This window comes from Euprymna scolopes, chromosome 2 (assembly GCF_053919585.1).
Source record: "Euprymna scolopes isolate OS-2025 chromosome 2, ASM5391958v1, whole genome shotgun sequence".
Lineage (NCBI taxonomy): Eukaryota > Metazoa > Mollusca > Cephalopoda > Sepiida > Sepiolidae > Euprymna > Euprymna scolopes.
This window is the reverse complement of record NC_136483.1, coordinates 144,930,880-145,002,968: the sequence shown is the minus strand read 5'-3', so window position 1 is coordinate 145,002,968 and position 72,089 is coordinate 144,930,880. Positions and strand designations below refer to the sequence as shown.

The window sequence follows — 72,089 nt, the reverse complement described above, 5'->3', positions numbered from 1 at the left end:
ATCCTTTAACAATTATCAGTGCAGGAAGTTACGATTTCCGCTGGTCCTGGGATTCGAATCCCGTACACACGCACACACACACACGCGCGCGCACGCACACACACACACACACACACACACACACACACACACACACACACACACACACACACACACACACACATATATATATATATATATATATATATATATATACCAATAGAAAGCGCTTGAGAAAAACATGACCGAACAAGAACATTTGGGCTCCATTCTTTACAACAGCAAGCCGATATAAAAAAGACCGCTCGGCAAATAGAAAATATATCCAGAAAAATCGGAAAAAGGAATAACTCTGTCGTGTTTCATCAGACTTGTCTGAATAATGACTTCCTGCCAAAATATACACATATATATGTATATATACACACACACATATATATACACACACACAAACACGCATATATATTATATTATATATATAATGATTATATATATCGAAGGTCTTTCAAAAAACGCACTCACAGTTCGAATCACGATCAAATGTTTATGAAGATAGAGTAAAATGGAATAATACGGAAGACAAATGTAATTAAAGAATCAAATTGATGGCCATTATTTTCCAGACAATGCTGAAACACGCGCTAAGAGATTCGCAGATGTCACAAAACAGATCATTACAGTATATATTTAAGACACCCGGTATGATCACGGTGACACACTGGTTCTCGTTGTATAATATAAGTTAAGCAACGTTGAGCCTGATCAGTACCAGATGGGTGTCTGAATGATACAGTAGAAGGAAACCAGGGAGCGATGATGATGATGATGATGATGATGATGATGATGATGATGATGATGCATTTAACAAACGGAATAATTATAATATATATAATTGCAATATTCCGCTTTAAGCTTTCTTTAACCCTTTAATAACTGAATTATGATGTAGATGATTAAAAACAATATTGTTAATTTTAGTTAATTTAAAAGGTAATGATACAATAATTGTCTTCAAACTGGCAAAAAATATGAAGTTCAATAGTTAAACTACCACCGAAAATATTTGCATTTCATAAATTTATCTTGATTATTATCCATAGTGCTTGAAAAAAGTGTGTTTATGACACCAACGAAATCCTCTAATCTCTGAGAATGATGGCGGCATACTGAATGTAAGCAATGGACAGTTGCAATCTGCAGTTATCTGGCATCTACCCATATAATAAACTAATACGTACAAGGTGTGGTTTAATCAATTCTCACTGTATTTATGCTCTTATATTCATTTAGCTTCGACTGAACGAATTAGTTCAACCAGGTCATAAAAAGTTAAACAACGAATCCATAAGGGTTTAACGTATCGTACCATTTACTCTGCTAGAGACGAGATATATCGATTCATATTTTTATATGTGGACGGGATGCTATAATACCGACAAAACTCGAACCCGGCATGCCAAGCACACGATTCACATCCATGACTATTACACAACACCACTTAATTAACCCTTTCCGATTTGTACTTTAATATGTTCCTGCCAACATAATTGCTAGTGTTCAGACAATAAATCGAAATCGAAATCGAGAAATCAGAAAAATGGGAACATTTTGGGGGTGTCAGAATCGGAACGGGTATCGGTATCGAAAATTTTTGTACCTCACGATCCTTTTGTTTCATTGTTTGATTTGTTTAAAAGTTAATTTTTCATTGCTGATGATAATTGTGAGATGAATCTTTATTGATTTTAAACTCCGAGGAATACTGAAATCTATAGATCATCTACCACCTTAACTGTATTTTGACGTTTCCAAGAAATATATGCACATATTACAACGGTATTTTACGAGTCCACAATTAAAAAAAAATATTGTACCCAAATAGTTGGCGATTGTATCGGGATTGGAAATTTAAAACAGAATTAGTAATTGTATCGGAATCGAGGAAAAATATTGGAATCGTCCTATCACTAATAATTGCTCTGATATCAGTTTGAAAATTTAAATCGAACATTAAAAGGAGATTGTTTGTCCTAGAGACCAGGCTAAAAACAACAGATAATTGATTCCGTGGTGAACGGAAATTTGAGAAATTGCGTAGCTTGACTAACATTACCTTGAGGCGTGATACCATAATTCAAAGTCACTGCTTTTGTGAAAAGCAAACAACAAAAATGAATCATAACAATAAAGGGAAACGCTTTATACTAGGAGTGTCACCGCTTATCAAGTCCCAGGGGACACTCGAGGACAAGGGTTAATGAGTGTTGGATAGACTGTGAGTCAACACCGTGATGATCGGTAATGTTGGAACTTTGGTAGGATTTGTGTTGTGTCTGTATCAATAACAACAAGAACGCAGAAAGTAAAGGTAAAACAAATATATTAAGACGAAAAGATAATACATATTTATAAAGGTGCAGTTGTACTGCAGTTGGAAGATTGTCCGGCAGAGGGCGTGTTAAAGTCTTTCATGGAGCAACCGGCACATGCGTCTTGCCTATCCAGCATTCGAACACAGCTCTCCGGTCTTGCTGACTTGATACCTTTATTTATATCTTGTTCACCCACGTATGCTAATTAGTGGGCGTCTCCACAACAGTTTGATTATTGAAGACGACAGTTCAACTAGAACTTGTTTACATTTTAGATTTGAAAATGACCATGTTATAGTTAGTTCGGCGCTGTGTTCGCATACGGACAATTAAAAAAAAACTGTGCTTCTGGAATTTTTGTTTAGTTTCAGGTACGTATAGAGAGTAAGGGGGGATCAGTTGAAAAGAAAATAAGATATTTGATATGTTTTGCCCATATGTCAGAGGAAAAAGAGTTTTTCTTCACAACATAGACCTTTATAGTTGGAACTGATCTGCATTATGTCAGTAACTAATTAGCATATGTGGAGACTAGTTGACATTGATGAAAGGACAGACGGAAAGCGGGAGAGGGGCAGTCGATTTTCAGAAAAAGCAGTGGGGGGAGAGCAGACAGAAAGTGGTGGTGCTAGGAGCTTGTGTAACCTTTTTGTTTCATGGTTATATTATGAAAATAAAATCATATTCTTCATTTGAAAAACAAATATACTCTATCCCAGTAAAATCTTGTAAGTTAAAAAGACCTTACTACGTTAATATTACAACCTTAAATATGCATGGACATTTTTTTTTCGTTAAGAAAATATTATTCCATGCGAAATAAATGAAGATGTCAAAAACAAGGCTGCATATCTAAATGTTAAATAAACAGACAGAGCTATTCCTGGATTCTATTCGTCATTTTCGTAGTTTTTTCTCTCTATTGTATTTGTTGTTTCTTTAATTTAAACGCTGTCTGTTATTCTTTCATTCACAAAATAGTGGTGTAACTTTTGTCTATTTTTTTTTTGTTGTTTTAGCACAGTTTTATATTATTTTCTATTTATTTTCTATTTATTATTACTATTTTATTTCACATAATATTGTATGTTTTATTTTTCTCTGGTGAAGGTCAAAAAAAGGAATCTCGCAGAAAATAAACACAGAACTAATTACCATTGTTTAATGTTGCGTTTAAATATATCATCTATAAAAACGTAATACAAATAATTATTAATAATAAGCTGGCGCGTACACGGGCATTGCCCGGGAAAATGAAAGACCCAAGTAACTGCTCCTCGCTCATCTGAAACCTATTCTTTTTTTTTTTTTTTTTACTAATTTTTGTTTTGTAAAGACTGCCTATAAGCGTTAAATCTATATACAAGTATTGGGACAATTAATCGCAATCGGAATCGGGAATCGAAAAAATTAAAATATTTTGAGATAGCGGAATCGAAAAAATTTGTGACTATTTTTCAATGCAAAAAACATTTTTTTTTGCGTTAATTTTTTTTTTTTTGTGAATTACATTTTTCATAAAAATGATAAATGCTGTAGATTAAAATCAATATATCCAGCCATAAATGTATAATTCACGTTTGCTAATATATATATATATATATATATATATATATATATATATATATATATATATATATATATATATATATATATATATATATATATATATTGGGGGATGAAGAGTGTGAGTTTCGTTATAGAAGCGTTGATTTGATTTGAATAAAATAAAATACGCATCAAGTGCGCTTGAAAGCCAAAATCAACGCAATATTAGGAAAATAAACAAATACTTTACTTGTTTGAAATTTATAATTGAAATATATTTCGGAGTCAAACGCCATCATCAGTATGTTGTTTTCTTTCTTTTATATTCTTTCTTGCCATATTGTAAAGTTGGATAAAGAAATGTCTGTTTATCAAGATCCGCGCGTTGTCTCTCAGCGGTTGTATTTTGAAATGTTGGGATGTGGCGTTGGCTAGTGTGTGAGTTCCATTATAGCAATATCTATTGAGTTCAGTGTGTCAAGTTATTGACGAGGTTGAGAAAAAACCCCACAATATACCGATAACTTATTTATTAAAATAATTTTCAAACATTAAATGAACTAGGAAAAATGCTTAGAACACAATAACTACATAGCAATTTCTACGTTGGCATAATTAGTAGGGGATATGCGATCCTTTTTTATGAATGACTTGTATAAGACGTTGGTCCACAGAATTAGTCAAATTTGTGATTTCGACATCAGTTATTCCTCGCGATACCTCTTGTAGAGCATCCCACAACTCATCTTTGCTCTTAAGTTGGCGTCCACTTGCATAGAGACGTCGCTCCATGATACTCGAAAGGTTCTCAATTGGGTGCAAATCTGGTGAATTCGCAGGCCACTTAATCTTCCGTGGCCCAGAGAACCTAAGTTATTGCAAACACTCTTTGTTTTTGTTTGCTGCATGCGAAGGAGCATTATCCTGCATAAAAATAATGGTTTTTCTGAACGTCAAGATTTGCTTCTGATGACGATGTCGTCCATCTAGGACCCATAGGACCGATCCCTTGCTGCAGCCATCTGGGCCATCAAGAGTTACACGCACTTCATCCATGAACAAAACTTTGGAAAAATTCGTTTTCATGTTGTCAACTTCCAATTTCAATCGGTTTTGTATATGATGTTGCTTTAATGGAGGCTTTGTCACAGGCTTAATAGACTTTACCACGTCTTTCAGGAAACGACATCGAGTACATTTTAAGACATTCTTCAATCCGGCTTAATCAAAGCCTCCTTGACTTGTCTGCCCAGGGTTCTTAACAACTTCACGTTTAATTTGGAGTAGAGAACGGCGTGAGACAACTCTAGATTTATTTTTATCAGCTCTCTTACGTATGTTTGTAGGGTCATTGACAAAGTTCTTCACAGTTTTATGGTCCATTCCAATCATTTTAGATATGTCGAGGGTAGTTTTACCTTTTTCTAGCTGTTCTGTAATAGTGCTCTTTTCAGACCTACTCAAACCACCTTTATTACCCATTTTATTGACGAAACAAACTGCCTTGTTAATAATTTGACACACCTCAAATACTGTGAATTCAGCAATTACGATAGCAAGTTCTTTACGTTGCGCGGAACAGTACAAAAATTTCACAGTATGCACAGCACAGCGTTGCCAACGTTTCCAAAGTTTTTGATACGAAACTACCGGTAAATTTTTGAAACTATTATCTCGTTAATAATTTGACACGCAGTGTATATATATATATATATATATATATATATATATATATATATATATATATATATATATATATATATATATATATAACTACTTCATTTACTCACATAAAATTAATATACGACAGTATAAATTTATGCGTAAACTTTAACTATTTAAAAGAAGGAAATCCTGGTGAAAAACCAAACCCGACAGAAAATGTTCTAACCGGATATAGCAATCTTCTAGTGATAGTATCACAAACAAAACACCTGCTTCCAATTTGGTGTAAGATAAGATGGAAGTAGTAAGGCGCGGAAAACTGTCATGAGAATGCTCATGATTCGAAAATGGCACACCCCGGTTTTTGTCCGTATTAGTTAGCCACTTAACCACCATCACGGATAAAAAACATCTATATAATTATAACATTCTGTGGACAGTCAACCTTTGCTTGAATCTTGTCCACCAAAAACATGGTAACATATATTTTCTATACCTCCGTTCATTCTTAAAAGACAAAAGAAACATATATATATATAATGGGTAAGCAAGGGTTGCGTAATCCACAACCGCTCCTTTACTGAATCGATTCTGCTTGAGGAGAAGCCCAGGACGACGGGAAACAATGACGAGATGGAGAACACATATAGCACCTGGAAGTTCCAAATGTACATGGCCTTGCTTTACTTCAGTGATCTGACGGGAACCGGTGTGTCAAACGTGATTATATATATATATATATATATATATATATATATATATATATATATATATATATATATATATATATATATATATATATATTCGTGGCTTAGTGGGGTATGCCCTTTTCTCTACCCTTCAACCTCTCTCCCACAGAAGAGACGTTGCGAGCCTATCCTTGTTTTATCGTTATTTTCATGGCAGGTGCTCGTCTGAACTCCAATCTCTGGTCCCTCCGCGCCAATCTTTCACGAAAAACACCCGTCTAGCTGAATCCACTGTGAAAAATTTCCCCCACTCTATATCTGTGCCTAAATCAAAACGCGGATTCCATGAACAAAGCTTCTTTCTTAGAACTGCACGCCTGTGGAACTCTGTTCCGTCTGCCTGCTTCCCTCCGGACTACAACTTGGATGTCTTCAAGTCCAATGTTAACAAATTCATAATGAACCGCCCCCTTAATTAAACACTTCATCAAATCTCCACACTAACGTAATGTACTTGCAATAACCCTTATCCCTGAGTGGCTTTCGGGCCTTGATAAGTGGTGATCACTGTGTAAAAAAAAATGTATACATATATATATATGTTTTTTTTCTGTTACCGTTTATCTATATACATTTATGTATATGTTTCGGATGTTGAACCATGTTTACGATCCAACAGCCTCGTAAGACCTTACAGAAATGGTTGTAAGTATTTGGAAGAAGTGTCTACATATAGATGCATGTATGTCTGCATATAAATTGTTTATATATATGTCTATGTGCGTATGTGTCTGTATTTGGATGTGTAGAAATATACATATGTATGTGTCTGTATGTATGCGTATTTATGCGTGCGTTGGCGTATACATTAACCCTTAATTACCTAAAAACAAATCATCGTCAACTGAAATGAACAAGTCGACTTATGGGATTCTAAATGAAACCTTTTACTTGTCAAACACATATGACACTTACACAAACCCTGTCTCTCTCTCTCTCCCTCTCTTTCTCTCTCTCTCATCTATTTCATATACCTGACTAAACAACCAAAAGAAGTCAAAATTTTAAAACCTAATAATTGAAATTCCTCCCCCTCCTCACCTTACTCCCCTTTCTTTTACCGTCCTCTCTCCTCCTCGTACTCCTTATATCCATATATCTCAACCCACGTCTACCTGAATCTGCTACTCCCACACTACAATCTAATATATTTTAACCTTCAAAACTTAAATATTGTCGATACCCGTCTCACTCCCCCTTATTATCTCTAACCCCCATTTTTTCTCGCATTTCCTCTAAAACAATTCTTCCAAATACTTACACCCATTTCTGTAAGGTCTGACGAGGCTGTTGGATCGTAAACATGGTCCAACATCCGAAACATATGTAACCAAACAGATAAAACGGTAATAAAAAAATAAAACACATATTTGCCCTGCAATAGTATTGAGCACTCTCTTCAGGTTTTTACTAATTACCAGTTTTACTATCTATCTATCTATCTCTCTCTCTCTTTCTCTCTCTCTCTTTCTCTCTCTCTCTCTCTCTCTCTCTCTCTCTATATATATATATATATATATATATATATATATATATATATATATATATATATATATCCATTCACGTGAAATCATCTTTTTCTTCTACCTATTCCCTCTGCTTAACTATTTGTTACCAAGTAAGATCTTTGACTTACTTGTAGTTTTTCATCAAATACTTTTGCAAGCAAAATCCGATCCCGGATTTTGCTTAATCCTACCCTCTGATGAGAAGGAAAGTATTTCTTCGAAACTCCGCGGATTAAGGAGTATCCACTTATTTTGGCTTACTTTTTAAACCTTAATATGTTTTTAACTCTTTTTTACTTGTTCTTATATATATATATATATATATATATATATATATATATATATATATATATATATATATATATATATATATTAATTTGCGTGTGGGTGGGTGTGATTACTTCAAGGGGGGTATTATACGTTACATCGGAAAGGGAAATAATAAACTTTCACCAAATCATTTCTTATTTAAAAAAAAAGGCAGCTTTGTTGTTATTTGAAGATGTAGCTCAATGGTAAAGCATTCGACTACATATTCAAGCCTGCGTGTACCCCAACATTTTATTTTATTGCCGCAAATCTTTTCTTCGTTTTGCAAATTTTAAAACTAAACATTAATCAGAAGTGATTTTTCCAGGACATTTATCGTAAAGCTCAAATATCAGCTGACGTAATATTGTAAACAAACACAGACGGAATTTGATGAATCATTATCATTATTATTTCTTTTTATCAAAAATTTTTTTTTTTTTGCGAATTTTGGTGGCCTTCACCTACAGACATTCTTTAAAAAGATTTATTTTCTCTTTTTTTTCCTTTCATCGAATTATTGTCGATAAAACATTAAACTTTCATCTAAAAAAATCGGCATACTGTACTATTTTTAACAATTTTTTTCTGGTTCACGTTGGTTCTTTTGATAACATTCATTCATGTTTACAGGCGAGAATTTTGAACACTGCTTCAAAGTTTAAAACAATAATAACAACAACAAAATAAAAATCTAATATATAAAAATATATATGGCTGTCTGTCCGTCTGTCTGTCTCCATATTTTCAAACTCTATCTCTCCCGAAAATGAAAGGCGCAGAGCGGCACCAGGGGGCCTCAAATGATTGGATTTTTTTTTGAGGCCTCTAGCGCCGCCCTGCAACTTTTAGTTTTGGAAGAGATAGTTTGAAAAGATGGAGACACAGACAGATATATAGCCTTTTATATATTAGATTTTAAATATTTTTTTACTACTTATTATTAACACATTGCCCAAGTTATTTTTAGTTCTTTTTTGTTGTTGTTGCTTTCTTTGTGTTATCCTCTCTCCAAACACACACACATTTTTTTTGTTTTACTCTTTCACCCAAAACATAGTACATTACCACTTGGACATAAAGAGCTACTATTTTTTATTGGTCTTTAGTCAGTTAAGATTTTTTTAAGGGGTCAAAAAAGGTTCCAAATTGAAAAAAATCGTTATACATTTTGTACATTCATCTTAATTTATTTTTAATTTTTATTTTTAACCATTTTATATGAGTGTCACATTGGTACAGTGGTAACGTCACCAGCTTCGAATGCTAAAGTTTTGCTTTCGATTTCAGCTCATGACACGCAAATCCTTTTTTTTTTTTTTTACTTTTGAAATCCCGACTCCATAATAATATATACGAAATCTGGACAAATGAAAATACGACCGGACAAAGCCGGGCGCCACCCCAACCCTCCGCAAGTATTAAATATTCCTTTTTGCACTTCGAGTCAAACTAACGGTTTAACATTACAAAACAAAAATAATTAAATAAATAAAACAGGACAATTCTACGAAAATTGCTGAAAAATTGTATTTTTCATTAGATTTCATTAGAGGAATTGTAATAAAAATAAAGACGCGACTATTTTTTTTCACAAAAAAAAACATAATTTTTTTAAACTACTTCATTTAATTTAATAAAGTTTATAAGATTAATAACAAACATTGTAAACTTTAAAATTACAAAAACAAAACAAAAAGCGAAAATCGATGATAATTGCAGAGGAATTAAATAAGAAATATGTTTTGAAGTAAATATGTTCATTTACTTTTAATTGCATGCAATTTTTCCCACATAAATATGTTTATTTGCACATTCTTTTAAATATATATATTTATTGAGAAATACGTAATATCCGTAAAACTTTTTTTTTCAATAAATATGTTTACTGTGTTTAGGTATATATCGTATTTAATTTAATTTTTAAATAAATCAGTTCATTTAGATTTTGTTTTCATATTTATCATAATATCGTAATTCAGCGTATTAAAAATATTTGACATCAAACACGTAAACATATTTTTGATAAACATGTTTACTATATCTGAAAGCTATATTTTTTCTAAAAAAATGTGGAAGAATAAGCATATTTATTTATATAAAAACAATGCAAGTTCATAATTATAATTATTAAAAAACAAAAACAAAAAAAAAACGGGAGAATCTAGAAAAATCTTTGTGATGTACGTAACCATCACGGAACAAAATTGTCATATTTCAAAAATTACGTAAATTGATCAAATAGTTTTTTCCTAAGAAAATCAAAATTCACCATTTTTGCAGTGACTTCACGATTTTTAGTGATTTACTACACTATTAAACATAAGGCTAATTACACTTCGAATTGAGTTATCCCCCTTTATTTATTTTATCGGATTACATCATGGCGGACGAAAACACAACGACTCGCTTAGTCGTAAAATTTGGGTTTAGTTGAATTAAAAAATCTACTTGATAAAATTACGTGATATTTTTAAATATTTCGTTTTCGTTTCGTGATTGGTGCGTACATCCTACAAGCATTTCTGCAATTTTTTTATTTTTAATCCTAAGTGCAATTCTAACCTTGCACCAAATAGACAACAGTTTCCCAAACCATTCCTTAAAAAACAAAACTTATGTTTTCAAACTTTTCCCCTTTTTTGTATTAATTATTATCGATCTCTTATCGATCTCTTACTTAATATGCCCTTTTACTAAATTTTTTTTTTCAATTCCGATTTTAACAAACTTACAGATGCTTTCTGAGAGAGGTTTGCACCTGTTACTCCAGCTCTGTAGTCTGAATTTTGATGGACTAAAAGTTTTCTTTTCATTTTTTTTTCATCGATATATTATCGATTAACAACAAAGTTTTCTTTAAATAATAAATTTATTAATTACATTTTTCTCAGTGGGCGCTCACATACATATCCATGGTAAGATACACCCCAATTCATTTCCCTTTTATATTTTGTAAACATCAAGGGTTTACAATTTTTTGTTCATTTTCTCTTACTTAAAATGCCCTGCAGAATATCAGATGTAGGTAGTCATACTCGCAGAGTGGAAGCAGTGCTACGTGTAGTTGCGAATCAAACTCAGGAATAACGGTCATCAGCGAAAGATCACAGAATGATTCCAACGGATTTTCCATTTCAGTTCAAGAGACTGCACTTCCCAATTCGATTGGCGTTTGCAATCGCCATCACAAAAGCTTAGAGACAAGTTTTACATTTGTGTGACTTACATCTACACACTGAATGCTTCTCACATAGAACACATAGGTTACGTGCTCTACAGTCAGCAAACCAGACATGGAACACTCCAAAATACTGTGTATTCCCAAGTATTGAGAAGTTAAGCATATGAGAAACATGCATTTTCTCATTTTTTTTCCTTTAAACAAAATTGAACCACAGCAATGCGTGGCCGGGTGCAGCTAGTATTCAAATAAATGCGAAACGTGAAGTTCAAAATCAAATAACAGTAAAACTTGTAGGTATAGTTACGTGTGAATTGAAAATGTTACTGTACACAAAAAATACGAAAATTATCGAGTAGAATGTCAGTAATAAATATTTTTTTAGTTATTGTTCAGACTCCATGAACTCCGAACAGCATTCGCGTCAACGTGGCGTAGATTATCCTCGTTCTTCTGATATAAACACCCAACGCGGTTTTATTGTTCGGGTTACTTAAGTAATTAAATAAAGTTTATTTTTTATGAAATCTACTATATTTCCGTAATTGTTTTTTTTTTTTTTGCGTACTCTAATCTCGTATGTCTAACTGATAAATAAGTATATCCATAAGTTTACCTGTTATTTTATTTTGAAATATCATATCTCGAATGTTTCTCAATAAAAATATGCACTAAAATTTTTATTAGGATATAAAGAGTAGACCATAAGTGTTATGGGGTTAAATCGTAATAAGAACGAAGAAACACAGGATTTTTAGGAACGAAACATGTATTCACATAAATTACAGGCAAAGTGAGTTGTATAATACTATTCATCAATAGTTGGGCGTGTGCACCGACCTGCTTGGTCGCGTGCCAATCTCAGACTGCCGGGCACCGGTACTCGATACCGGAAGTGACGTCACCAGAGGAAGTGACGCCATGAGATAGTCCATTAATAGGACTCTGTAAATGATGTCTAGACGTGGGCGAAGTCGTTCAGTCCGTACACGTGAAAATATTAAAGATGTGAGGCGTAGCATTGAAGAGAACCCAACCACATCCACTCGAAGGCGTTCTCAAGAACATACAATCGCACGGAGTTCTCTACAACGCATTCAAAGAGATTTGCACGTGTATCTTTACAAGGTTTAATTTGTGCAATCTTTACAACCACTAGACTTTCAGAAACAACTAAATTACGCCGTCAGATTTCAGGAAACTGCAAGAAATGAAAATGATTTTAATCACAAGTTGATCATGGGAGATGAGGCTCATTTCCATTTGAATGGATATGTCAATAAGCAGAATGCCAGATTCTGTTGCATCGAAATTCACGCCAAGTTCATGCGAGGCCAATGCACCCGGTTAAAATCATAGTATATTGTGAAGTAACCTATAAAAGGGTTATTCTTCTTTGAGGATGCAAATGAAAATGCTGTGACTGTAACTGCTGAAAGATATAGAGATACGCTAGTGAATTGTGTTGAACCTCAGTTAGGAAGCATATCAGGGTATTGGAAGCAACAAGATGGCGCAACTGCAAATACAGCTAGAGCCACAATACAGTTGTTAACTGTGATGTTTCGTGATCGAAAAACTCTTGAAATTTCGATTTTGAATGGCCTCCACGTTCACCTGATTTGACAGCACCAGACTTTTGGCTTAAAGACAAAGTGTATGCAAATATGCCTCGAACACTACATGAACTTAAGGAAAACACACGATAGGAAGTTCTTTAGTTACAGCCTCCGATGTTAAGAATTGTCATGGAGAATAGCTTAGAAAGAACTCGACTTTGCGAAGCCGAGAATGGAGTCTACTAAAGAGACATTGTCTTTCGTGATTAAGTCAGAATAAATTTCCATGCTCTAAACTGTGTAACAAAAAAAAAAAAAAAAAAAAATTAAAAAGAATTAATTAAATACATAAGTTTAGTACACTGCGGTTGATTCCCAATTAGAGCAATTAATGAAAAATGGGTGATTTCGCTGATTTCGATGACAATAAAATGATTGCAAGTGCGAAACATTTGTTGTTAATACCGGGAACCGTCGGTTCTTCCTTCTAGTCTTTATATATATATATATATATATATATATATATATATATATATATATATATAAAAAAATATATATATATATATAAAAAAAAAAAAAAAAAAAGGGGGGGGTTAAACAAAACGAGATTTGAACGTGGATTCGCGAGGTATATATACTTCACACTTCCGGTTATAAGATAGACGAATATTGGCTGAAGAGAGCTTGATAAGGATACCTTAAACGGGCCTTATTATCGGGCTTGAAACCGACGGTACCAATGACCTGTCTCAACTAACAACTTTCTGTACACAAAATATAAGTACGCTCTTAAAATTTGGATTTTCCTTTTAGTTGAGCACTCTGCTGGAATTCTTTTTCCAAAAAAACTAATCATATATATATATATATATATATATATATATATATATATATATATATATAGAGAGAGAGAGAGAGAGAGAGAGAGAGAGAGGAAGTAAAAGATGGTCACACACTTTTAGAAAATATTTCTTTTGAATAAAATCTACAGCCAGCAAACCAGACAATCTCTACATTTAACATAAAATGGAACACACGATTTGTTTTTATTTTGAATAAAATTTAAATGAGAAATTTGAAAACTTTTAAGTGTCGGAAATAATGATAAAATCATTTTATTTGCTTTTTGTTGTTGTTATTGTTGTTGTAAATCCAATATTTCGATAAAATTAGCTTCATCAGAGTAGGGAGTCCGGTCCGTGATTTTTTTCTTTTTCTTTTTTTTTCTTTAATGAAGAAAAGGAAGAAAAAAAAATCAGGGAACCACTTTTTTTTTAGCGAAATATTTGACTTACAACAACAACAAAAGGTAAATAAAATGGTTTTATCATTATTTCAGGAATTTAAAATTTTCAAATTTCTCATATATATATATATATATATATATAGGATGTTGTAGTTTGCTTGAAGCATTGTACGTAGGTTAAAAGATACGTCTAAATGCAGAAAGCGGGAAAATTGTTGAATATAGGATAGCTAAATTAATCATTGATAATATTGACAAATTCAATACTTTTCAATTAAAATATATATTTACCGCTGCGAATGGCTGTATTCAATCGTTGTTGATTGTATAAAGTTCCCTTGTTGTAACCAGCTATTGTTGATGCTATACAGTTCCCGAATTTTCGGAGATATACTCCCTTGTCAAGAGAAAAGAAAGAAAATAAACGATAAATAACGGTAAATAAATATTTTAATTGAAAAGTATTTAATTTTTCAATATTATCTATGATTTATTTATCTATCCTGTATTCAACAATTGTCCCGCTTTCTGCATTGTTAAACCTTCAAACATATCACACACACACACACACACACACACACACACACACACACACACACACACACACACACACACACACACACATATATATATATATATATTATGCGACTTGAAGCGTGTTAGTGTATATGCGTTTATTATTTATATCAACACAAAATTATCAGATTACCGAAATTAATTTTCTATTCTTTGTAAACAAGTCAGTGATGTAGTTTTGCTCCCGGGCAACGCCGGTGGATAAAGTTAATATTAACAGTATATATAACATTAACATTTCAACAGTTTTCCGATAATTATCCAAACAATTGCTATTTTAGATATTCTGTCAATTGTTTAAAAATGTATCGAAGAAATTCGTTAAACATGATGTTTTGTATGCTTTTCTTTCAATTTTGAATGTTTCGTATCTGCACCTAAATTTCGATAACGATTGTTTTTCACGTGTTATCTTGATATTTTCCTTCTCAAAATAGTATCGATAGGAATTAATCGAAACTTTTCCAAATACATCTTTCAAACACACGCAATAAATTACACCTCAAGCTGTTCCGCAAAAAGTGTGTGTACATTTAATTTATTACGTTATTTCTGTCTCTCACGAAAACATACTTCCATACAGAGGTTGGCAAACACATTTCCCTCTCTATTTACTAAGCCACCCCCCTGTCCTCGCGTCACCGCCATCAATTTATTTACTGGTGTTCGTTTCTATATAGCACACGTTTTTCTCAGAAGTACGGATGTCAACAATTGCCATAAACATCTTCAACATTCTCTGATAAGTGGTAACTGTCTTGTAAAAAAAACCCCACAAAAAACACCTTTGATATATCAAGAGTTATTGCTCTAAAAACAAGTTTCCATCTAGAGATCGTATACGATATTACAGAAAAAAAATTAATTAACTTGATTTATTTATGAAATATTTCGGAATATTGATTGGCGTTTTGTATTGGTGAGTTTATGAAGATTAATATTCTTATCTCCGGCCTTTTTCATGCGCGTTTTTTTCTCTAACTTGGGAATATATGAAATGACAATCAAAGATGTATTGCTAAAACGTAGAAGTCGTACAACTTAATGATAAAAAAAAAACAAGCACAATGATGCAACATTGCAGCGATGTGAAAGAGGTTGGAGCCTGGTTGACAGTTCAGGACCTATTAGATTGGAGAGTCGTTTTTTAAAACCATGTCAAATAAAGAGTGACTAGCAATAGATGCACCAGCCCAGATTCGGACAACAATATTTCGTGCGTGAGCGAATGGTGGTTTGTAGAGATATATGATACTGTGAGGTGTCAAAATGTTTCTAGCGCGATAGAGAGAACTCACTATCCTTGAAGCAGTCTTAGCAATATCTTATTAATGATCTTCGTTAAACATGCAATAATAGGCACGGTGTTAGTAATAAAAGGTAATGCAAGAGCCTGAATGAGAAAAATGATTGAGAGTCCATAATGTGTTGAAGTAATATCCTGTTTGTAAGGAAGGGAGGAGATATCATATTGTTATTTTTTGTAAGCCAGCAGTTCCAAAGGAACTAGGAGCAATCCATGCGCGACAGGTCGCCATTATAAACATTGAAACAAACTTGTCGAAAGCCATAGACCGTAGCTAAGCTCAAGTCTTTGAACGTCCCAAAATAATTTAGTGGTCGAACTGAGCAATGAAGGTGAAAGTAGACAACTACGCCTCCTCGCAGTGCGTCGAATTTGGAGTTGTGTGCTTTGACAACAGTGTATCGAATTTGGAATAGTTAGTTTTGACAGCAGTGTGTCGAATTTGGAGTAGTGAGTTTTGACAACAGTGTATCGAATTTGGAATAGTTAGTTTTGACAGCAGTGTGTCGAATTTGGAGTAGTGAGTTTTGGCAGCAGTGTGTTGAATTTGGAGTAATGAGTTTTGACAGCAGTGTGTCGAATTTGGAGTAGTGAGTTTTGGCAGCAGTGTGTCGAATTTGGAATAGTTAGTTTTAACAACAGTGTGTCGAATTTGGAGTAGTGAGTTTTGACAGCAGTGTGTCGAATTTGGAATAGTGAGTTTTGACAGCAGTGTGTCGAATTTGGAGTAGTGTGTTTTGACAGCAGTGTGTTGAATTTGGAGTAGTGAGTTTTGACAGCAGTGTGTCGAATTTGGAATAGTTAGTTTTAACAACAGTGTGTCGAATTTGGAGTAGTGTGTTTTGACAACAGTGTGTCGAATTTGGAGTAGTGAGTTTTGACAGCAGTGTGTCGAATTTAGAGTAGTTAGTTTTGGCAGCAGTGTGTCGAATTTGGAATAGTGAGTTTTGACAACAGTGTGTCGAATTTGGAGTAGTGAGATTTGACAGCAGTGTGTCGAATTTGGAATAGTGACATTTGACAGCAGTGTGTCGAAGGTGAAAGTAGACAACTGCGCCTCCTCGCAGTGCGTCGAATTTGGAGTAATGAGTTTTGACAGCGGTGTGTTGAATTTGGAGTAGTGTGTTTTGACAACAGTGTATCGAATTTGGAATAGTTAGTTTTGACAGCAGTGTGTCGAATTTAGAGTAGTGAGATTTGACAGTAGTGTGTCGAATTTTGAGTAGTGTGTTTTGACAACAGTGTGTCGAATTTGTAGTGGGGAGTTTTGACAGCAATGTGTCAAATTTGGAGTAATGAGTTTTGACAGCAGTGTGTCGAATGTGGTGTGGTGAGTTTTGATAGCAGTGTGTCGAATTTTGAATAGTGAATTTGGGCAGTAGTGTGCCCAATTATGAGCAGGTATCTGACGCTTATTTAGCCATTATCATCGAGTGGCCTTTAGGCCTTGATAAGCGATGATTATAATTACAGGGTGGAAGGATAAAATTTTCTCCCTAAAGAAAACAGCACTACAGCTTTATTTTAAGACTTTTAATGTAAAAAATTAATTCAGTCTCTCGATTATGTAGTAGAGTTGATATCTATTCAATGTAGCCGCCTTCAGCCTCAATCACCGCCTCGGTACGGGTCCGGAACTGGGAACATGCCGTTTCCACACAAAAAATGGGCGAATAATCAGCATATGGTGGGGATCAGGCTGGTGTTGATTTTGTTAGAGGTCATGTTGGTGATGTTCTCAGCGTATGACCAAACAAAGTAGGCCAGCGGGCTCAGGTTGGGGGAGGAGAGGGGCGAATGAGAGAAGGGTACAAAGTTGTAGCACTCTTTCTGAAGCCAAATCTGGGTCTCTTTAGACTTGTGAGCCGGCGCCGAGTCCTGGTGCCACACCCAGGGTCTGCCAGCAATCACCTGATTGCACCAGAGGATCACTAAACTCTTCAGCACATCCAGATATACTTGTCATTGACTTTCAAGCCGACTTCAAAGATGTGAGGTGGCATAATGTGGCCTTCACTTGAAACCACAATAAAGACTATAACGGTGGCCGGAAACTTCGTTGGGCTGTGCGTTGAACAGTCCGGATTAGTATTTGGAGGGTGCTGGCAATAGTCGTGTTGTCATAACTTGAATCCATAGAATGCATGAGTTATACAGCGGCGCATCTCCGATCTCGCTCGTTGAACATTGTATCATTTTCAGATACGATAGAAGGCTCCCATCGATCTTGGCATTAGTACACAACTGGTCAGCTAGTAGATAATCTGAAACATAAAAGAAAACCGGTTTTCATCACATGAAAATGAAATCATGTCGCTTTTTCTAGGGCGACAATTTTATCGTTCCATCATATATAAAAATATTTGTAAAACAAATCGTACCCTCGTGGGGAGGCAATTAAATATTCACATATGCATACGCACACCAAACACTCCCCTCCTTTTCAACCCATCAACACACCCATTTTTCCTATATGATAAAAAAAAGATTAAATAATGACCTTCCTTATCAGTTACTTCCATTCCAGCTGCAGAAAGTTGCACGCAGCAACAGATAAAGTATTCTTTTGTTTTTATCTGAACGGGGGAGTGACGAGCAGTGCCGATTCTACGGAAGTGAGCACGCCCCACCCCTTTGCACTCACTCACCAAGTCTTATCTGCCACCCTTCTAGCTTTTATACCCCTTAATATGGGGGTGCAGCTAAAGTGATCACTTCCGATTTTCGAGGCCATAAAAATATAATTAACCCATTGTTTCGTGGCAAAAAAAAAAAAAAAAATAAAAACAAAAAACAAGCAAAAAAAAAAAAAAAATAAAAAAAAAACGCAACGCCGGAAACTGATTCTTCATTCTTAGTTGTCAGAACGATCTTAACTATTAATAAAAATCGTAACTTTTTTCTTATTTTTACCATTAAGATATGTGTGCAGCAGAACAGGATACTCTGGTGGTGTGTCCACATTCAAAGAATGGATGAGAGTGTTTCGCTTAGTACGTGTAGATCAGTTAAGGTAGCAAGTTCTGTTCATCGGGGAAGGCCAAAGGACGCATGGAAGGAAGTGATGAGAACAAACCTGAGAGAAAGACCTGGTCAGAGATAATAGTTTGGATGTTAATTTCTTCAAAGCGTCCAACAGATACCAGAATGTGAAATGTGAAATTGAATATGATGACGATTATGATAATGTCCTTGCCTTTTTCATTAATCGAAGAGATTTAGAAGTGAATATTGAATTTCATTTTGACAGCCTCGTAATTCTCGCATTCCTTATTTCATCCTTTAGTCCTCATATTGCATGAAAGATGTTTCTGATAAAGGTGAAAGCATTGCTGTTTTCTGCATCCAAATCTGTCCATCTAACCCTTTTGTGTTTGACCTTGAAGTGGTATTCATTTTAGTTCCTTATATCTAATAACGTCAAGCCAGGTCTGGTTTTATTTCTATTAAAAGGGAGCCATGTTGTAGTCTCCAAAGTGCAGAAATTAACCAAATAACATTTGTGTTTCTTTTTATATACTACTACTACTACTACTACTACTACTACTACTACTACTACTACTACAACAACAACAACAACAACAACAACAACAACAACACCACCACCACCACCACCACCACCACCACCACCACCACCACCTGATGGTTCTTCGTGGTCGTCTTCTTGATCTTTCATCAATTATTATTTTTATAAATTGATATCTTTACATACCTGGAATTTGGAAACCGATAATACGTCCATTCAACGTTAACTATAATAATACACACACACACACACACACACACACACACACACACACACACACACACACACACACACACACATATTACATGATAAGGGCTGTCCCCTTTTCATGTAAGTATAAAAATAGAGAGATTTAGTTAAAATGAAAATGAAATAGAATAGACGAAATTCGAACCTCGTAATTTAGGTTTAGAAATAGATTACGAGAGAGAATGAGCAAATAGAATGTAAAAAACAAACCATTGTGTAGCTTAGAAATAAAATAGTTTTAAGAAAAGAATGTGCATTGTCAATTCTGTTATGAAAAACAATTGAGGAATGCAACTATAAGATAATTTAATAAACATGTTTTTAACATATTGGAAATATAGATTACTGGGAATATAGGTTAAAATTCCTTTTGTAAACAAAGGAAAAAGTTTTGGACACGCATTTTCAGAACACGTGAAAGAAGACACATGTTTTAACATGCATATGACGTCATAGAAAATGGGATTTTCTTGATATAGTTAGAAACTTTAGAGTCAGAGAGAGTCTGGGAGAGAGTCTGAGAGAGAGTCTGAGGACGAGAGACGTCAGTCCGGGGTCGAGAGATGGGAGTCGAACGTCTAGAAGCGAGACGGTCACCTTTGAAACATAGAATGTGAAGCTTTGAATTCTTGACTCAGAAAACCACGACCGGTCGGAAAAAAATAAACCCATCATGTGTTTTTATAAACGTCGTCTTTGTGTTGTAATTCTACCAAAAGGTAAAGTGAAAATTGTCATTATATGTCTTGTATATCATGTGTTTTAAAATGTCTTTACATACACAATGTGAACACTAAGACTGTCTCAGCACTACCTCCTCACTAACACTTCTAAGTATGAACATTTTATATATATGAATCACGTCATAACACGAACACAACAGCAACACCTCTTAATAAGACTCTCTAAGACTCTAAGACTGCGCTCTTAATAAGACTCCTATACATAACACACACACACACACACACACACACACACACACACACACACACACACATATATATATATATATAAAATTTTATTATACCCACAAACACTAGTGTTTCATCCGTTTAGAATCATAAGTGGCAGGAAATCGCGATCGTCGCTAGTCGAGGGATTCGAACTTAGCTGCGAAGCAATTTCTGGCACCATTAGCAAGTAACATAACTCTTGGGCTACTATCAACTGCAACGAGAATTAAATGAAATTTGACATTTATCAAGTCAAATACAGCTGTAAACGCTATTAAGACGGACTATAGTGATCGGGAAGTCGTGATCTCGCACGAAGACAAATGACCAACTTTTTTTATTCCACAAACAGTGCTATATATATATATATATATATATATATATATATATATATATATATATATATATATATATATATATAGTAACAGTTCGAATGTATGTATATATATATAAATTTAGCAAAAATGCTAATTAATAAAAACCCGAAGAAAGTGCTCAATACTATTGCAGAGCAAATATATATATTTTTATTACAGTTTTATCTGCTTAATTACACATGTTTCGGTTACCGAATCATATCAACGACCCAGTAACTTCATCAGACAAAAATGGTTATTATGATTGGAAAAACGATATTAGAAAAAGAAGAAGAAAGGTGTGATTTCAATTTTGATTCAACAACATTTAAGTTTTAAAATTTAGTAAACATTTGAAAGGGGTGAGGTGTAGTTTAAAATATTGAACCATACACGGATAGGAGTAGAGGGAAGGGAGGGAGAGAGAGAGAGAGAGGAGTTTGAAAAGAAGGAAAGGGTGTAAGATGTGTAAGACTTTGAAGGTGGGGATAGGGGGAAAGAAAGAAAGAGAGAGAGAGAGAGAGAGAGAGAGATAAGAACTAAAGGGAGAAAGGAAAAGGCAAGTAGTCAAGGAGGTGGCGCTCACTAGCGGAATATCGGACTGTCGTGGTTAGTTGCTGGATAGAAGTCATATGGATTTTGGCACGTTAAAGATCTATGCGTATGGGGGGCGTTGTTCGCAGTAACTAAGATTCGTCCTCTCAAAGTAAGCTTAGTTACATCCAACTTTAGTGCATTTACCTATTTAAATGCATGGGCTATAAAAGGTCCCTAAGAAATTAAGTAAATTAATTAAGAATTGTCAGACATGGATTGAATCAATATAAAATGATAAAAATATGCGTATAGAGGGATATAAAAAATAATAATAATAATAATAATAATAATAATAATAATAATAATAATAATGATAATAATAATAATAATAATAATAATAAACTAATAAAGATAAAAATAATAGTAATAATGATAGTAAAGGAAACTCGATAAGTAATTGTATAAATACAGAGGTTCTAAGATAGAAGAAAATAGAAAAACAATAAAAATAAATAAAATAAAGTAAAAGAGGAATATATAAGTAAGTATAATTAACTAGGCGAGTTTAATGCCAAATTTATCACACATACCCACATATACACAAATACACACAAATATATATATATATATATATATATATATATATATATATATACATACATATAGGCATACAGATACATACACTGCATACATATGCACATAAATAAATACATATATACATATACACAAACATATACACATACATGCATACACAAATATATACACACATATATACAGACCTACATAAGGATAAATACGTACATATGTATGCCCATGCACAAAAACATTCATACATATACATATAAATACATATAAATACATATATACATATACATATGCACAGATATACATTTATACCCACATACAGACATATACATACATAAATATACAGAGATACATACACGTGCATACAGACGCATATGCATAGAAGTGGGGACCAAATAGGTAGCCTGAAGTTAGTATAAGATAAGTAAGCGAGTAAGCGCATTAAAATAATGGCAATCTGAGCACACCTGTACAAACGTATATATATATATATATCTATCTCTCTCTCTCTCTCTCTCTCTCTATATATATATATATATATATATATATATATATATATATATATATATATAATGCAATCATGAAATGAAAGGAAGACGAAAATTCATGATTAAAACGTTAAAATAAAGTCAACGTTTAAAACAAAGTTAACAAGGTGAAGAGAATAAAAGGGGCAAAAAGAAAATGGGAGAGTCAGCTGACCGGTTTCGCCTTCGCTTTATCAAAGCTGTTATCGAGGAATTTGAGTGAAAAAATAAGGAAAGACACGAATGGGAATCGAAATTATGTACAGATAAAAATAACGTTGCGTTATGTATGGGGAAAAATTAGTGAAAGCAATTGAAATACAACGTTATATTGCTCGAAGATCCTAGAGACTAATCACACTCAAACCTAGGAAATATTCCTTCTGCTTGCAGAAGGAAGGCATTCTCAACAGAACGTGAAAAGTCTCCAAGATCTTTAATTGAAATAATGGGTGAGCACGACTCAAGATTGTACAAGACTTCATGCTAAAGTTCGTTGCACAAGACGGGGTTTTTTTATAAGATGGTCAGTAATTGAAGACCCATATATATTGGTAATTACGTCTGTTGTTTGGTATGTCACATTTCTGATTTTGGTAGGTACGTATTGTTGAACTCTTTCATCCAATCTTAATGTTGTTTGGCACTGCATTGCACACTTACATTTGAAGCAACTTTGCTTTGCTTTGAAGCACACTTACATTTGAAGCAAAATAACAATTTTGCACCGTTGAACTGATTTGCTTTGCAAATTTCTCACTTACTGCCCCAAGTCAATGCAAACGCAGATATACTGGGCATTTATTGGCCGTTTGAATTTTAGTGACAGAGGACTCTGCTATTTTCCTCTGTATAACTGACCTAATCACATTCAATGGGTACCCATTTTTGGAGAGGGTGTCAGTAATTATTTTTAAATCCTCATCCAATTTAGATTTTGAGCAGATCATAAGGGCACGATGTGTTAGGGTCCAAATTAAATTCATCTTACGTTTTCGGGGGCAAAATGAATCCCAACGTGTATACAGTCCTGTGAACGTAGGTTTACTGCATATTGATATAAGGTAATTGGATGGTGTTTTTGTTACTAATACATCAAGGAAAGCTATGGACGAATTAGACTCGCCTTCATAATTGTACTGTTACGCGGTATGCACCTTATTAAGTAAGGAGAACAAATTATTTGCCTCTGTTTGGTTATCGAAGAGGCAAAATGTGTCGTCCACATAGCGAAAATAAATCAATGGTTTGATGGGTCCAGAGAGCGATTGCTCTTCATGGAAACCCATAAAAATAAGTGAGAAATTTGCAAAGCAAATCAGTTCAACAGTGCAAAATTGTTATTTTGCTTCAAATGTACGTGTTGTGTTCTCTACGAGAACGTTAATGCCATCCACTCGAAAAGATGTTCTACCCCCCCATCATAATAATAATGTAATTTACAATTTGAATGCAGTGCCAACTATGTGGGTCTAACAACATTAAGATTGGATGGAAGAGTCCAACAACAGGTACCTGCCAAAATCAGAAATGGGACATACCAAACAGCAGACGTAATTGCCAATACATACGGATCTTCAATTACTGAACACCTTATAAAAAAACCCCGTCTTGTGCAGCGAACTTTCGCACGAATTCTTGTACAATCTTAAGTCGTGCTCACCCATTATTTCAATTAAAGATCTTGGAGACTGTTCACGTGAGGTTGAAAAGCCCTTCCCTCTGCAAGCAGAAGGAATGCCTCTTAGGTTTGAGTGTAATTAGTCTCTAGGATCTTCGAGCAATATAACGTTGTATTTCAATTGCTTTCCCTAATTTTTTTCCCATACATAACATAACAATACATTATTTTTATCTGTACATAATTTCGATTCCCATTCGTGTCTTTCCCTTTTTTTCACTCAAATCCATTGATAAAACTTTGATAAAGCGAAGACGAAACCGGTCAGCTGACTTCCCTATTTTTGTTAACATTGTTTTAAACGTTGATTTTATTTTAACGTTTTAATCATGAATTTTCGTCTCTCTTTCATGATTGCATTGTATATATATATATATATATATATATATATATATATATATATATATATATATATATATATATATATATATATATGCAGATACATGTACATATTCTTACGTATGCATACTTCTATATGTAAATAATTATGATTAGTAAGTTTGTTTTATTTTTTTTGTTTTTTTTTTACGTTTTCACCCTAAACAAGGCACATTGCCACTTTGGTGTAGGGGGTTACTATCAGGAGCAAGAACTACTGGGGTACTATGTAGGGATTTGGGCAGCAAGATGTCGGTTCATGTTACACTTGAACTTCTGCACGTCAGTACTGTTGAGGAAGCAGGGACCTGGAATGGAATTCCAAAGTCTAGCGGTTCTGGGGAAGAAACTATTGGAGTAGAAATATCTTTTACATCTAGGGATCTCTACAGTGTGGGGTGGGATTAACAGCCTGTCGGGTTTGTCGAGGTTGCTCACGTCGTGGGGGCACAAGTGATTGCAGTTCATCAGAGCATTCACCACTAAAATACTTGTAGAAAAGGCAGAGGGATGCAACATTTCGTCGATGGGACAGAGGCTGAAGCTTAGATGCCAGTTCAGGGCCTATCAGATTTGCGACTCTCTTTTGAACCTTACCAAGAAGCGAGAGACTAGAAGCAGATACACCAGCCCAAATGTGACAGCAATACTCCATACATGGGCGAATGGTGGCCTTATAGAGGTACAGGATACTTTCGGGTGTTAGTAGTTGTCTAGCACGGTAGAGAGAGCCCACCTTTCTTGCAGCGGCCCTGGCAATGCCTTCAATGTAATTGTTCCCACTCATGTTTCCTGTGAACGTTAGGCCAAGAAGTTTGAATGGTGTACTCTCAGATAAAGAGTCGTTGGCCATTGCTATAGGTGGTAGAGAGGGTTTTTGTAATTATTGAATGAAACTAGTTTAGTCTTGACGGCATTGAACGTGACCAACCATTTTTGTCCTCATTATACTACAGATTGGAGGTCATCCTCTAGTGTTTCTGCCATTTCTTTAGAAAGGTGTTCATTCGCCTTCCTGTCGTGCCTGTTATAGAGTGTAGTGTCATCAGCATATATACCCATCTCAGAGGCAATTTTGTCGGGGAGGTAATTTATGAATATCAGGAACAATAGAGGTCCAAGAATAGACCCCTGGAGCACTCCCGCATTTATATCATATTGTTTAGATGTACGACCGTCGAGGACAACCTGGATTTTTCTCTTATCTAAGAAGGATTTAATTATGTTTAGTATTCTACCAGTGATACCGTATGATTTAATTTCCCTGAGGAGACCCTCATGCCATACCCTGTCAAAACCCTTAGATATATCTAGAGCTACCGCTCTGCCCCCCCCGCTTTGTCCAGTGAATGGTATATGCGTTCAGAGATTACAGTGAGGATGTCTGCTGTGGAACGGGTTTGTCTAAATCCATATTGTTGGTCAGTCAGAAGTTTAGCATCTGTAAGGTGATGGACTAGAGCATGGTTAATTAAGGTCTTAAATATTTTGGCAAAAAGTGGGAGGAGGCTAATGGGGCGATAATTTAATGGGTCAGTCCTTTTGCCAGAATTCTTGAATACTGGTACAACAGAAGCAGTTTTCCAACAGCCCGAAAAGCAAGCTTCATTAAGGCATTTATTGTAGAGTTTGGACATAACTGGAGCTACTTCGGCTGAGCATTTTTTTAATATCACAGCTGGGATGAGATCGGGTCCACATGCTTTTGAAGTGTCAAGGTTTTTTATGATAGCATGCACCTGAGCAGGGGTGATTTTCAGATCGTCTAGCGTGGCGTCTGTCCGCATAGGAAAGTGAGGTAGGGGTGGTTGGAAGGGTCCAGTGTGGAGTTTGAGGCAAACCGACTGGCAAGCATGTTAGCCTTGTTGGTTGCTGAGGAGACAACCTCGTGATTGTTGGTTAGTGGGAGAATGGTTGATTGCTTATTATTTACTACACTGTTGTAGATTTTCCAGAAGTTTCGAGTTCCTAGTTTTTGTGCTTCGATGCGTTTTTTAGTGGTTTCCGTAAATTCTCTCTTAGCTGTCGCTTTCTTAACGTTATTTCTAGCTTCTATATACTTCAGTCTGTTTGAACTGGACTTATGTCGGTTAAATCTGCGGTATGCATGCTGCTTTTGAGCAATGGCAGTTGCGCAAGTAGAAGTAAACCATTGGGGAGAGTGGGGTTTACTATAAAATTTCCGCATGGGAACATGCGCTTCGATTGCAGTTTTGAACCAGTCAGTGGTCTCGTTTGCACACTGTTCAGCAGGAATAGTAGGGGATAGTCCAATACCTGTATAAATAAATGTGTATACGATAAAAGATTAGTGAATGAATAGGGACTGTAGGATAGATAGTGGAATATATATATATATATATATATATATATAAATTAAAATAAACAAAATAAAATAAAATATGGTATAAGGGTATTGGAAGGAGAAGAATATATCAGAAAATATATAAAAATATATAGGATAAGTGGAATATGTAAAGAGACAGGATATTAGGAAGAAAAGGAGTACGCCCAATAAATAAGTAGGTGAATTGTTGCAACATTAATTTACTAATATAAGGGAAAATATTAGGTTATATTCCTAACAAGTAGAGAAGAGGTGTTGGTTTTACCCGATTATATGGTTAATAGTTGGGTAGAATAATAGTCGTAGGCAGGTATAATTATAGAGTTTGTGGAGGAGTCTAGGCTAGTTTTATGGAAGGTAAATACTTTACTTACTACTTTAGGTTGAGATATTTTATTTTTATTTTTATTTTTATTATAGAATACATTATAAACTATTCCATGTCAACAGTTATATGGAGACATCTACATATTAAGATATATACACATGTATATAAGCAATTGCATAGTTATACATCTATGTACGTACCTACATGTGAAAACCTATATAGTTACATGTACAATATTTCCCCAACAAATTGTTGAAATTGTGTGTGGGATATGTTGGGGTAAGCTGGGTAAATTTAACTAAAAAGAGCAATGGACATAGATTACTAGGACAATTGTATGGTAGATAAAAGTTAAGTGGGGTTTAAATTGATGATATAGGTTTATTTTATTGGATTTAGTGGAGTAAGGGTGAAAGGGTAGGGTAGGATGGGATATAGGGAGAATGGGTAAGAGGGTTTACGTGTGTAAATGTTACAGTAATTAATTGTATGCGATAGATGGTTGTACTGGATGTATGATTTGGCAGATTGTCTGAAGGAGGTTTTAAAAAGGTGTATAATTGCTATGGAGGCGAGATTTGTAATGCCGACAGTTTATGATAGTTTGATGTTTTCTATTAATTTATTTATATCTATCTTTAAAATTGGAGATGAAATGTTTTTCATTTAGGCAAAGGAGGCATGAAGAATTTAAAGATTTACATATGCTAGATTTTTTAAGGATTTCCCAAGTAATGGTTGGTGTAAGGTTATTTTAGATTAAATGTGAATATAATGAGAAGTTAGTGAAGTTTTGTTAGGGTGGTTGGGGTTTGTAAAGGGACATTTTGTACTCTAAATCTGTCTTTAAAAGAAGTGCCGGCCAGACCAATATAATATTTTTTGTCGTTTGGGTTTTCTGTGGGGACAATTGTAGCTTTATACACTACAGGTAGTAGACATATATACTATTACTGGCAGTAGACATTTTTGATTAAGTGGGCATTCCGATTTGTTGGTGCAATTATAATTAATATTGTTAAATTATTTGTATTTTTATCATTGTTAAGTATCTTCCTATTATGTCTCTTGATTATTTTTCCAAGTTATCAGTACAGCTGTAGCTAAGTTTACTTGTGTTTTTATTAAAGATTTTGTGAAGTGTGTGATTGGTGGGAAGTGGGTGTTTATTAGTTGAAAAATTGGTTTTGACCATTATATTGAAAGGGGGGGGGTTAAACCAAATTACTTTTCTATATCTATTTTTCTTGTTTAAAGTATTTGAGGAATTAAGTTCAGTGTAATTAATGATGGTATTTGAGTGTCCACTTTCCTTAAGAGCATTTTCATAGAATGGTTTATGTTTGTTGAATATTTCAAGTTTAGAGGAATCGGTGCTAAGTCTTTTTTCAACAGATTTAGAGATATTTTGAATGTCATTTTTGGGTGGTTTGATAATGGGTGTATATAAAGTGGGTAGGTCTTATCCTTGGCGTTATATGAGTTATTTGAGAGGTTGAGAGTAATATCGAGAAAATTAACAGTTTTTATGTTAGACTTAATGTCTATTTTTAGGCCTATTCTATTTATTTCCTTAGTTAATTTTTTTTTTATTTTCTCACATTTAGGGCCATTTGAATTTTCGACTACGATAAGGCCATCGTCTCTATATAGTCCTATGTTTTTGTTATTTATAGTTTTTGTGAGATTGTACAGAATAAAAAGACCAACTAGATCCTATGTTTTTGTTATTTATAGTTTTTGCTAGATTGTAGAGAATAAAAAGACCAACTCGGCCAGTTGCTTCTGCTGAGTCCAAGGACCTATTGAGAGATCAAATGATCCGGATTGGTTCTTCTTAGTCCATTGGGCGTCTTAGCTGATTAATACTTCATTAAACAGAAAGAATCAATCTACAAATTAAAACCAAATATGAATTAAACCAATGGATTAGCACCAATGACACTATTAAATGGTTCAATAATATCCATAATAAAAAAGGCTGCTTTTATCCAGTTCAATATTAAAAGCTACTATTATTCCATACCAAAATAACTGTTTGATGAAGTCTTAGATTTCGCCTCTCTACTTAATGACTTATAACCTCCGAAATTATTAAAAACATTATTAAAAAAATCTAGGAAAACAGTCTTAATCAGCCAAGACACCCGATGGACTAAGAAGAACCAATCCGGATTATTTGACCTCTCAATGGGACCCTTAGACTCAGCGTAAACTGGCCAAGTTGGTCTTTTTATTTTCTAAAATCTCACAAATACTATAAATAACAAAAACATAGAACCATTTCTGTTATAGTCTGGGTCGTTGATACGATTCGGTAACCGAAACATGTGTAATTAAACAGATAAAACGGTAATATATATATATATATATATATATATATATATATTTATATATTTATATAAAATGGGTTAAGAAAATAAATAGAAACATTAAAAAATCCCCTATTTTAAATACACCCCTCTTTCTAAACAAACATAATATAAGGAATACCCGAAAAGACTAAAACGAAAAATCACAATACTAAAATCCAAGAATCCAAAAAATAAATATCAAAATAGAATGAAAGCACCCCTACCCTTATTTCAGAAGAGCCAGTCCCCCCTCCCCACACATACACATTAGTAACGACCTCGGACCACAGCCGCCTTCCTAAGGAAGCAAATAACCCCAAAATACTATAAAACAATATACACATTCCCAAACCAATAAAAGCACACACACACACACACACACACACACACACACACACACACACACACACACACACACACACCCCACCCTAAAGGAAAAGAAAAAAACATTAGCAGAAAGAGATAGCGACTACAGCCAGGTCAACGTCTCCCTGGACAAGCCCAATAAAAGAGCAATAAAAATTCAGCATACCAATGAATAATAAACACTTACAAGCCTCCACCCCTTGGAAAAACTTCAAATTAACTACGAAAATCGCCATTTTTACATCTCCAACACACTTGAAAATAATTTCTGACGAGGACGCATTACAGACCGTCTGAAACGCGCGTAAAAACGATTTCAATGACTTAAAAACATTATTACAATGATCCAAACATAATTCTCAATGAAAAACCAAGACACTGAATAATAAAATAATGTTAAAAAATACACATTGTTGGTGACTACTCCCTTATTTAAATAAATAAATAAATAAATATATATATATATATATATATATATATATATATATATATATATATATATATATATATATATATATATATATATATAGCGGAGAGACTCGATGTTGCTCGAGATTGAATGACGATATACACTTTCAATGCGTTTATTGTTATCAAAATTAATGAAATCGTCCATTTTTCAATCAAATCAACTGATTGCCTGCTCTATATGGCACACCGGGAGGAAGCTTCACATGTTTCCCCGATAAATTATAGTCTACATTGCACTGTAAAGAATATACAATTGATTTTATGAAATTACTTTTATATAATGGCTGAAATTAAAGCTTGACATGCAAAAGTCAATTATTATGGTTCAATTGTATTCTAAACAGAAGCATTTATTTCGAAAGCCCTGTTACCTACTGTTTATTTATACGCCGAACCATTCTACTTGTGCGATGATAAAACTTCTTAATTGCACTTGCAATGTTAGGTTCTTAATTGCACTTGCAATGTTAGGATTTTTTCGATTATATATTTTTATACTTGTCGGAGGCATTCTGAAAGATAACCCATTTAAGAACACTCCCAGACACATTAACCCCTGATCCTCGAGTAGTATTTGGGCCTTGATAGGTGATGATTTCTTAGTAAAAAATAAAAGAGACATATTTTGAAATCAAAGACAGTTCAGCCTACAAAAAGGGCATCGAATTGTTATGTAACAGAGCGCGAACGCGCGTAGGCAAATACCCAATCGTGGGCGAAATGACGTCACGGGAAGAAAAAATAAAAAAAGACTATAAGAGAGAGAGAGAGAGAGAGAGAGAGAGAGAGAGAGAGGGAGAGAGAGAGAGCGATCACGTAAGAGAAGACATGTATGATGTTCAAGGGGATAGGTGTCAGAGAAGACAAACACATTCAAAATCAAGTTTTATTCGGGTAAGTACCCGGAAATAAATGTCGACATTAAAGAAAAGAATGAGTTGAGTTATTACTTGTCTTCTGTTCCTTGCGACGTACTATGCTACAACGGGTTGGGTCCACATGAGTAAACATTTTTAACGTTACAGTGTTAACTTTAGAGAGGCTGGGGAATCACTGTATCACTTTAGAAGATGACATTTTGTCAATGAATATTGTCGAATCTTGCCTACAAGTGATTGCTTTATTACTTAGGCCCGGGGTCTAGTAAGTTATGTGTTATATTATTTTTACAAAAATATATCCATTTGGCATTGGAATCGAATAAACGCAGAACTCTATTTATATTTCTGAATATTAAAGATGAGAATTTATATTATTTAGATTCGAACTACTGTTCTCATCTTGAGTGACATTCTCACAACGTTTGATGTATGTGACCTCCGACCTTCTCCAAATACACCTGCATCGGCTGAAACCCTGTGATTTTACAAAATATAATGTTTTATAAAATATAATGTTTCGTTCGTTTCGTTTTAGCAAAGTTTCGTTTCGTTCGTTTTTTTTATTATAATTAAAGCAACCTAAAAATTGCAATTAATGCTCATTTTATGGTTTTATAATGTGAAATTTAAATATTTTGATTAATTTATGAATTTTTTTTTACATAATTACTTCATCAAACTAATCAACATGATTAATAAATACAAATTTTAGACTGCCCTAATTATAACTTATCATGTTTCACAGATTTTCTTAAAGCTTGGTATCTTTTGCCACATCTATTTTGTAATTAAATACTTATAGATTTTACGAAGCAAAACTAAAAACGAACAAAATGGAACGAAACGAAACGCATCCAACCCTGCACAATTCCCCTATAGGTAGGTAAACTTTAAGGCGTTATTGTGAAATGGCAGATTAAATCGATTCGCAAGTGGTAAAAAATCCACCCATTAACCGATAAATAATTTACGACAAGGCAAATGCCTACTTGCCTATTTCCGGCTGCCCTACTGACGCTTTAAATTAGGGAAAAATTCCAGTCGATGTCTCCGACGGGGATCGAGGCATCAAAAAGCACGGAAAGCACGGTTTGCTACGCCCTTGCATTGTGAGAATAACACTCAAGATGAAATGATAAAACTATAGTCAGAATAATCCAAAACATTACTCCATTGTAAACACACACACACACACGCACACACGCACACACACGTGCGCACACACACATATATATGTATATAGGTGTGTGTGTGTGTGTGTGTGTGTGTGTGAGTATACGTGTACGTTTATGCATCTGTTTATATATGCGGTTATTACATGATGACCTTGATACCCCAGTTCCTATTAGATCACCGAAGTTAAGAATCATTGAGCCTGGTCAGTATTAAAATGAGTGACTATTTGGAAATACCTGATACTGTATGTGCTTTTCGTTTATTTCGACATTGTTTCCAGTCGTCCTTGACTTTTCCTTGCCATTAGACTCAAGCAGTGTAAATTCAGGAAAGGTGTGGTTGGTGACTGCGCTACCCTTGTATCAAAATTACACAAACAACTACAGCTTCAGGGGGTAGCAATGTTCTTTCGTGATTTAACGGAGGCGTGGACACATGAACGTCTTTATTAATATTCATATTTTTTTTATACTTCTATGTTTTTCTATATGTGGCTATGTTCTATTATGTGTGTAAGTTTCTGCAGGTGTAATTGTGTACATGTGTGTGTTTCTATGTATGTGGACTTATCTTTAAATGCGTTGGTATGGTGCATGTGGTTGCACATCTAGCTATAAATGCTTAATTGCTTCACTGTCATCTAGAGACGACTAATAAACATCTGATTCCCACTTGACTAACCGTCTTTCTATGAGGTGGGACATAGAATATAAAATAGAATAAGTAAATATGATCATTGGAAGATTCTAGAACTAAAAAAAAAAATGTGATCAGAAATTTCCTTATTTTCGTTTTTCTATCTAGTACCCACCATTTGCAATGCACTTTTGACACGTATTGAATGACGTAAATCTGCTTCTGACGCACATCAGTGACAGGGACTCTTTTCTTAGAGTCTCACACCGGCAATATCTGCAACAGGGAGATGGAAATTTCAGGTTATGAATACATAAGTTCAATTATCATCAATGCAATTTGCTATTCCCTCTGATCCATTTGGGTGGAATAAAAATTGAGAGGCATTAGTTTTGGAACGGCCTCGTATATAAATAAAAAGATATTAAAAATATTTAATTATTGATTAAGAGTAATCACAAAGAAATTTATTAATATGAATATTTGCTGCCGATACCAAATATGGCGTTCATTCTATGTGGAAATCTTCGGTAAGCACATGTCCCTTGATATGATTCAACATCGAAATCTAAAGGTTTTCAGATTTATCTTGCGCTTCTACATCAGTTCGTATCAGAATAAACAAAAACTGTATTAGACTATTTATAATTGTTTAGCGAAATTTGCTACTGATAGCAAGAATGGTTTTCATCTCTAATTAACTTTTGTAATTCCAAATAAAGATCCCCTCCCCAGTGAAACATAATATAGTCCGAACATTTATTATTTATTCATGTTTACTCAATTGTCACTCCAAACATGGCACAGTGCCACTTTGAAGTACGGGGTTACTTTCGGGGACATAGGTTTCAGGGATGTTATGAAGGGATATGAACCGCAACATTACACTTGAACTTCTGCATGTCAGTACAGTTGGGAAAGCAGAATCCTGGAAGGGAGTTCCAAAGTCTAGCAGTTTTGGGGAAGAAATTAGTGGCTTTCCTACAATTAGGAATCTCTACATGTAGGGGTGAGATTTAGCTGCTTGTTGGGTTTGTCGGAGGTATTTACGTCGAGGGGGTAGAAGTGTTTGTAGTTCATCAGAGCATTCATCATTAAAATACTTGTAGAACAGGCAGAAGGACGCAACATTTCGTCAGTGGAACAGAGGCTGACGCTTAGATGACAGTTCAGGACCTATCACGTTGACGACTCTCTTTTGAACTCTGTCCAGAAGTGAGAGACTAGTAGCAGATGCACCAGCCCAAATATGACAACAATACCTCATACGTGGGCGAATGGTGGCCTTGTAGAGGTGCAGGATACTTTCCGGCCTAAGTAGCTTTTCTAGCACGGTAGAAAAAACCCACCTTCTTCGCGGCAGCCTTGGCAATACTCTCAATGTATCTGCTCCAACCCTGTGAACGTTAGACCGATTTGCGTAGAGAATAAATCGTCACCATTCCACTACAGTCTGTAGATCTTCCTCCACAGTTTCAGCCATTGCCTTAATTCGTTCGTTTTTCCAATCGTGTCTGCTATAGTGCGTGGTATCATCAGCAAATATACCTATCAAGGAGACAATTTTATTAGGGAAGTTATTTATGAATATCAAGCTGAATAACGCTCACAAGATCGATTATTGCAGAACACTCGCATTTACATCGTGTTATTTTGACGTATGGTCATCGATGACAACCCGGATCTTTCTCTTGTCTAAGATAGATTTGATTATATTTGGTATTCGTTTAGTAACACCGTATCATTTAATTTTCATGAGAAGGCCCTCGTGCCACACCCTGTCAAAGGCCTTAGATATATCTATGAATATTATCCTAGCTCTCCGTGCCTTATCCAGTGCATACGTTCGGAGGTTACAGTTAGGATATCTGCAGTCGAACAAGCTTATCTAAATTCATACTGTCGATCAGAAAGAAGTTTATTATATATGAAGTGGAGTAGTAGTGTTTGATTAATTAAAGACTCAAAGGGAGGAGGCTAATGGGGCGATAATTAAGTAGGTCAATTCTTTCACTAGAATTTTTTTAAACTGGTACTACAGAAAGGATTTTTCAACAGTCAGGAAAGTATAATTCAGTAAGGCATTTGCTGAAGAGTTTGAAGAGAAATGGGGCAACCTTCACCAGACACATTTTTAGTAGTTTAGCAAAGGTGAGATCAGACTCACACGCCTTGGAGGTGTCTACGTTTTTTATGATGTCACGAACGTGTGAACGGGTAATTTTCGAATCATTGAGTGTGGCTTCCGTCCGAAAAGGGTAACTTGGGAGAGATTAGTTTGTTGGGCCTACAGTTTAGAATAACCTTCTTGGTTGGGTGCAAACAGCCTCATGGTTGTTGGATAGAAGGGGAATTGTAGATTGACAATCACGCTGTCATAAATTTTTCAAGAAATCGAGAGTTCCTAATTTCTGCGACTCTATGTATTTTTGATGGTTTCGGCTTGCCTTCTCTTGGCTGTGACTATTTCACGCTTACAATTATTTCTAGCTTCTATATACCTTTGTCTGTACTGGGCCTATGTCGGCTATGTCTGCGAAAAGCATGCTGCCTTTGAGCAATCGCAGATGCACACGTAGAAGTGAACCATTGGGGAGAGTGGGGTTTGCTATAAAACTTTTAAAAAAACTTTCACACTACAGAATGCAATTTATAGTTGCACTCTTCCTGAGAGTTCAATGTTGCCCTGGACCGTAAAAAAACACAGAGAAGAAATGAAGTTGCGTTTGAACATACCTTCTATTTTTAGCATATTGGGCACTTTTTGATGGCTATCATTTTCCATCTCGAGCAACGTCGATTAGATCTTCTATAAAAGTAGTATAACAAAATACAGTAACATTTTTAATCCTAACCCGAAATACAGAATAAATGAATCGAATATACTTACAAGTTTGCTGCAACGAAAGGAGTGCCCCTTCTACTGGGATAGAACACCTCACACCTGACAACATCCTATATGTTTATAAAGCTACAATTCGTTCAAGAAAGAAGTATAGCTGGTGCATCAGCACACTAGTCTCTCCTTAATTGACAGATTGCGAAATAAGAGTCTCTTACAGTAATAGGTCTCAAACTATTGATTAATCTCCAGCCCCTGTCACATCACCACAGTGTTGCACCTTGCGCTCCATTTACAAGTACTTCCGCGGAATATGCTCCGGCGAACTTACTGAATTTGTACTCCCTCAATATAAATACACACGACCAACCCGACTAGAAGAAAACTACTTCCTCCATTCAATGTAGAGATCCGTTATATGCCGTAAAACATTCTACTTCTTTCTTGCCTGAGGAGTTTCCTTCCTATTCCCGGTGTTTCCCCGACTGTACCAACATGTAATGTGAACGAGCATGCTGTTGCACAACTCCCAATGTCATGTGCTCTCTGTGCATTTGGCCACTAATCACGGTAGCTCCATAAGTCTAAGTGGTAAGATGCCTTGCTTGTGTTGAATGAAACTTAAATAATAAGACAAAGAAATGAAAAATAAGAACAGGGAGGAGGAATAAGAAGAAAGAGCAAATTTGTTTTATATAACCAATCTAACTCTGCACGACGAATACAGGGTGTCCACAAAGTCTGGCTGCATAATCTACATGGTGCCCACAAAGTCTGGCTGCATAATCTACACGGTGCCCACAAAGTCTGGCTGCATAATCTCCACGGCGCCCACAAAGTCTGGCTGCATAATCTACACGGTGCCCACAAAGTCTGAATGCACAATCTAGACGGTGCCCACAAAGTCTGGCTGCATAATCTACACGGTGCTCACAAGGTCTGGCTGCATAATCTACACGGTGCCCACAAAGTCTGGCTGCATAATCTATACGGTGCCCACAAAGTCTGGCTGCATAATCTATACAGTGCCCATAAAGTGTGACTGCATAATCTAAACATTGCCCACAAAGTCTGTCTGCACAATCTACACGTTGCCCACAAAGTCTGGCTGCATAATATACAGGGTGCTCACAAGGTCTGGCTGCATAATCTACACGTTGCCCACAAAGTCTGGCTGCATAATCTACACGGTGCCCACAAAGTCTGGCTGCATAATCTACACGGTGCCCACAAAGTCTGCCTGCATAATCTACATGGTGCCCAAAATGTCTGTCTGCACAATCTACACGGTGCCCACAAAGTCTGGCTGCATAATCTACACGGTGCCCACAAAGTCTGGCTACATAATCTACACGGTTCCCACAAAGTCTGATTACATAATCTGCAGGGTGTCCACAAAGTCTGGCTACATAATCTACACGGTGCCCACAAAATCTGGCTACACAATCTACACGGTGCCCACAAAGTCTGGCTGCATAATCTACACGGTGCCCACAAAGTCTGGCTGCATAATCTACACGGTGCCCATCAAAGTCTGCCTGCACAATCTACACGGTTCCCACAAAGTCTGGCGGCATAATCTACACGGTGCCCACAAAGTCTTCCTGCATATTCTACACGGTGCCCACAAAGTCTGCCTGCATAATCTATACGGTGCACAAAAGGTCTGGCTGCATAATCTACACGGTGCCCACAAAGTCTTCCTGCATATTCTACACGGTGCCCACAAAGTCTGGCTGCATAATCTACACGGTGCCCACAATGTCTGCCTGCATAATCTACACGGTGCCCACAAAGTCTGCCTGCATAATCTATACGGTGCCTACAAAGTCTGGCTGCATAATCTACACGGTGCCCACAAAGTCTGCCTGCACAATCTACACGGTGCCCACAAAGTCTGCCTGCACAATCTACACGGTGCCCACAAAGTCTGCCTGCATAATCTACACGGTGCCCACAAAGTCTGCCTGCATAATCTACACGGTGCCCACAAAGTCTGCCTGCATAATCTACACGGTGCCCACAAAGTCTGGCTGCATAATCTACACGGTACCCACAAAGTCTGACTACATAATCTGCAGGGTGTCCACAAAGTCTGGCTACATAATCTACACGGTGCCCACAAAGTCTGGCTGCATAATCTACACGGTGCCCACAAAGTCTGCCTGCATAATCTACACGGTGCCCACAAAGTCTGGCTGCATAATCTACACAGTGCCCACAAAGTCTGCCTGCATAATCTACACGGTGACCACAAAGTCTACCTGCACAATCTACACGGTGCCCACAAAATCTGGCTGCATAATCTACAGGGTCTCCACAAAGTCGGGCTACATAATGTTACCAGACTTTGTGGACACCCTGTATATCGGCCCGAGCAACATAGCTAAAAAGATGAAACAACCGATATTTTGGCTTTCTCTGCCCCCTCACCGAAATCAACAGAGATTAGACTATTCCTCTCATGATCCGGTCCCTGTTGATTTTGTGGTGAGAATTAAGTTCTATGCAGCCTCTTAGGCTTTGCCTTCTCTCTTTGAGAAGGGGTTAGTTTATTGCTAACCACTCACTGGGGAATGTCAACGGGGCAGGCACTTTTTGCAGGTCAGAATGCTTTTCATCGAGTGACGCTGAATTTCTCAATCCCACTTTCCGAACCTGGTGTCCAAGTTCTTTCACTGGATAAGAACTAAACACATGCGTTATCAAATAATTTAACGAATTGCCTAATTGCCTTTGGAGGCTAATCATTGCTTAATTAGGTCAGGATCGAAAGGGTTAATAGGAGCAGGGATAATTAGTAGTAAATTCTACATGAAAAAAAAATAAACTGTGGAATTTCCACGAGGTTCCGCTAGTAATATTAATATTTCTTTAGTTGTATTCTTAATAAATAAAGTCTCTCTTATTTTTAGCTCACTTTTATAATCTGCATCTTCGTTCCAATTTTCCCAAGCTTTTGATAACAGTAATGCCCTGTGATAATGACGACAACATACAAAACTCCCACACAGAGACACAGCGCTTACATACTCTCAAACCTACTCTCAAACAGGTGTTTAGACACACACGCACACACACGTATATATATATATATATATATATATATAGATACAAATGTCTGCTAAAATTAAAATAACCAGGAAGAATTCACACAATGAATGCGTTGGCTTTCTTAATAGCTGCTGCCACATTAGGTAAATATTAAGTTTTTAAAACTTATTTTCATGGCTTCAATGAAAACATGTTGCTTTATCAAACCCATTTGTCGTTCATTACGCTTATCCCAATATGAATTCGAACTGGGAGGGGTATACAAGACGTCACCCATTTGAAGCAACCCCCGACATTTGTTTTTTTGCTGTTTGATAATAAGTTTTGTTTTTTTTTAAGTCTTCGCATTGAAATCAATTACGCAAAAAAAAAAAAAAAATTTTAATATTATGAAAAAATGGTGAAGTAAACGCAGAAATTTATTTTTATAAATATTTGTTTAAAATCAACATTTTTCGACGAGATATTCTTCCCTCTTTTTCATCTCATAATGTTCAAACGAAGGAAAATAGTAAAAAAAAAAAAAAAAAAATAGAGAGTCGGTGTCTTTTCTTCAACGGTGATATCTTGGAATGCTCGGGTGACACGCATGCCGCGCGTCAAGTGAATTAATTAGATTGTGTTCCCGCAATAACAGCGTTGTTTAAAATTTCAATTGAAATGCATATAAAATACGGTTAAATTAAATACTTAACTTTAAAATTTTTATCGGAATTACCGAGTTAGTAAGATTCATTAAGAAAGCTTATGGGAAAATAGCGTTATATTTTGTTATTTAAAGAAAAAAAAACGATCTCAAATATAAAGAATACACACATAATAATTCTGTTTGTTTTTGCTTATTGTCGAGCATCATGCATTCATTTCGTATGAATGCGATGATTCTATTGTTGACAATCATTTTCCTCATATCTTTCTAGTTAGAATCCTTTCTAGAAAGGCACCGAATACTTACGGGAGGAACCACGTAAAGCCTGTCAATATCCAAACGTATTTGTGTAGAAGGAACATTTAGGTCATGAATGCATAAGTGCAGTCATCATAACAATGCAGTTTACTATTACCTCTGATCCATTTGGGTGGAATAAAAATAGGAGGTATTACTTTTCGAACGCTCTCGTATACAAATAGAAAATATAAACGGTTTAATTGTTAATTTTGCTGTCGATAACAAATATGGCGTTAACTTTGTGTGCAAATCTGGGGTAATTTTGGTAAACACAATTTCCGAAAGTAATTCTATAGCTCATATAACATACTGACCCAACGGGTCAGAGGTAGTTTAGTCTCTCTCTATATATATATATAGTCATCCACATACAGTACAGTTTCGCTGTATCACAGTTGATCAGTGCGGCTAGACGCACACACACACACACACACACACACACACACACATATATATATATATATATATATATATATATATATATAGTCCACATACAGTACTATTTACTGTAGCTACTGTATCACAGGTCATCATTGTGACTGGACCAGCAACTACCTCAAGCCAGGATTGAAACTCGACCATCTAGGACACAATCAGAGCTTCTTACCGTTACGCTATTTTGCTGCTGCTGAGATGGGTATACGAAATTACAATGTTAAACTAAGCTCTATTTGTTTTCACAACGAGCATTATAACTAAACTGTCGGCTTGAGAAACTTCCAACGCGATGAGCTTAATTATTTTTTGAGGGAGGATTCTTTGATTATTATCTTTAAAGTGAGGCGGTTATGTTTTTTGCCGTTCTTCTCATATTTCTTCTTTCTATTTTTTTTAACATTATGTACATTATGACTATGTACACTTTAAAAAATAATTTTAACCATCTTTAAAAGATTTATAACATAAAAGGATAAAAATGTTGTCATTAAAATAAAAAAGGATGATGGTGGACTAATTCTTTCATTAGGTGAATGAGATGCGATTAACCAGTATATATATATATATATATATATATATATATATATATATATATATATATATATATATAAGGCACTTTGTATGTGTCTGTGGTGTAAGTGTGAGCTTATTCCCTACGGACTCAGAAACGGCAGGCATATTTTTTTGCAATGACAATAGAAGTATTAGTAGCGTGGAACATTCGTTGATCCTCATTCAATCTCGGGCAACGTTGAGTCCTCCTGCTAAGTTTGAATTATATAATAATAATAATAATAATAATAATAATAATTAACTCGTTTGAATTATATATATATATATATATATATATATATATATATATATATATATATATATATATATTGTTAGCCACATACATTACTGTTTCGTTGTATCACAACTCATCAGTGCGTCTAAACATACACCTTTCCCAACCGTGGATCAAACCTACAACCGTCGCGTTGACAACTCTCGCCATCAGATTACGAATCAATGCTGTAAATATTTCTCCTCGAGTGTGTATTAAATCCACACACACACACACACACACACACACACACACACACACACACACACATATATATATAATTCAAACGAGTTAATTATATTATTATTATATATAATTCAAACGAGTTAATTTGTATATTGTTTTAAACGATAACATTTTAATTGTGTGAATTTTCTTTTTAGCATTGTAACAGAATTTTGCACTTATCTTTTATTTTAGTATGTTTTTTTTATTTGGTAATTACACATCAACGTCAAAAATCACTCGATGATAAGAGTTAATGACACGAGAATGATATAGGAAATTTTCTGTTTCTATTACTATCCTTGTAGCCATGTCACTAATAAGGCTGCTGGAGGAAAATTTTTTACTAGGTTGACATTACCCGCTTGATAGTCAGGGACCTGAACATTGGATTAACCACTAAGGAGGCCGTCCTATCAGCAGGAACAAAGTACTAGGACTGCTGTGTTGCCATTTGGTGAATGGATTCTGAACCATTCAGTAGCATTTGGTGGGGCTTCTCGATGCCATATTAGTGGGTAATTATTACGGCTTTACCTATCATGGCTTACAAAAAAATTTATTCGTTTCTTTTTCTCCCTTACTTTCCTTCTCTGTCGTGGCTTAACCAAGTCTGTCGACCTATTCCATAAATCCCAAAACTCCATCATAAAAAGTCTTCAGAAAGAATACAAGATTAACCCCAGAAATCCAACTTCCAATATAAATCCCCACTACCATGTCTCCTTCTCTAACATCAGGAGTCTACGTTCCAACCTTCCAGAGGTTGAAGTCCAATTACAGGAGACCAAAATAGACCTATTATTCCTAAGCGAAACTGGCATTGGACCGACTATTTCCTTAGATGAGTTCGTAATTAAAGGATATTCTAATTTAACATCCAAAAAATTTGACCCAAAAGATCGCCATGGGCATGGAATATGTGCCTACATTAGAGATGCCTTTTCATGTGGTAGGGGCATCTCCAGAGAAGACCCTAAATTGTCCTATATGTACTTCTGGGTTGCCTTGTTCACACCACTGCGTTTATATTTGCCCTCTATCGCCCCCATACAGCGGAGTTGCTATCTTTAAGAGCATATCTGAAAAAATTGACCACATCCTGTCTGCTCATCCTTCGGCTAACCTTCAGTCTGTGGAGACTCAAACAAGACATGACGAGGAGAGGTTCTGTCACGATCTCTCCATTGTTTATGACCTAACTTGCTCAAGAACCCACCCGTGTCCCCGACACTAACGATCAGTATGCAAGTCTATAGACCTGCCAAACTTGCTTTGTCTGCATCAAACACACAGACACAGAACAAGCTGTGTGCAGTAGCACACACGCATGGAGCGGAGCACGTGCAGCCATCGCACGGCTTCCGTGACCTTTGACATTAGGCTTCTGTCCCCTTCTCTTATTTCTCTTTTTCGCTTGACACCAAGCCGTGCAAATGTATAAACCACGCGCTTCATAAGCATGCACTCGGAGAGCAACAACAGAAACATGAGGTAGGCTTGCATATTTTTCATATAAACATTGTTACCTGTAAGATGCTTACACATAGAGCTAATACAATATGAACAATCCAAGACTTATAGTTAAGCTCTATACCGTTCGTGTAAAGTATGAAGTATAAATTCTATTTGTGCACACTTCCACAGAGGTCCACATGTACAAGCCACAATCATACGTCCTTACGTGACTATCCAATTATTGCACTAATGTATGAACTTTGTTTTATTTTAAATAAATAATGTAATTTTATATATATACTGGTATAATGGTTTTCTTTATTTGCTAAATCGTGAACATTCATTATATAGCCTCACAACAGGTCTCCTAGACTTTTTTCTCACAACTTCTCCTATTCATTCTCCACAGACATCTTCCGATCACTCGGTTGTCTAATTTAAGATATACAGAATGTATTCCATACATTTATATCAGATCTACCCCTGCGTGCCATGTTTGAAAAGAATATGTCCTCAGTATCAGATCTGACAGAATGGTTTATTGTCGATAGAGATCGCTTCATACCCTCCAAACAATTCTAGCAAAACCTAACTACTAGCCGAGGTTCTCTTCATTATGTACTGCTGCCATTGTGCACAGAAATTGCTTCCAACGTAATAGATTACTGAGACTAAATCCGCCTTCAGGACTGCCAGCCACAACTGTAAAAGAGTAATAAAGAACGAGAGGGAGAGAGAGAGAGAGAGAGAGGGATAGAGAGAGAGAGAGGGGGGATAGATAGATAGATAGATAGATAGAGAGAGAGAGAGTTGTATGCTCAGTCCGTCAAGTCCAAAGTAGCTGAGCAGCAGCTTAGTTCCAACTAGTTTTGAATAGAAGCGTGTACTCTATCCCAACCATTAACAATGGACCTGAGATAATCTTGTCAGCATCAGACAAAGCCAAACATTTTGCCCAGAATTTTGCGGCTAATTCTACCCTATGCGATCAAGCCCCCCCCCCCCTAATTTCCCCTGTGCATGAAAATACGCTATGCAACATACAAATATCTGTGTGTGATGTTGCCAAGCTAATCAAAATCCTCAAATTCAAATTACGGCATTCCAATTAAAGTGCTGAAAAAACTTCAACCAGAACTAGCTCCCATACTTACGAAGCTGTTCAAGCGTTTTCTTAAGAAGAATTGCTTCCCAACATTCTGGAAAACCTTATCAGTATGTCCCGTATTTAAAAATTCAGATGATCGGTCACCCCCCCTCTCAATACAAACCAATCAGTCGCTTGTGCGTCATGAGTAAGTTGCTGGAACCTGTGTTAAATAGAAGTAGTCAACCATTTCAAAGCCAAAATAACCTCCTCGGTAATATGCAACATGGTTTCCGTTCTACTTGCTCTACAGCTGAGGTGCTAACAGTTATATCTCATAGGATTAGCGAATCTCTCGACGGATGCTTCCTTTCTAGGGCAGTTGCTCTTAAACAGGCTTTGATAGAGTATGGCATAAAATCTCCAGCTACGGTATAGCTGGAAATGTCTTCTAAATTATTAAATCATTTCTCTCTGATAGGTTCATAAGCGTAGTGGTTGATGGGCAGAAATCAGAAGCTCTTAGTATTAATGCTGGAGTCCCTCAGTGGCCCATCCTAGGCCCAACTCTCTTCCTAATCTACATCAATGATCTGCCAAATCATATCCTTACATCATTCGTAGATATTTATACTGATGCTACTACCATCTATTGCAACACTTCAAAGGCCATAAACAACTAAGTTCTCTTTCCTCTAATCATGAACACGTGGTGCAATGGGAAAGAGGTGACTGGTTAATTTTCATGCATCTAAAATCAAGCTTCTATATTTACATCATCAACGCTCTGATCCCCGTCTGGTATTAATTGAAAAGAATGGCTCTCGTCTTGGAGAGGCTCCATGTTTTGACAATATTCTAGGTCTGACCTTTACTGGAGATGGAGCACGTACATCAAATCCGTTGCTAAGGCTGCTTGAAAAATGGTGGGATCATTCTATCCCTTCAGTAAATATATCACTGCTAATGCAATTCTCTACCTGTATAAACGCCAAGTACATCCAAGGATGGAGTACTTTTGCCACATCTGGACAGGAGCTGCTAGAAGTGTATCCTACCTTGATAGAGTTCAAGATAGACTTCGTAGCCTAGTGAAGGATGCCCTTTTCTCTTTCCTGTAAGCTATTTCCCACAGAAGAGACGTTGCGAGCCTTCTCTACCTTATCATTATTTTCATTGCAAGTGCTCGTCTGAGCTCCTATCTCTGGTGTCCCTGGCTTGACATTCACGAAAAACACTTGTCTAGCTGAAACCACTATCAATAATTTTCCCTACTCTTAATCTGTGCCTAAACTTAAACATAGATTCCATGAACAAAGCTTCTTTCTTAAAACTGCACGCCTGTGGAACTTTTCCGTTTTCCTGCTTTCCAACTGACTACAATTTGGTCGTCTTCAAGTCCAACGTAAACAAGTTCTTGATGAGCCGTTCCCCTTAAGTAATCCTATTTACCAAATTTCCACTACTAACGATTACTATATTTTCCCATTGGCTACTTATTAACTCTTATCCTCGAGTGGCTTTTAGGTCTTGATAAGTGGCCATTCATTTGTAAAAAATAATGGTTTGGGTTTTATTGGTGTTGGTATTTTACGGTGCATGTACCGTGAAGACATGTATTTATGAATAAAAGTCACATTATTTCAAATCATTATTTCGTAAGATTAGATTTTAAAATTTTAGAAAACCAAGTAATGCTGTATACTTATTTATTGATTCAAAAACTTTAATATTTTTTTAGATTTTTGGTGGTATCCACCCTTATCAAAGAGGAATACTTTTTAATTGTGTTTTTGTTTTCTTTTTTGCCTTATTTTGTTGTTACTGCTCAGCCCTAAAGTATTCCTTGATAAGGCCAGATGCCACTGAAATTAAATAAAAAAAATGATTTTCCGGTACAAATAACACAATATATATCTATATATATGTATGCATACGTATCTATCTATCTATCTATCTATCTATATATATATATATATATATATATCTTTCTCTCTCTCTCTCTCTATATATATATATATATATATATATATATCTTTCTCTCTCTCTCTCTCTCTCTCTCTCTCTCTCTCTCTCTCTCTCTCTCTCTATATATATATATATATATATATATATATATATATATATATATATATATATATATATATATTACGTGAGAGTTTTGTGAAAAAACTCTTAAACACATAACACTAGAATTAACCGGAAATAGTAATCATACACTAAGGATGGTTTATAACGGGTAAAATCTTTGTTTGGATGAATGAATAACGCGTACAGAAATAGGCCGGCAAGTTGAAATGACAAATGTTTCTTTCAACTTGTCGACATATTTCTAATACTTTTGCCCATGCGTAAATTCATTTATAGCTTGAAGTGGATTAAATTAAAAGCTTTTTTTTACTACTACTACTTATCTGTTGGTAAGGGGCGCGATTGGAGCATTAGATGTTTTGGTTTCGATTCTACCTGATGGCACCAAATCATTTTTTTTTTTACTTTTGAAATCAGTACTATATATAAATAAATATATACATATATATATATATATATATATATATATATATATATATATATATATATTATTCCTTAATTGGTATTTATTTTTTTGAGCTGAGCATTATATATATTAATTTATTTTTATTTCGGACTACTAGTCTCATCTTTATTAGTTGTTTTTCATCTTTTATTGGATTGTTTATTCACAACGTTTCGGATAGCAGTGATGGCTGAGAATGCAGTTAGGAGATTCGAAGTTCCTATCCGTCGCGGTTACCACCTGACGAAGGCCAGAGGAATTAGTTGGCCGAAACGTTGTGAATAAACAATCCAATAAAAGATGAAAAACAACAACTAATAAAGATGAGACTAGTAGTCCGAAATAAAAATAAATTAATATATATATATATATATATATATATGTATATATATATATATATATATGTATATATATATATATATATATATATCCAATAGAAAGTTGGTTCTTTAATAATAAATATGAAATCTGCATGAATTAACATATATTTAAGCGTATTTTACGACAGGGCATTTCTAACACAATTGCTATGCACAGTGGGTCCTAAATATGGGCTGTATAAAATGTGTCGAAGCCCTGCGTGAAAATTCAGATACCTCTGATGTTTAACAAAATTGTCTGCCATAAGATCAACAAAACCCTGCCGTCTCCACACCAGCTTAAAAGTCTCTTATAGCCAGCCATTTCTAACCTTCGACTTTACACGTCTATCTTTTTTGACACGCACTTTGCTTCTCTCCGACCACGTGTTGTGATTTTTTCCTTTCCTTCTGACGCAAGCTCGCGCACATTTGCTAATTTGCATACATGCCCAAACGCTACCACTGCTGCTAATAACTCCGCTAGCCAGCTATCGTTAGGCTGCTGCTGATATTTTCACACGCGCCCACACACGGTCTGTTATGTTTTCAACCAAATTAGTATTTTAGATAAGATTTATGTTTTGATTTTAATCTTTGTGTGCGGACATAAAAGTGGTGAAAAGCTGTTCAGTTCGAGGAATTATTTTTACCTTGTATGGGGCGGGTATTCGTTGATTTTGTTGTAATTATTTGTTCATTTATTATATATTAACAGGCTCTGCACACGCTGTCATCTGTAAAGATAAGCCAGATGGAGTGTACGAATTCGGTTGTCTTTCCTACACGAAATGTGTTAATAACAAGCCCGTCATTGTTGAGTGCCCGCTAGGACAGGTGTTTGATATGGACCAAAAAATATGCTCTTCGTAAGTATTGAGTAATATTTAAATTTTCCTCTTTCAAGAGATTATTTCTTCGGCGTGAAACATTTTCAAAATGACCACAACCTGTAGTCGCATCAATCAGAGTTAAATGATATTCGAATAAAACATTTTAAAATTAGCTGTACATACCTGGTGTTGTCCGGGATTCTTTTAAATTTTATCTATTTTTACACGATTTTTGTGACAGGTTGAGATCGAACGGTAGTGATCTTATACATAAATATGCAATTTACATAGCTGAGTATGGGGAATTTTGAATATACAGATTAGAAAAAAAAATACGAATAAAAAATTTAAAGCAGAAGGAATGTATAAACAATAACAAATATGGCCTAATATATTAAGGTATGTTGAAGTTGATTAGAAAAGCATTTTTTTTACCGAAATAAGTGGAATTAGCATTAAATACGCCAAAATGTTGTATTGTTTTTTTTTGTTTTTGTTTTTTTGTTTTTTGTTTTTACAAATAAGTTACCGTTTATTAAGGCTAAAAACGATTAATAAGATGGGCAGATAAATAGCATGATAGGATTGACAATTTCCACATACAACCCACGCAAAACAGTTGTCATGTCTTGACAGAGTACAAAACCGACTTCGAGATCTAGTGGGGTGTGTCCTCTTCTCTTTCCTACAACCTCTTTCTCGCAGAAGACAGGTGGCTTACGTTTTTCTATTTTATTCTTATTATCATGACAAGTGTTCGATCGAGTTCCGATCTATGCCACCCTCCTTAATAAAATACTCACAGCAAAATCTCGTCTATCTAAAAACACTGCAAATAATTTTCCTTTCTTTCTTTATGTACCTGAAATAAAAAGGAACTTAAATTATCAACATTTTTTTTTCATCCGTGAGAAGGAATACCACAGAGCTGCTTCTAAGCTGACTATAACATGGTCCTTTTCAAGTCCAATGTTAACAATTTCTTGTTAAGCCGTCTTCTTAAATAATCAGAGTATTTAAATTTTCAGCTCTGTTACTAATCCTCACAACGTTGTTTCACCATCCATTTGACAAAATAGTTAACCTTTATCCCTTCCCCGTAACCTTTGGCTTAGATAGGCGGTTATTGGATGCGTCCGTTCAATCTCGAAAGGCTTGAATAAAAAATAATCACGTTTCGGCGTTACCTGATCAATATCTAACTACTATATGCGTATGTGTTCCTCCTTTCTTTTCTTATTCTCATCAATTTTGATATTTTCTTCTTTGCAAATCTATCCTTCTCTTCTTTTACAAATCTATCCTTCTCTGTGGAACAGGCACTTAGACATTAAATTTCTCTGTGGAACAGGCACTTAGACATTAAATTTTGCTCGACCAAAGAAACTTATTGAATCATACCTACAGCTTTGTAAGGATAGCCTTGACTATCCTGTAATCGACTTGATCGTCTATATCTGGCATGGCACTGCCCAAGTAATCTATAGATTTTAGGTTCGTTCCACCAAGTTTTGTAAGGGTAGTTGCGCCTGTAATTATGAGGCAAAAGTTGCGTAATCCCAAGCTATACCTCCCCTGAATCGGTACTGCTTGAGTCCAGTGGCAAGGAGAAGTGCTAGATGACTGGAAACAATGCCGAAGTAAGCGGAATTCTCAAATGGTCACCCATTTTAGTACTGGCTAGGCGAAACGTTGCTTAACTTCGGTGATCTGACAAGAACCGGTGTGTCAACGTGATTATGCCGTATATAGGCGGCTATTAATTAATACAAAAAAGCACAAGTCGATCCAGAAAACGGCGATTTCCTCTCTTTGTCAGAAACATGGCTCATGAAATGTGAGAACTACAAAGAGAATTACTTGCAGAGAAGTAGAAGTTACGAGGTTGTCGAAAATAAATCACAAGGCCCAACTGTAAATAAATAAAACCAAACCAGATTAAACCTTATAACACATGTAAGCTTAGTTTAATGATGTAGAGAACTCGAATACCTACTAGACAGGTCTTTCTGTACAGGAGTTTGCCAGGAAAACCTGACATGGGATACTTTTACCTACAAGTAAACCCTAACTAAATATTCAAGATTACTTAATATTGACGGCCCAAATAAGATCTCCTCGATATGATTAACCCATTTTATGAGGAATAATGAATCTACTCCAAGTGATGTTGCCTCAGGTAACAACACGAAGCTGGATACTCCACCAGACTAAATTAATTCTTGTCCTGGAATCTAGTAAAACCAAGAGACCACAAGAAAAGTCCACTATAACTTATTGGTTCCCCGAGAAAAGGAGGGTGGACCTGTAAATTCACCCTTATCCGTTCGTCCGTTCGTCTGTCCACACTTTTCTCAATAACTACGCCTTGGAATTGTTTGAAATTTTGCACAAACATGGAACATGATATGAGTAAAAACGTAACAGAACGGATTTTCCAGGAAAACTCCGGTTGCCCCCAACCCCCAGGGGTGCCTTTCGGGTTAAAATGGCTAAAATTTACACTTTTGTGCTTATTAAAAAAAATTGATGCCTTGGATTTGTATAAAACTTTCTGAAAAATTGTAACTAACTGATTTTTATATAATTTTGTTTGTCTATACTTCATGATAACTCTTGGGTGTGCCCCAGGGGCTCTTTTAGGTCTAATAAAAACACTCCATTTTGGGGACTATTTTACCATATTTGTCCAAAATTTTCTGTGTATGTCTATTTAGCAGTTTTGCATGGTGCTGAACTCAAATTTAAATATGTTAAGGCCTTGAGGACTTTTGGGGCTAAATGGGGGGATATGCAATGATGAACTTAGTTATTTTTTTTTGCATGGTTCAGAACTCAAATTTACATATGTTAAGGCCTAAAACTGCACCGTTTGTTTATTTTTACCAGGATTTGAGGTCCCCTGGGGACTTTTGAGGCTAAATAGGGGGGGGATGCTAAACTTAAATCATTTTTTATGCCTCGTTCACTGTGCACTCACGGGGAACCATGCATGATTCACTTGTTTATTATAGGAAGAAGGGTTTTGGAGTTCCGATTTGGTACAGTCATTACAAAACCCTCCTCGTAGGTGGTGTCACACTCGCCGAAGGTCCAGAGCAGTTCGACGAGTCTCCTGATGTTGTGCTTTCTTCTGTTTAAAAGAGACGTGTCGATTTCCAATATGTGACCTGGGCCTCTAATCTGCCGGGATTCCTAAGGAAATAGTCCTGACAAATGTCTCTAATGCAGTTTCTCCAGTCATTTTTTATGCCTCGTTCACTGTGCGCTCATGAGGAACCATGAATGCTTCACTTGTTTAAATGGTCAATTAAGGGATCCCTTAAGTTTTGAGAAATTCAAATGAAATAAAATGAAATAGCAATATACATTAAGTGACACCAAAGCCAACAGAATCCGGGTTATTTTTGAAATGGCACTTCCTCTGTTGACTGTGCCATGTTGCTAGTTTTAGGAGATCCGCCCTTTAAGGCTTTAAATTCTCTTCTTGAGAAGAAATTAATCTATTGCTAATTGCTTTAGACTCCCCTACTGGAGCAATCCGACAGAATTTCCCGGGAAATTTTGCAACCCAGATCGTTCTTTATCTTCAATCCCATTTTCCGACTCTTGTGTCGCATTCAATGATTGATTTTAATTTCAGTTCTCTGTTATGTCTGAAGATACGATGCTATTCTAAACCTCTTTTGTCTGTTTTTTTTTTTTTTTTTTTTTTTTTTTTTTTTTTGCATTTTCAGGCCTTTAACGGTTCCTCCGCCCTGTGGAAATTTCAAAGATTGTTCAAAACTAGCGAATAAAAAATATCCTGACATCGATAATGGATGCAGATCTTATTTTGAATGTTATTCCGGACAATTCCTAGGACACACACCTTGTCCCAAGCGTACGTATTTACAAGTTTCATTATTTTAATGTTAATACCCGTTAAACATGTTCGAAGTAGCATCTGATAATTATGGAAATTATGTATCTGTCTTTCTGGATCCGAAGCTATACTACTTAATACTAATGTGCAATTATAATCAATAAAAGCTATACTACTTAATACTCATGTGCAATTATAATCAATAAAGGTTATACTAATTAATACTAATGTGCAATTATAATCAATAAAACTTATACTACTTAATACTAATGTTCAATTATAATCAATAAAAGTTATACTACTTAATACTAATTTGAATTATAATCAATAAAAGCTATGCTACTTAATACTAATGTGCAATTATAATCAATAAATGTCATACTACTTAATACTAATTTGCAATTATAATCAATAAAACTTATACTACTTAATACTAATGTGCAATTATAATCAATAAAAATTATACTACTTAATACTAATGTGCAATTATAATCAATAAAAGTTATACTACTTAATACTAATGTGCAATTATAATCAATAAAAGCTATACTACTTAATACTAATGTGCAATTATAATCAATAAAAGTTATACTACTTAATACTAATGTGCAATTATAATCAATAAAAGTTATACTACTTAATACTAATGTGCAATTATAATCAATAAAAGTTATACTACTTAATACTAATGTGCAATTATAATCAATAAAAGTTATACTACTTAATACTAATGTGCAATTATAATCAATAAAAGTCATACTACTTAATACTAATGTGCAATTATAATCAATAAAAGTTATACTACTTAATACTACTTTGCAATTATAATCAATAAAACTTATACTACTTAATACTAATGTGCAATTATAATCAATAAAAGCTATACTACTTAATACTAATGTGCAATTATAATCAATAAAAGCTATACTACTTAATACTAATGTGCAATTATAATCAATAAAAGTTATACTACTTAATACTAATGTGCAATTATAATCAATAAAAGTTATACTACTTAATACTAATGTGCAATTATAATCAATAAAAGTTATACTACTTAATTCTAATGTGCAATTATAATCAATAAAAGTTATACTATTAATACTAATGTGCAATTATAATCAATAAAAGTTATACTACTTAATACTAATGTGCAATTATAATCAATAAATGTTATACTACTTAATACTAATGTGCAATTATAATCAATAAAACTTATACTACTTAATACTAATGTGCAATTATAATCAATAAAAGTTATACTACTTAATACTAATTTGAATTATAATCAATAAAAGCTATGCTACTTAATACTAATGTGCAATTATAATCAATAAAAGTTATACTACTTAATACTACTTTGCAATTATAATCAATAAAACTTATACTACTTAATACTAATGTGCAATTATAATTAATAAAAGTTATACTACTTAATACAAATGTGCAATTATAATCAATAAAAGTTATACTACTTAATACTAATGTGCAATTATAATCAATAAAACTTATACTACTTAATACTAATGTGCAATTATAATCAATAAAAGTTATACTACTTAATACTAATGTGCAATTATAATCAATAAAAGCTATACTACTTAATACTAATGTGCAATTATAATCAATAAAAGTTATACTACTTAATACTAATGTGCAATTATAATCAATAAAAGTCATACTACTTAATACTAATGTGCAATTATAATCAATAAAAGTTATACTACTTAATACTACTTTGCAATTATAATCAATAAAACTTATACTACTTAATACTAATGTGCAATTATAATCAATAAAAGCTATACTACTTAATACTAATGTGCAATTATAATCAATAAAAGTTATACTACTTAATACTAATGTGCAATTATAATCAATAAAAGTTATACTACTTAATACTAATGTGCAATTATAATCAATAAAAGTTATACTACTTAATTCTAATGTGCAATTATAATCAATAAAAGTTATACTATTAATACTAATGTGCAATTATAATCAATAAAAGTTATACTACTTAATACTAATGTGCAATTATAATCAATAAATGTTATACTACTTAATACTAATGTGCAATTATAATCAATAAAACTTATACTACTTAATACTAATGTGCAATTATAATCAATAAAAGTTATACTACTTAATACTAATTTGAATTATAATCAATAAAAGCTATGCTACTTAATACTAATGTGCAATTATAATCAATAAAAGTTATACTACTTAATACTACTTTGCAATTATAATCAATAAAACTTATACTACTTAATACTAATGTGCGATTATAATTAATAAAAGTTATACTACTTAATACAAATGTGCAATTATAATCAATAAAAGTTATACTACTTAATACTAATGTGCAATTATAATCAATAAAACTTATACTACTTAATACTAATGTGCAATTATAATCAATAAAACTTATACTACTCAATACTAATGTGCAATTATAATCAATAAAACTTATACTACTTAATACTAATGTGCAATTATAATAAAGAAAGCTATACTACTTAACACTAATGTGCAATTATAATTAATAAAAGTTATACTACTTAATACAAATGTGCAATTATAATCAATAAAAGTTATACTACTTAATACTAATGTGCAATTATAATCAATAAAACTTATACTACTTAATACTAATGTGCAATTATAATCAATAAAACTTATACTACTTAATACTAATGTGCAATTATAATCAATAAAACTTATACTACTTAATTCTAATGTGCAATTAGAATTAATAAAACTTATACTACTTAATACTAATGTGCAATTAGAATTAATAAAACTTATACTACTTAATTCTAATGTGCAATTATAATCAATAAAACTTATACTACTTAATTCTAATGTGCAATTAGAATTAATAAAACTTATACTACTTAAAACTAATGTGCAATTATAATCAATAAAACTTATACTACTTAATACTAATGTGCAATTATAATTAATAAAAGTTATACTACTTAATACAAATGTGCAATTATAATTAATAAAAGTTATACTACTTAATACTAATGTGCAATTATAATAAAGAAAGCTATACTACTTAACACTAATGTGCAATTATAATTAATAAAAGTTATACTACTTAATACAAATGTGCAATTATAATCAATAAAAGTTATACTACTTAATACAAATGTGCAATTATAATCAATAAAAGTTATACTACTTAATACTAATGTGCAATTATAATTAATAAAAGCTATATTACTTAATACAAATGTGCAATTATAATCAATAAAAGTTATACTACTTAATACTAATGTGCAATTTTAATTAATAAAAGTTATACTACTTAATACTAATGTGCAATTTTAATTAATAAAAGTTATACTACTTAATACTAATGTGCAATTATAATCAATAAAAGTTATACTACTTAATACTAATGTGCAATTATAATCAATAAAAGTCATACTACTTAATACTAATGTGCAATAAAAATCAATAAAAGTTATACTACTTAATACTAATGTGCAATTATAATCAATAAAAGTTATACTACTTAATACTAATGTGCAATTATAATTAATAAAAGTTATACTACTTAATACTAATGTGCAATTTTAATTAATAAAAGTTATACAACTTAATACTAATGTGCAATTATAATCAATAAAAGTTATACTACTTAATACTAATGTGCAATTATAATCAATAAAAGTTATACTACTTAATACTAATGTGCAATTATAATCAATAAAAGTTATACTACTTAATACTAATGTTCAATTATAATCAATAAAACTTATACTACTTAATACTAATGTGCAATTATAATCAATAAAAGTTATACTACTTAATACTAATGTGCAATTTTAATTAATAAAAGTTATACTACTAAATACTAATGTGCAATTATAATCAATAAAACTTATACTACTTAATACTAATGTTCAATCTTAATTAATAAAAGTTATACTACTAAATACTAATGTGCAATTATAATCAATAAAACTTATACTACTTAATACTAATGTGCAATTGTAATCAATAAAAGTTATACTACTTAATACTAATGTTCAATTATAATCAATAAAACTTATACTACTTAATACTAATGTGCAATTATAATCAATAAAAGTTATACTACTTAATACTAATGTGCAATTTTAATTAATAAAAGTTATACTACTAAATACTAATGTGCAATTATAATCAATAAAACTTATACTACTTAATACTAATGTTCAATTTTAATTAATAAAAGTTATACTACTAAATACTAATGTGCAATTATAATCAATAAAACTTATACTACTTTATACTAATGTGCAATTTTAATTAATAAAAGTTACTACTTAATACTAATGTGCAATTATAATCAATAAAAGCTATACTATTTAATACTAATGTGCAATTATAATCAATAAAAGTCATACTACTTAATACTAATTTGCAATTATAATCAATAAAACTTATGCTACTTAATACTAATGTGCAATTATAATCAATAAAAGCTATATTACTTAATACTAATGTGCAATTATAATCAATAAAACTTATACTACTTAATACTAATGTGCAATTATAATCAATAAAAGTTATACTACTTAATACTAATGTGCAATTATAATCAATAAAAGGTATACTACTTAATACTAATGTGCAATTATAATTAATAAAAGGTATACTACTTAATACTAATGTGCAATTATAATCAATAAAAGTTATACTACTTTATACTAATGTGCAATTATAATCAATAAAAGTTATACTACTTAATACTAATGTGCAATTATAATCAATAAAACTTATAATACTTAATACTAATGTGCAAGTATAATCAATAAAAGCTATACTACTTAATACTAATGTGCAGTTATAATCAATAAAAGCTATACTACTTGATACTGATTTGCAATTATAATCAATAAAAGTTATACTACTTCATACTAATGTGCAATTATAATCAATAAAAGTTATACTACTTAATACTAATGTGCAATTATAATTAATAAATGTTATACTACTTAATACTAATCTGCAATTATAATCAATAAAAGTTATACTACTTAATAGAAATGTGCAATTATAATCAATAAAAGCTATATTACTTAATACAAATGTGCAATTATAATCAATAAAAGCTATGCTACTTTATACTGATGTGCAATTATAATCAATAAAAGTTATACTACTTAATACTAATGTGCAATTATAATTAATAAAAGTTATACTACTCAATACTAATGTGCAATTATAATCAATAAAAGTTATACTACTTAATACTAATGTGCAATTATAATCAATAAAAGTTATACTACTTAATACTAATGTGCAATTATAATCAAGACAAGCTATACTACTTAATACTAATGTGCAATTATAATTGATAAAAGCTATACTAATTAATACTAATGTGCAATTATAATCAATAAAAGTTGTACTACTTAATACTAATGTGCAATTATAATCAATAAAAGTTATACTACTTAATACTAATGTGCAATTATAATCAATAAAAGTTATACTACTTAATACTAATGTGCAATTATAATCAATAAAAGTTATACTACTTTATACTAATGTGCAATTATAATCAATAAAACTTATACTACTTAATACTAATGTGCAATTATAATCAATAAAAGTTATACTACTTAATACTAATGTGCAATTTTAATTAATAAAAGTTATACTACTAAATACTAATGTGCAATTATAATCAATAAAACTTATACTACTTAATACTAATGTGCAATTGTAATCAATAAAAGTTATACTACTTAATACTAATGTGCAATTATAATCAATAAAACTTATACTACTTAATACTAATGTGCAATTATAATCAATAAAAGCAATACTACTTAATACTAATGTGCAAATATAATTAATAAAAGTTATACTACTTAATACTAATGTGCAATTATAATTAATAAAATTAATACTACTTAATACTAATGTGCAATTATAATCAATACAAGTTATACTACTTAATACTAATGTGCAATTATAATCTAGAAAAGCTATACTACTTAATACTAATGTGCAATTATAATTAATAAAAGTTATACTACTTAATACTAATGTGCAATTATAATCAATAAAAGCTATACTACTTAATACTAATGTGCAATTATAATTAATAAAAGTTATACTACTCAATACTAATGTGCAATTATAATCAATAAAAGTTATACTACTTTATACTAATGTGCAATTATAATCAATAAAAGTTATACTACTGATACTAATGTACAATTATAATCAATAATAGTTATACCACTTAATACTAATGTGCAATTATAATCAATAAAAGTTATACTACTCAATACTAATGTGCAATTATAATCAATAAAAGCTATACTACTAAATACTAATGTGCAATTATAATTAATAAATGTTATACTACTTAATACTAATGTGCAATTATAATCAATAAAACTTATACTACTTAATACTAATGTGCAATTATAATCAATAAAAGTTATACTACTTAATACTAATGTGCAATTTTAATTAATAAAAGTTATACTACTTAATACTTGTGTGCAATTATAATCAATAAATGTAACACTACCTAATACTAATGTGCAATTATAATCAATAAAAGCTATACTACTTAATACTAATGTGCAATTTTTATTAATAAAAGTTATACTACTCAATACTAATGTGCAATTATAATCAATAAAATGTATACTACTTAATACTAATGTGCAATTACAATCAATAAAATGTATACTACTTAATACTAATGTGCAATTATAATTAATAAATGTTATACTACTTAATACTAATGTGCAATTATAATCAATAAAAGTTATACTACTTCATACTTATGTGCAATTATAATCAATAAAAGTTATACTACTTAATACTAATGTGCAATTATAATCAATAAAAGTTATACTACTTAATACTAATGTGCAATTATAATCAATAAAAGCTATAGTTCATCTTACTAATGTGCAATTATAATCAATAAAAGTTATACTACTTAATACTAATGTGCAATTATAATCAATAAATGTTATACTACTTAATACTAATGTGCAATTATAATCAATAAAAGTTATACTACTTAATACTAATGTGCAATTAGAATCAATAAAAGTTATACTACTTAATACTAATGTGTAATTATAATTGATAAAAGTTATACTACTTAATACTAATGTGCAATTATAATCAATAAAAGCTATACTACTTAATACTAATGTGCAATTATAATCAATAAAAGCTATACTACTTAATACTAATGTGCAATTATAATCAATAAAAGTTATACTACTTAATACTAATGTGCAATTATAATCAATAAAAGTTATACTACTTAATACTAATGTGCAATTATAATCAATAAAAGTTATACTACTTAATACTAATGTGCAATTATAATCAATAAAAGTTATACCACTTAATACTAATGTGCAATTATAATCAATAAAAGTTATACTACTTAATACTAATGTGCAATTATAATCAATAAAAGTTATACTACTTAATACTAATGTGCAATTATAATCAATAAAAGTTATACTACTTAATACTAATGTGCAATTATAATCAATAAAAGTTATACTACTTAATACTAATGTGCAATTATAATCAATAAAAGTTATACCACTTAATACTAATGTGCAATTATAATCAATAAAAGCTATACTACTTCATACTAATGTGCAATTATAATCAATAAAAGTTATACTACTTAATACTAATGTGCAATTATAATCAATAAAAGTTATACTACTTAATACTAATGTGCAATTATAATCAATAAAAGTTATACTACTGATACTAATGTGCAATTATAATTAATAAAAGTTATACTACTTAATACTAATGTGCAATTATAATTAATAAAAGTTATACTACTTAATACTAATGTGCAATTATAATTTATAAAAGCTATACTACTTAATACTAATGTGCAATTATAATCAATAAAAGTTATACTACTTAATACTAATGTGCAATTATAATCAATCAAATTTTTTATTTCCATCACTTGTGATATTTTCTTCTCCTTTACAAATCTATCCTTCTCTATGGAACAGACTCTTGAACATTAAATGTTGCTCAATCAAAGAAACTTAATGAATCATACGACAAAATGCTATTCTTAATCATATCACAATGTAATGTAGTCGTTATATGTCAACACTCGGGACCCACACGTTGTATTCGAACAGTCGCAAGGAAACAAAAACAAGGAAAATTTCAACTCATTTTTTTTTCAGTTGAAACAACAGATATTTATTTACAGGTACTTCTCAAATAACACCTTGCCTCTTGTTCAAGAGTCTTCTCGTACTCCAATGTGCTTAACAAGATTCTGCCATGTCGAACACGTGGTACTCTGTCATTGTCCGGCTAGGTTTAGAACACGTCTTTCCCTGTCGCTCTCGAGTTTGTGTGTAGCACACCTATTACTGTTCTTCTCGGGACGCGTTTTTCTTTCTTTATAATCTTTTTTTTCTCCTTCCTCGCCGTGACGTCATCTTGCACACGGCTTGCTCATTTGCATACGTTGGCTGTCTTACAGTGGCTGCTGCTATACGCGCATTCGCGCTTTGTTACATTGATAACAGCATGTAGCAAACAAAATGATGTAGGATTGTCTTACACGCGTATCTGCAGTTGTTCAACGCCGACCTTTGACAATGGCTGGACATGAATCCTTACATAACGGATCTTCTAGAAAAGTGTCCACGTGCTTCTTAAAAGTCGAGCTGAGAAGCTGTATGTAATTTAATTAATTTTTTTTTCGTGCATTTATTTTTCTTTGCATAGGGAAATATACGTTTGTAGATTTTTCCTTTTTTTTCTTATTTATTTCTTATTTAATTTATGTTGATTTTTTTTTCTTTTAGCTCTTGTGTTCAACGAATTCTTGCAAGCCTGTGATTATGCCTACCGCGTGAAGAGACCGTGTGGACTGGAGGACATTTAGGCAGAAACATTATAACTTTGATTTCATCTCAGCTTTAGTAATAAAATATATTCTACGTGTAAAATTGTTTTTTTTTTTGTTATTATTATTATTCTATTAAAATATGTTATTAACAGTTTTTTTTCTTTTATTCACCCCAAATAAGATACATCGCCACTGAGACGTAAGTGCAAGATATATAGGGAGTTATTCTAAGTGGGTAGTTGTGCACCAAGATGTTTGCTCACATTAAATGTAACTTTCTACATATTGATGCAGACGGGGAACCAAGGAGCAGAGAGGAAGCTTCAAAGGCAAACAGTTCAGAGAAAGAAGCTATTAGAGTTGAACGTTTTGCCGCATCTGGAGTCATTTACAATGAAAGGGTGGGATTTTGCTACTATTCGGATTACTCGAGGTGTATTTATCTTGAGGGGTTCAAGTGCAGTAAATTCGTCGAAGGTGAAGCTTTCTGGAAAGTACTTTTGAAACAATCACATCGATGCAACATAACGATGATGGGGCAAAGACTAGTGTTTGGTAGACAGTGCGAGAACTGTGATATTCTAATTGAGTTTGTGAGTTTGTGTGGTTGTTAAAATAAGCGTCAATAGATTACCAATACCCGTTTGTCTTTTGATGAGGTGACGATATGGACTGAAAACCTGAGCATGCCAAGTTCGAATCCCCAGAAACACTTTCATCAAACCGACATTTGACCTCGTGTCAAACCTCCTAAAATAATTAAATAAAATTATATTTGATGTCTTTCATTGCTCTGATTTTACCGTTAGCTTTAGTGTCCGGAAACATATTGAAGCAAGAAGCGTCCTTGAAGGTGTAGCGCATTTATGCTCAATTTCTCTCTGTCTTTTTCCCAAGTGTTTCAGGACTGCTCCTAGTGCTCCTACAATTACTGGTATTATAATGATTCTATCCATATCCCATATTCCAAGATTGAGATTATACAACGCACGGCAATAATGAAAGCAGCAGAAATAAATATGGAAAATCTTGCAAAAACAAACCCACATAATCAGGAAGATTTGACAAGCCATAGATAAGTGAAAACAAGGAACACACATATGCGGTGGGACAAGCTTCGGTTTATACCACACGAAATTGTTGTGAAAAGTCAACAGAGATGGAAAAACAGATGAGTGAAAGAGCACTAACCAGACCTCCACCGAAAGGGTTTAAAAGTACTGGCACTTTGAAGAAACTTATTGTCGCTTAAATCCCATAGAAGACCAACGACCATTGATGGCGGGAAATCGATGATAAACGGCTGTTATGATAACGCAAAATAGTTTGAAATGGTTATTAAAAGAGATTTAGAGATCTGGAAATCCGAAGTCACTTGTCAATCGAACTCCAGAGGAACAGTATTAGTTATTGTTAATGAACAATCGATGATAATGAGCAAGTAAGTGAGTAAGTGCTGCTACTACTACTACTACTACTACTACTACTACTAATAATAATAATAATAATAATAATAATAATAATAATAATAATAATAACAATTGGAAAAATTCAACAAACAACAATAATGAAAACAGCTGAAATATTAAGGAAACCCCTTGAATGTGGAGATTAACACACACGAATAACAAGCGCAGACCAGACAAACTGCTGCAGAGGCAAAACATGAAGCGCTACATGGAACCAAAAACATTGAAGCTGCATACCTATGAGTTCTGTAACCCACCCCCATCCCCATTACCACATCACTGCCCCCATCCAAAAGAATGAGACCGAATAGTCAAGTACTCAAGTACCTGTAAAATATGATATCCACAAATCTTTGGTAGTTCTGGAGGCAGACGTCAACAAATGAACAGAAATTAAAGAGAAAATTAGAAAAGAATACCGAGAAGAACAAGAAAATACTTAGAAAAAACAAACAAACTATATAGCAATACTCTAAATAAAGGAATAAACACCTGGGCAGTATCATTAATAAGATACGCTGGACCATTTATAAACTGGATCGAAAAAGAGATTAGGCATATTGGCAAGAAGACGAGGGTATCAGTGACCATTAACAACGAATTATACCCGAAATATCATATTGACCGACTCTACGCGAACAATAACGAAGAGAAAGGTGAGCGGTAAGTATAGAAGTTTGGGTGGAAGACACAAAAAATACCTAGAAAAATACATAAATCAGAACACAGAATGATCGCCGTTCATGAAAATATTGATATTCATATTAAAAACCCTTTTTCTATTTATCTACAAAGAAAATACAACTTTCTTATATATGCATCGTGGAATTGCATTCATCTGCAAAAGATCTAGCTAATTTGCATATTCTTTTAAACATTAATTTTAATTAATTCCTCTTAGTTTTTTTTTTTTTTTTTTTTGGTTTTCTTATGGAATGATCATCTTTAGTTAACAATTACGTGTAATTATATTCATGCAGATATGTGCAAACGTGAAACATAACAGCTTCTTTATATTAAAAATAAGTACGTTGGAAAACATTCTGTAAAGATGGTGTCAAGCTGTTCTAATGGTTATCGTACTTAACACTATCTTTAGGTTTCGGTTTCGATCTCAGCTCGAGTATTTTTTATTTACAAAGTGAACTGTTTACAAAAATCAATACTCGCATGCACGTATCTCAGTCTCTGCATTATTTAAATTATAATATTTATGCGTATTTTACGCCGATTCCGATACAATTACCGATTCCGTACTAAATTCCCGATTCCGATACAATTACCGATTCCGATTCTTTATAGATCTCTAAATATTTAACTATAAAGTTCTTTTTTTGTCCCGATTACCGTAAAATCACAACTTAAATGTGCCTATATTTTCTTAAATGTAAAAACCCACTTGTGAGGGGTTGATCTAGAGATTTTAGTCTTACTGGAAGTTTAAATCAATAAATATTTATTATTTTATTATTACTATCAACGGTAGAAGATGTTTCTTAAACCAAAATATAAAAAAAAAAACAGATAATTTAAGGAATCAGTTTGGCATCGGAAAATAGGCTCAAATTTTTTCGATTCCAATACCGATTCCGATACTCCAAAAGTTCTGATTATTTTGATGCCCGATTCTGATTAATCATTCTAACACTAATATATATATATATATATATATATATATATATATATATATATATATATATATATATATATATATATATATATATACTTAAATTTATAAATAACTCTATACATGTATGTGAGTGAGAAAGCGAAGGATTGATAGAGTGAGTGTTGAGGTGAGAGAAAGAGACAGAGGAAGAAAAGAATAGAAAAAGAGAAAGATGCGAGTGAATTAAATGTTGCAACGACCGAGCGTACACAACTTTATTATTAAACCTCATTATTTTTTTTTTTTTTGGGGGGGGGGCTCTGTTTTCCGGCCATTAAATAAATGAAACCATTGTCATTTTCATGAATGAGCGTTCCGTCCATCCTATTTGTCTCTACCATACTTGTTTCCTTTGCAGCTTCCAAACGATCAGCACTAAATCGCCTTTTCTTGTCGACGGGGAAAAAAATAGCGCGCGGCATTCTCAGGCAACGCTGTCTACGTGAAGTGACTTGCTGGGACACGCGCCATTAAATATACGGGCCGGCTCAGTTGATGGCTTCGTCTGAATGTTTGCTAATCGTCTTTCCGCAATCAAAGGCACAAACAACAACAAAAAAGAAAAAAGAAAAAAAAAGATGTTCCCCCGCTGGACAAAGTTTTACGCAATGAGATTAAAGGAATCAGACGGATTGATCCTCTCTTGTGATATTGTCCAGAGCACACAACAGGTTCGAATGCAGATGACGCATGGTAAACAGTAAAAAGAAAAAGAAAAAAAAAATAGACAAAAACGATGTTTCAATATGGTCATTTAAGAACACTCTCGTCTTTTTCCTAATTGTTTGCAATGTCATCGTGCTGGAAACGAGTCAAACATTCGGAACTGATGGTATCATCTAAAAAAAGGGACGATTAAGGGATTAATTCTTTAAGTAACATTAAAACAAGACTCGAGTAATCATCACTGGACTAAGGATAATCCCATTTCATTCAGTCGATTGGCCTTTCGGGAAAAGATGGGAGATTTAATCGAGGCAAAAGTTAATATCTTAGTTTTTTTTCTTCTTTTGCTTGTGTATTTTTTTTTTACGTTGAGTTGTATAGATGGGTTTTATTACAACTTGGAAAATTTTCTTGCCTCTCTGTGGAAAACTCTTGAATATAGGCTGTGAAATATCTACAGGGTGGGACGATAAAATTGTCAGCCTAGAAAGACGGCATGACTCCATTTCTGTTTGATGAAAACCGGTTTCCTTCTTTTTTTTTTCTTTCAGACCATCTACTAGTTGGCCAGTTGCGTGCAAATCTCTAGGGCAATATGAGCCTTCTATCGTGTCTGAAAGTGACACAATGTTCACCGAGCGTTATCGGAGATGCGCCGCTGTACAACTCATGCTCTCTACCTATCCATGTTTTTACAGCAGGACCATTGCCAGCACCCTCAAAATGTATCACTGGGATGCCACGAATAACAGGGACGTGCCCAAGATTATGAAAACAAAGTTTCCGGTTACGCTTATGGTTTTTGGTGTACAAGTGAGGGCCACATCATACCACCTCACATATTCGAAGTCGGCTTGAAAGTCAACGCGAAAGTGTATTGTTGTTAAATATTATTATATGAGGAATCTGTATGAGTTAAAATATATTAAAAAGTACACATGCTTGTATTGGGGAATACACGTTTTAAATATGTAAACATTGGCTCAAGTTATCCAAGACGCACCAAAAATGACCATGTATTTGACAATAAAGCGAGAATTTCTCGATACAAAATGTGTATTTTTCGTTATCTTTTACTATTGGGTATCGCTATATTAAAGTAGTATGCCAATATGCATAGTCGGATTAAAGAACGCAGTTTGCAACTGAATGCATGTGAGTCAGCGTAACGAAAGTTTGTAAGGTAATGGAACTTGATAAATATGTACGACGACAAAACAGAAAAAAAACATATCACGCATGCAGTGTAGGTGTTTTAATGACAGAAGGCGTGTGTCTACGATTCAAACTATCTAATTTTATGTCGCCGGGCGAAGGAAGTTTGTTTATTTCGGGATTTTTTTTTTCTAAATCTGTTATATGCATGCGAGCAGCCAATGATAATAATAAGTAGCCGGAACTTGTTGAGGGAGGGATCGTTATTTCAAGCGTATTTGACGAAATTAGTGATGGTAAACGTATGTTAGTAAAAGCTGAACACGGACGGTGCTGGAGTTAAAATTAGGACTAATCTAGAATAGCTCCCGGTTTTGTTGGAGGAGGATAAGGAGAAAATAATTAGTGAGTGAAAAATGTGCTACTACCAGTAAATACGTCTTTTTGTGTTAAGTGACTCTCATAGGAAATAATAGACAATTTTATGAAAACGGATGAAATCTAGTGATAATATTCGAAAAACCTACAACAAATATTGACTATTAATCTTGCTACACAGATTCTGTATGTGGCGTCAGCGTTTGCCAAGCAATAACCTTTTATTTCGGACGGGAATAAGCTTTCCTATAATATATATAATTTTCAGAATGCGAGAGCGATGACTGCCAACAAACCGGAAGTCATAGACTCGAGTTTTACCCTCATTTGAGCTCATCAGTTAGACATATCTGAATTCTGGACTCGAAACAAGAGCCTCTTGCATGCAAGGTGAGCGCTCTGTCACCTTAGCAAACCCGCCTCACACACAAGAAAGTCTATTAGCTAACACAGATCGAGCAAACCGCGGCGAAATCCGACTATGAAAAGGACCAACTACGTCTCGAATAAGTGATGTGGTCATCACACCAAGCTATAACCCAAGCCGATGTCTCACAAGTAGGAATTTTATACTCGTTAGGACGATGCCATCCAACAAGCTAAACTAGCGAGCGATTAGTAATATAATTTTTAGAATGTGAGAAACTATATAATTGTTTCCATAGCCAAACGACGTCGCAGCTCATAAGATCCATGACAGCCAACAAACCGGAAGTCCAAGACTCGAGTTTTGCCCTCGTTTGGATTCATCAGTTAGACATAGCCAAACTATATATATATATATATATATATATATATATATATATATATATATATATATATATATATTGCATGCAAGAAGCTCGGATTTCGAATCCCGAGTTCGAATATGTCTGTGAGCCCAAACGAGGGTGAAACTCGAGTCTTGGACTTCTGGTTTGTTGGCTGTCATGGCTCTTGCGAGCTGCAACGTCGTTTTGCTCTAGAAATAATTTATAATCTCTCACATTCTTAAAATTCTATTACTAATCGCTCGCTAGTTTAGCATGTTGGATGACATCGTCATATATATATATATATATATATATATATATATATATATATATATATATATATATATATATATATGAGATAAGAATGTAAAACCTCAGTTAAACCAAATAGGAAATAGAGCTTATAATAAGAACAAAGAATTAAAAAAAAAACATGTTAAAACACCTTAAGAAGAGTTAAAAACATATTTAATTTTCAAAAAGGAAACACAAATTAAGTGAAGTTTCGAAAAAAATACTTTTTTCTCATCAGAGTGTAGGAATCAGCAAAATGCGGGATCGGATTTTGCTTGCAAAGTATTTAATGAAACTACAAGTAAGCTATATAGCTTACTTGATAAAAATAGTGAAACAGAGGGAATGGGGGGGGAGAATAATGAGTTCACGTTAATGGATGGTCGGGTGATGAGTAGAATATTCAATAACGGTAAAATCCAAGAAAAGTTGGTTGAAGTTCCGTATCCACGAGTAAAAATCCAAAGGAATCACGTTACTGGAAGATATTTGAATGTAATCCAAAAGGCAGAATTCCGTGAAATAATTCACAAATGAGTACAAGAAAAAAAGAGTGAGTTCGAAATATTATTATTTAAATAAAGATGAATTGTGCGTAGAATGAAGAAATGGAGAGATTTTAAAACACTTATGCCGAGGCTGATGTTTTTAAATACGAATAAAGAAACAGAAAAGATGAGCGGTGATTGAGTTATTTTTAGAATAGAAAAGGCAGTGTCACAATGACCCAGATAAAATAACGTTGAAATGGTGCAACAAATAAGACAGAAAAAAAGGGGTCAACTGAAATAGACAAGTAATGAATTTGAAATGAAATTATCAGCAGGAGTAACAATTGAATTGCATGGAATGAGTGATCATAAATTATATATTGCTCGTAAGTTGAGGGCTATGAGTTTAATGTGGAAACGTCTATATCTAATAGATTAGAAAGGGTATTTAAAGTTGTGACAATATATATATATATATATATATATATATATTTATATATATAAAATAAATAAATAAAGATTTAAAGAGGATGAAACGAAATTTATGGGAAAGCAATCGTCCGGCATCCACGAGCTCCGCTATAAAGCAAAAACTGAGAACTGTACACAAATAAATATATATTTACTCAAGCAAGTAAAAATGCGTGCGAAATATAAATGTTTAGGTAGATGGATATATTTATTTAAATGGAATGCTTATTGAGGTAAGTATTATTTAATAATTTTATTTATTGCGAACCAATAAGAACTTAAAGGATGGGGAAAATAGTTCGCAAAAAACAAAATTAAGATTGGATAAATATAATAGCATGTGCGCATGGATACAATCAAACTGAGCCTGTAGATGTAAAACTGGCCAAATATAAAAGAAATAATGATTTACAATTAAAATTATAAAGTTATAAAGTGATAAGAAAGTGCGTAGAAAAGATCTATAATATTATATATCTGAAGGGTTAATAGAAGAGATATGTAATTTCAAATTTGCCGTATTTAAATTTGGTCTTATGTTTGCAATAGATCAGTTCGTTTTTAGAGTTAATTATATTGCCACTTTGAGACGAAGTAATTATTGTTATAGATTAAGTTGTGTAGAGGTGACATGACAGAGCCCGAACTATAAGATTTAACCTTTTTTTTAGGATAGTCCATTTAATTGAGAAGGGAGTATTATTAGACTTGTTTTTTTAAGTGGTTAGAGAAGTTCCTTGGTTATTATTAGAATTTTGGTTGTTAAAAGAATTTTTATTTTTCCCCCATTCGCTCTGCTTCACTATTTTTTTTATCAAGTAATCTCTGTGGCTTACTTGTAGTTTCATTAAATACTTTGCAAGCAAAATCCGATCCCGCATTTTGCTAATTCGTACCCTCTGATGAGGAGGAAAGTATTTCTTTCGAAACTCCGCGGATTAAGGACAATTTACTTAATTTGTGTTTCCTTTTTGAAAATTAAATATATTTTTAACTCTTCTTAAAGTGCTTTTAACATGTCTTATTAATTATTTGTTCGTATATATATATATATATATATATATATATATATATATATATACATATAGTCTTTGAAGTTTTTAACCTTTAAGATTATACAAAAAATACTTTTTATCATTCGTTAGAAAACCATCTAGTCAGTAAGTCATTTAATCACCTGCAAGCACTGCATCAACTCGCTCTCGAATTTACTATAATACAAATAATTTATTTTTCAAGGGATCATCAGTTGTTTACCATGAAACACTGTTTCGGGGATTTAAAAACAAAACAGTATATTACATCATGGCTCCCCAGCAGTGTTGATCAAACACCACCACCCTTAATCTTAGGAAGAAGACATGTTACAGACATTTTATCCAATTTCCTATTCTTAATTGCAATTACTAACCTTTTCATACTATAAAAATGAATTTCTTACCTGTGCGATTCATCAATTTCCACATTTAAAATGGATGCATTTTTTTATTTATCAGTCTTGTATTTATAAGATTAGGATTAATCCATTTAATTACTTATCACCCCCACTATGATTAATATTTAGTATATTTACATTCTTATTTAAAATTAGATATATAAAGGTTAAAAATATTTTTACATGTATACATTTTTTTTTTAATATAAATTTATTATATGTAATTATAAATACATTTTATACATTGCTAATATAGTTTTGGATTTCCTTTATTAATATAGTCTGGTTTATCTTAAACGATTCAAAAGCATCAGGATAACGAACAAATGCTTTATTTAACTGTTTAAATATTTTATTTTTATCCCCACCTTGTTTTATCATCCTTATTACTAAACTAGAAACTGGTGGTATAAAGTCTGTTAGTTTTAAAGTAACGCAAGCTATTCTCAAAAACTCTGACATAATGGTTCCATAAAACATAAAAACAGGGCAGGTGCTATCTTTATGGGGCATACGTACTATTTTAAAGGGGAAAGCGTTTCTTTTATCAAATATTTTATAAAGAAAAATCCCATCCTCAATTTTTATATCTGAATGCAGAAATGTAGCCTGTTGTCCTCTATGTTCACAATTCAATTATATATATATATATATATATATATATATATATATATATATATATATATATATATATATATATATATAATAAAATTACACTTTGTTCTCGGCAGCCGTGTTGAAAGCATATCTTATTTTTCTTTTATTAATATTATTGGAATTTTTTCCCATTTTCCTTGTACATATTTGTGAATTATTCCACGGATTTCGGCCTTTTGGGTTATTTTGGACCATCTTCCAATTACGCGATTTCCTTAGATTTTACTTGTGCGAATGGAAAATTAAATTAACTTTCTTGGACTTACATTTTGGGATTTTACCGTCATTGGACGCTTTTCCTTTCACCTGGCTGTCCATTCACGTGAAATCACCTTTTGCTTCACCATGTTCCCTCTGCATTACTTTTTGTTATCAAGTAAGATCTTTGACTTACTTGAAGTTTCATCAAATACTTTTGTATGCAAAATCCGATCCCGCATTTTGCTAATTCATACCCTCGGATGAGAAGGAAAGTATTTCTTAGAACCTCCCGCGGATTAAGAACTATCCGCTTATTAAGTGTTTCCTTTTCAGATTAAATATGTTTTTAACTCTTTTTCAAGGTGTTTTTTTAACATGTTTTATTAACTATTTGCTCTTATATATATATATATATATATATATATATATATATATATATATATATATATATATATGTCTGTGTGTGTGTGTGTACGTGTGCTATAAATTTTTCATTCTGAATTCTACCCAGTTGTGAACACTGTAGTAAACATGCCTAAATAGAACTGAGTGTAATAGTTCAATGAAAACAATCGCCCACTAAGAAAACATAAGCATGAATAATTAATTAATGAACGCTCGTTTTTTCAAAGGATTATGCAAATTACTAACCGTTTATGAGGTCGCTCATATATAAATGACTGAGTATGGTAAGAAATTCGTTTCAATAATGTTTTTAATTGAAAAAAAATAGGTTTTAAATGTCAATGTCAGTGCGAAGAAAAATCTTTACTTTATAGGTGTATAGAAGGATATATAAATAGATATATACACGTGCGTATGCTAGAACGTTTTCATCCTTAACGATACGCAATTATACACAATACAGAAAATATGCATCATTAGAACTGAGCGTAATAATTAAAAGAAGCAAATCATTCGACAAGAAATCATAAAAAGATGAATAATTAATGAAAGTTCGTTTTTCAAAGGAATATGCAAATTAGTTAACCTTTATGGAGTCGCTCTCATATCTTAAAAAGCTCTGTTTAATGATTTTTAAATAGAAACATATGCTTTTAATATCAATGTAAGTGTGATAAAAATATCAAAATTGTATGTTCATACATAGAATATATATATATATATATATATATATATATATATATATATATATATATATAGGTGTGTGTGTGTGCGCGCGCGCGTTTATTTAAATATTTAAATACTAGCAGGCCGCCAAGCATTGCTCGGGCGTAAAATACGCTTAAATATGATATTTCGATTAATGCAGATTTCGTATTTATTATCATATTATATTCGACCCAAGAGTCTATCTCTGCTTTATCGTTGATGGCAGTTACTCGACTGAGCTTCAATCCAGAGTTTCCCCCTGCAAAACATTTGCAAAAAAATACTCGTCTATTAATAACAACTGTCAATACTTTCCCCTTAATCTCTATCAGTACTTAACACTATAAAATTCCATGGGAAAAGTTTATTTCCTAGCACTGTCTGTATGTCATACATAACACCGCGGGGCTGCGTCCCAATTCCCTACACCATGGTCGTTTTGAAATCTAATGCAAATAATAAATTCTTATTGGGTCGTCTTATAAAAAACCCCAAAGCTTATCCGTTCGACTATTGCTGAGCATCACGGTGTTGTCTACCTGACACTCATTAACTTTAATCCTAGAGCGGTCGTTAGGCCTTGATAAGCGTTGACCTCCTTCTAAAAAAAGAGAGATCACT

At 33.4% G+C, this 72,089-nt stretch overlaps 1 protein-coding gene across 1 annotated transcript; it reads left to right on the top strand.

Annotated features, from left to right (window-relative positions):
* The first annotated feature begins 39,306 nt into the window (after positions 1 to 39,306).
* On the top strand, positions 39,307 to 60,817 carry LOC145241601 (uncharacterized). Its single transcript, XM_080104689.1, has 4 exons — positions 39,307 to 39,391; positions 47,845 to 47,995; positions 51,697 to 51,842; positions 60,674 to 60,817. Exons 1-4 carry the CDS (start codon positions 39,352 to 39,354, stop codon positions 60,751 to 60,753), a joined length of 417 nt encoding a protein of 138 aa, XP_079960815.1. The 5' UTR covers positions 39,307 to 39,351; the 3' UTR covers positions 60,754 to 60,817.
* Positions 60,818 to 72,089: the final 11,272 nt, after the last annotated feature.

Coding starts and splice junctions, on each gene's coding strand:
- LOC145241601 (XM_080104689.1), top strand. CDS start 39,352: ATGAATGCGTTGGCTTTCTTAATAGCTGCTGCCACATTAG. Junction 39,392..47,844: donor AATAGCTGCTGCCACATTAG/GTAAATATTAAG, acceptor ATATATTAACAG/GCTCTGCACACGCTGTCATC. Junction 51,843..60,673: donor ACACACACCTTGTCCCAAGC/GTACGTATTTAC, acceptor TTTTTCTTTTAG/CTCTTGTGTTCAACGAATTC.